The sequence below is a fragment of the Papaver somniferum genome, chromosome 5 (assembly GCF_003573695.1).
Source record: "Papaver somniferum cultivar HN1 chromosome 5, ASM357369v1, whole genome shotgun sequence".
NCBI classification, from domain to species: Eukaryota; Viridiplantae; Streptophyta; class Magnoliopsida; order Ranunculales; family Papaveraceae; genus Papaver; species Papaver somniferum.
In genome coordinates this window covers 199,027,804-199,099,892 of record NC_039362.1, presented here as the reverse complement: position 1 = coordinate 199,099,892, position 72,089 = coordinate 199,027,804, and the positions used below count along the sequence as shown (strand labels likewise).

General features: G+C 37.3%; 5 protein-coding genes across 5 annotated transcripts; 4 read left to right on the top strand and 1 right to left on the bottom strand.

The window, feature by feature from the left end:
* Nucleotides 1-23,644: 23,644 nt before the first annotated feature.
* On the bottom strand, nt 23,645-24,475 carry LOC113280544 (vicilin-like seed storage protein At2g18540). The gene has a single exon (XM_026529155.1). The coding sequence runs from the start codon at nt 24,473-24,475 to the stop codon at nt 23,645-23,647; it is 831 nt and encodes a 276-aa protein (XP_026384940.1).
* A 2,494-nt stretch (nt 24,476-26,969) lies between these two features.
* Nucleotides 26,970-37,573, top strand: LOC113280543 (receptor-like protein 34). Its single transcript, XM_026529154.1, has 5 exons — nt 26,970-26,979; nt 27,721-27,866; nt 31,547-31,579; nt 35,352-35,491; nt 36,697-37,573. Exons 1-5 carry the CDS (start codon nt 26,970-26,972, stop codon nt 37,571-37,573), a joined length of 1,206 nt encoding a protein of 401 aa, XP_026384939.1.
* Nucleotides 37,574-44,127: 6,554 nt separating this feature from the next.
* LOC113280542 (receptor-like protein 53) lies at nt 44,128-45,539 on the top strand. The gene is made up of 2 exons (XM_026529152.1): nt 44,128-44,763; nt 45,063-45,539. The coding sequence occupies exons 1-2, from the start codon at nt 44,128-44,130 to the stop codon at nt 45,432-45,434; spliced, it is 1,008 nt and encodes a 335-aa protein (XP_026384937.1). The 3' UTR covers nt 45,435-45,539.
* Nucleotides 45,540-64,019: 18,480 nt separating this feature from the next.
* On the top strand, nt 64,020-65,444 carry LOC113278449 (receptor like protein 27-like). The gene has a single exon (XM_026527280.1). The coding sequence runs from the start codon at nt 64,028-64,030 to the stop codon at nt 65,357-65,359; it is 1,332 nt and encodes a 443-aa protein (XP_026383065.1). The 5' UTR covers nt 64,020-64,027; the 3' UTR covers nt 65,360-65,444.
* Nucleotides 65,445-67,645: 2,201 nt separating this feature from the next.
* On the top strand, nt 67,646-68,377 carry LOC113280541 (receptor-like protein 7). Its single transcript, XM_026529151.1, has one exon. It carries the CDS (start codon nt 67,646-67,648, stop codon nt 68,375-68,377), a length of 732 nt encoding a protein of 243 aa, XP_026384936.1.
* The last annotated feature ends 3,712 nt before the right edge of the window (nt 68,378-72,089 follow it).

Below are 72,089 nucleotides of genomic sequence, written 5' to 3'. Positions count from 1 at the left end.
TCATTACGAGGTTTAAGTTTGTTTTTCCTCTTAGTCTTAGAGAGGGATCCTGTTTGACATGAGAAATTGTCATAAAATTTATTGTCATCAAAGTAAGAGACATAGTTAGAGTTCTTACCAGAAGTGCGTTGACATGAGGAAGTAGATAAACTGTTAACAAGCTCTATGTATCTTACAATTATCTCTTTAATATCTTTTCTTATCTTATCAATCTTCTTTTCTCCTGGAATGACTTTCTCAATAAGAACAATGTTGCTTTTAGAGACAAGTCATTGAACTTCCTTTAGATGATGTTTATTAAGACGTCTATTCTTCCCTTGAACATTGGAGGAACTCACTGTACTGACTTTCCTGGTTGCATACACAGGAAAGGTACGAAAACCAATTGGCTTAATCATACGGATGTCAGTCACACCTTTGAGAATCAAATATAGGATGTGTTGAAGTTGAACTAAGGAGTCTTTATTCAACTTGGAGTTTCTCTTTTGTCTAACAGAACACTTGGTCTCACAAAAAAGACATACCTTTTGATCATAGGAATGATTGGAGGATGCAGTCTTAATATCATCGTCAGAAGAGTTGTCTCTTTTACAGAATGTCCCAAGTTCAAGATTGGAGGAAACATTATGAATATTTGTATTTACTTCTCAATGTAAAACATCAGAAGTTATTGGTACATTAGATTGCTTTGAACATCCTTGAATGGAGAGTTTATTCAAGCGGCGTTCAATATCCAAGGCATCCTTTTCGAGGCTAGCCTCAAGAGTCAAGCACGAAGATTGATCTTAAACGTTTCCATGGAATTTGCAATATCTTACAATACCAAGAAGAACATTTACATGGTGTTTTAACTGAGTCATTCTAACAACTTGAATTCTAACAAGATTTTGAACCAATTTACTCTCTTCAGCTGTATTCCATTCAATAGAAGAGAAGATCTCTTTCGAAGGGTAGTCATGAACACTCATGTCATTGTTTGTCTGTCTCGTCGAACCACAAGGTTTATCTATATTCGAGATTGAGCTTTTCTCTTTAATATATTTAGACGAGAGACAATCTTTATTACTGGTGACGCGTTTATCAGAGATAGTACTCTTGTCCATAGAGTCAGATCGCTACAAACACGGACTTGTTAGGTCTTAAACGTGTTTGCCTTCTCTGATACCAATTGAAAAAAAGGGGGTCTAACAACACCACCCAATATTTCGCTTAGCAATCTGTATGGACTAACTCCGAAATACTTTGCTAGAGAATCAACTAGATAGTCAGACTCGATCCAAATAAAAGTATCTCAAGGAGTTAATATCTTTCTCTTGATTTGATTTTTACTCAAGCTAAAAACAATAGTGAGTCTTTATTAAATACAAGGAATAACTTGGACGGTACCAAAGACCAATATCCAAGGATCAATCAATATCAATCAACAACCGAAGGTTGGATTTCCAATTGATGATCAAGAACGCACAACCTGTATTATTTCAGTTATATAAATATAATGCGGAAAAGAAATAACACATACACCAGAAGTTTTGTTAACGAGGAAACCGCAAATGCAGAAAAACCCCGGTACCTAGTCCAGATTGAATACACACTGTATTAAGCCGCTACAGACACTAGCCTACTCTAAGCTAACTTCGGACTGGACTATAGTTGAACCCCAATCAGTCTCCCACCGATCCAAGGTACAGTTGTACTCCTACGCCTCTGATACTAGTAGGATGCTGCACACTTGATTCCCTTAGCTGATCTCACCTACAACCAAGAGTTGCTGCAACCAAAAATCGCAGACTTGATAATAAACAAATCTGTCTCACACAGAAAAGTCTATGAAAGGATAAATCTGTCTCCCACAGATAAACCTTAGGTTTTGTTCCATATTAAGATATGAAATCAAGGTGAACTGGAACCAATTGATAATCCAGTCTTATATTCCCGAAGAACAGCCTAGATTAATCAATCACCTCTCTACAATCCTTCCTGACTACACATGCGGTTTGTCGAGGAATCACAAACAGTGAGACGAAGATGTTTGTGACTTCTTTATCTTGCCTATCGGAGAACTCTCACGATCTCAAGTCAATAATAGATTGTACTCTAGGATAGAAGATGCAAAAAATCACACAACTATGATAAAAGTAGTATCTGTCTGGCTTCACAATCCCAATGAAGTCTTTAAGTCGTTAACCTGGTTTTAGAGAAGAAAACCAAAGGTTAAAGGAGAATCGACTCTAGCGAGCGCACTAGTATCACACATACGTGTGGGGATTAGTTTTTCACAATGGTAGATGTCTCCTTTATATAGCATTCAAATCAGGGTTTTTCCTTAGTTACAAAGCAATCCATATTCACCGTTAGATGAAAACCTGATTTATATTCAAGTTAATATTTATCAACCGTTAGATCGAAAACTTAGCTTGTCACACACACTTGGGTAGACGTTTACTGTGTTTGTGAAAACCATGCCCAAACGTGTACGTGTATGTTGGTTCAACATAGTAACCCAAAAGGTTAACCATATGAGCATTTCATATTAAGCTTGTTCTTCTTCACCATAACTAGTTCAATCGGCTCATGAACTTTATAGCCACGGTTTGCGTAAATCATTCCTTAGTAATTAAGTTTCATGTTTAGAGCACATCTTTAGATCATAACCACTTAAGCTCACAAACAAGATCGCGGACTTAAGACAACCGGTGGAGTTTTCCAAACTCAGCAGAAAATCTCGGCAAGGAGACTTTCGCCAGTTCGCGGACTTACACGCAAACGAGTATTTGGAAAATCCCAGCAGAAATTCTCGGTCGAGAACTTCTGTCAGTTCGCGGACTGGGTTCGCAGACTTGGCAAATCCAATTCCTCCGGTTTCTCTCAATCAACAAAGTTCGAAAACTTCGGATTAAGGAATACATGGTTATGTACTCTAAACTCTCATTCCAATCATTGAGACATTCTCAGAGGACGTTATATAGCCGTTATTCACAAACCGTTTCACGTCAGAGCAATTCTCAAAGTAATTGAAACTTTTCATGACTTTCGTCACTAGGTGAAGATAAACTTGATCAAAGCGAAACGCTTTACCAACACATGATTTCGAGATATAGATAGGCGAGATATACTCGGCTCGAAATATCAAATGTGTATGATCCAGTCTATATAGCATACGACTTTTGTCTCATAAGAAGTAGGAGATAAAAGAGATAGACTTTTGAGTGATAGATAAGTTCAAGTCTCCACATACCTTTTTGTTGATGAAGTTCCACGGTTCCTTGAATAGATCTTCGTCGTTGTATGATGAATCGCCATGAAGTCCTTGAGCTCAACTACACTTTTCTATCCTAGTCCGAGACTTAGCTATGTAGGCTAGAAATCAAGACTCATAGTTTTGATCACTAACATTGACAAACATGCTTGAGATAGGAACGCATGCGAGGTCGACCGATCTATGCTCTAACATAATGTAGTTGTAAACATGCATGAAGAAGTATTATGAAGTTCTAGTTAAGTATTATATAGTTTGACAAAGAAAACTGTGTTCTTGCGCTTTTGACTGAGTGTTTCGTAGTATTCTTTTGGCCTCCTTGATGTCCTCTCTTCCTTGATACAATCATATTCTTCTTGAAGAGACAAATATTTGGGAAAACATCATAATCTCCTCCAGGTGTATGACAAAGCAAAGGTTGCATGTTGCGGAAGTAGTAATAGTACCAATACTCAAGCCATAACCATGTCAGCTAAATTCGTACCCTTGATTGACCAATCATCTAGATATTTTTAGGTATTACCTGAAAAAGCGGGGGTACAACAACCACACCCAATATTTCGATTAGCAATATGTATGGACTAACTCTAATATACTTTTAAGAGAATCAACCATATAGTCGGACTCAATCTTAATAAAAAGTATATCAAGGAGTTAATATCTCCATCTCTCGATTTGATCTTTACTCAAGCAAATGGAAATCTGCGAGTCTTTATCATATGCTAGAGAGATAAACTTGGATGGTACCAAAGACCAATATCCAAGTGTCAATAAATGTAAATCAACAACCAAAGGTTGGATATTCTAATTGTTTAATCTTAACGCACAACCTGTGATATTTCAATTATATAACAATATATAATGCGGAATAGAAATAACACAGACACCAGAAGTTTTGTTAATGAGGAAACCGAAAATGCAGAAAAACCCTGGGACCTAGTTTAGGTTGAAAACCACACTATATCAAGCCGCTACAGACACTAGCCTACTACAAACTAACTTCGATCTGGACTGTAGTTGAACCCTAATCAATCTCACACTGATTCAAGGTACAGTTGCGCTCCTTACGTCTCTGATCCCAGCAGGATATTACGTACTTGATTCCCTTAGCTGATCTCACCCACAACCAAGAGTTGCTACGACCCAAAGTCGAAGACTTTAATAAACAATCTGTATCACACAGAAAAGTCTACAGTGATAGATAAATATGTCTCTCACAGATAAACCTATGAGTTTTTGTTCCTTCTTTTGATAAATCAAGGTGAACATGAAATAATTGATAACCCAGACTTATATTCCCGAAGAACATCCTAATATTATCAATCACCTCACAATAATCTAAATCGTATGGTAGCGAAACTAGATATTGTGGAATCACAAATGATGAGACGAAGATGTTTGTGATTTCTTTTTATCTTTCCTTATCGGAAATATAATCTCAAGTCAATTATTCAATTGAACTCGTACGATAGAAAATGACAAGATCAGATCGCTCAACTACAAGAAAGTAGTTTCGTCTGGCTTCACAATACCAATAAAGTCTTTCAGTCGTTAACCTACAGGGTCTCGAGAAGAAACCTAAGGTTAAAGGAGAATCGACTCTAACAAAACCAACTAGTATCACACAAGAGGTGTGGGGATTAGTTTTTCCAGTTGCTAGATGTCTCCTTTATATATATTTCAAATCAGTCTTTGCAATCCAATTTACCTTGGTAATGAAGCATTCAATAATCACCGTTAGATGAAAAACCTGATTCAACCAAGCTAATATCTTTCAACCGTTAGATCGAAACTTAGCTTGTCACACACAAATGAAATGTATTCATTTAGGTTTGAGTAACCGTACCTAAACGTGTACACTTAGTTGGTTAACAAATAGTTAACCAATGGTTAGCCATATGAGGACTTTCATATTAACCGTATTTATTTTTCTCATAACTAATTCAAATGACTCATAAGAACTAGCTGAAGAGTTGTTCAATTGCTTAGGTCTTTATTCATAGACACAATTGAAACAAAATCGGTTTGATTCACTTGAATCAATTCATGAACAATATAGCCAAAGTTTGCAAAGATTTCATTCCTTATAATTTATTTTTTTAAGCTCATGAATTACCGATTTGAGAAATCACCAGCTTGGGTACGCGTACCTTATCTACTGGATTTGAGTTTACAAACTCAGCAGAAATTTTCGGTTCGAAAACTTTCGTGGGTACGCGTATCTAAGGTGACTGATTTACTAGTTTTCAAACTTACAAACTCATAAGAAATTTTCGGTATGAAAACTTCCGTAGGTACGTGTACGGGTACGCGTACTCAACCTGTCTCCTTCACCAATACCGCATGCACACATATGCACGCACTTGGTTTCCGTCACATGGATTTATACACTAATGTGCGAACACACTATATATGCTTATATCCATAGTTGGTAATCTCAACTCTACATTTCAATCATTGAAACATTCTTCTATAATGTTATAACTATCGTTATTCACGACTACCGTCATCAAAGTTATTTTCAAGATTGAAACGTCATCATGACTTTCGTCACTGGTAAAGATGAAAATGGTTAAAGCAAAATCTCACCAACACATATTTCGAGAAAAAGATAGGCGAGTAAACTCGGCTCGAAATAGCAGATGTGTATGTATGAAAACTATCATACTTATACGACTATTGTATCAAGAGTAGGAGATAGAATAATCTTTTGGGTGACAGATAAGTTCAAGTCTCCACATATCTTTTTGTCGGATGAAGTTCCACTTATTCCTCGAGTAGTTCTTCGTCTTCGTAAGATGATCGTCGTGGAGTCTGGAGATCAACTACACTTAACTATCCTAGACCGAGACTTAGTCATAAGTAAACTAGAAATCAAGACATATAGTTTTAATCACTAATATTGAAAAACATGCTTGAGATAGCAACACATGCGAGTTCTACCGAGCAGTGATCTAACATTACCTAACGAAGCTAGACCCCAATCATACTCCCAAACTCTATCTAAGTCAGTCAACAACAGAACCCAACGTTTATCTACTCTTCCAGTATAATGTGTTAGAAGAAAATGACCAAAAAACCACATAAAGAATGCTCGTGTCCAATGTCTATGCACACCCAGTATTATCATGGTCTTTTCTACTTTCAATGTACTCTTTCAAGACTGCTAAGGATAATGAATTTTTCTTAGAGTCCCATGCACTATTATTTTTGATATCCAAAAATAGAAATCATCTATAGTAGGATATGTTAGATCACTACCCAACCACGGCATAACTACTGGTCGTTTACTAGGTTCACCATTAGGAATTCCCGTTAACATGTACCAGTCAAAAGGAAGGAGGACAATTTCAAATTCCCGAAAATGAAATCTCTTCGTTTTTGACCACCATCTCTCAGCTATGGCTTCAACTAATCCTCTATCCCCATTGGTGAAATCAAACTCAAAAACAGAAGTAAAGCCGCAATTATCACAATATCGTTGTGCTACCGGATTATATTTCACTACAGTTTTGTAATACACTTCAATATCTTTCAAACTACCTCTAAAGCTTAGTTTGCGAGGGTCTTTCATAACATCTTGACATACATGTTTATCACAATTCTTTGATGAAACTATATCCAACCAGTCTAGCAATTCATCCATACTCATACTACAATCAATAACAAACATGAAAAAAAATATCAATCATGGAAACTAAATTATCATAAAAATTACCAAAAATAATTCATTATCATCATACAAATAATTAAATTATCATACAAATTTACCTACAAACTAATCATATAAATTATCATTCATTTTCATCACAAAAATTTAAAATTCATTTTTTGTTCATCACAAATAATCAAATCAAACCCCAAAAATTCTAAAAATCAATTTCAATCACATATCATTTAAATCACATAAACATATCATCTAAATCATGCATTGTATCAACTACCAATCATCAATTTCATCAAATTTTCATCATAATCAAAAATCAAAAAAAAAAACCCTAAAATTTCAAATCCTTACCTCAATCAATTTCGTGGACGGAATCAAATGGAAATACTCTCAAACGATCAAAAATTAGATGGATAAGAAACCCACGGAAGGATTTGAGAAACAAATTTCTAGAATCATCGATCTTCAACATGCATTTTCGGGTGTGTTTGAGTGAAGAACTGAGGGAGAGGGGGTTCTGCGAGGAAGAAAACTCGATTTTCAAGCGCTGCTTCGTTCAACGCTGTCAAACTAGTTGACCAAGTCAAGCGCTAGTCTATTCAGCGTTCACCTGGGCACTGATCTATTCAGCTTTTGAAGCTGAACTATTCAGCGTTTCACAGCTGGATTCGCCATACCAAAGGGCTTATGAGGTTGTCCTAGCTGACGTGGACTATTAGAAAACCATAGGGGTTAGCCTAATTGCAGAAAGAAAAATCTTAAGTTTATATGGAAACATCAAATTAATAACATTCAAATCTACTTTCCGATGGCATATCCTAACATGCTATAACTTTGAGATTTTTTTATAGCTTTTGATAGAAGGGAGAAGGGAGAAATTGGTTAGTACTTGGTGAGACAATTTAAGAGCGGTCTTGGCATTTTGTTTTCTTGCAAGATTCATTATTATTGTCTGGCATAATTCTGGGACCATTTGGTTGGTTTCTTTCATCCCAAGTAAAATTAAATTTTGGGATCCAATTCTGCAACGTAGGAAATACCCATTGGTCCTAGAAATAATATATTAGAGACAGTCTAGTCCAATTGACCTAGTCAATTGTCTGTTTGGTCCATTTTGGAAATATAAATTATAGTTTGGTCCTAGGTTTTGTCCACCCGCACGGAATATTCTTTTTATGTTACCAAAACACCCCTGCATGTGCAAAATTTATTGTTTGGTCCTAAAATTTTATTGTTTGGTCCTTTTACCGACATATATAAACAATAAACAACAAGAATCAGTTTCAGATTATTTTTCTCTCTCCTACTCCGATCTATGGATTTCTTATTTTGCTGCAGAAAATTTTCTTCTAGGGTTTACGAAATCTTCCTCGATTTCGTTTTTGATACCAATATCGATTCGATTTACAACAGATTAACTTGGTTATGAAGATTGAGTTGTTTACAGAGTTAATTTGATTACGGAGTTTGATTTGGAATTACAGATATTTTGAAGATTCAAGGCTTTTTGAAGATTGATTCGAGGCTTTTTGGAGATTTGATTCGAGGTTTTTGAAGATTGATTCTAGGCTTTTTGAAGATTGATTCGGTTGGAGTTGATTTTTTGGAATTACAGATTCGGAGATTGGTGTTTTTTTGGAGCTTTGATTTGAATTCTTTCTTGTTGCTGGTGAGTTTTCACGCTAATCCTTTCCTTTATTTGAAGTAATTATATAGATCAACTAAGTTTTTCTTTGAATTTTAAGATGAAGTCGTTCTGTTAAGACTTCATTCCAAGAATGAACTCTTCTTTTGTCATGGAAGAAGTAGTGTTGCTGCATTGTTTATCTGTGTTAGGATGTTAATGAATAGCGTTACGGCTTCATTCCAAGAATGATCTCTTCATTTTTGTTAAGGAATAAGCTATTAATAGCGTTACGACTTCATTCCAAGAATGAACTCGTCTTTTGTCAGGGAAGAAGTACTGTTGCTGCTTTGTTTATCTGTTTTTAGGATGTTAATGAATGAAGTCATTCTGTTTTTAAGGCATCAATGAACTCTTTATTTATGTGTTAGAATGTTATTGAATGAAGCTATTTTGTTAAGGAAGAAGCTATTAGTGCTATTCTGTTACGGATTCATTCCGAGAATGAACTCTTTTTTTTTCATGGAATAAGTATTGTTGATGCTTTTGTTTATCTGTAAGAATGTTATTGAATGAAGTTATTTTGTTTCAGCTTCATTTTAATGATGAACTATTTTGTGTGTGTGTGTTCATTTTTCAGGTTCATTATGGTGCTTTCTAAGTGTTATGCAATTGTGTATTGCAAAGGGGAAGGTATTCCATTGGAAGTTTCTTTAACCCTAACATGCATGTTGGTCTCCTCCCGTCCGGTTATTACGACATTCAGTTGTTTTCGTGACTTCTTATCCTCTTCGCCGATAAGGCTCGGAGTTACGAAGTCACACCCTAAGTGGGGTTTCTTTGGGATCAAGTGCATCGTAGCCAAGACTTGCCAAACAGACATGGTCGGTAACGCTCCAGACGTCCTAGGCACCCGCAGCTCAACCGAATACGTCGGCGCCTTGGTCATATTTCTGCACCCCTTACCGAAGGCCATCATAAAAGGGACCCTCAGCGGATAGGTCTTATCATTGCCCCTAACTTTGTGCCTGAGAGTTGTCCACGACATGCGTTAGGTATTTTCCTCTTGCATTTTCATGCGAACTAGGGTGCATGCCGTGGGTTCCCAGCCTTCCTAGGCGAAGGTTTTAAGTTTCCCTAGAAACGTTTTATTTCATTTTCATTATTTGCCTCCTAATCTTGAGGTCTTACTGTCTTTGGTTACTCGACGAATATTTATTTCATCAATATTTGATCAAATTTTTATTGATATGCTCTTGAAAATTGAGTACATCGATCGTTTCATTTTTATCATCAAAATAAGCGGATACATTTATATTATCTCATTGTATCTTTCCTATTCTTACTCCATACGAATGTGCTCGTCTTGGTATTTTTTTCAACTCCTTCATTCGTACTGCATTTCTTATCTTGAATTGTGCGGAAAATAACGGCTGCGCGGTTGATAAAGCATAGATGAACGATCACACCAACTCCTCTTCCGAGATTCTTCCCTTCAATTCTTTGCGTACTTATTCCCATCGTGCGACGAGACTTTGCAAGCTCTCATGCTCCTTTTGCCTTAACGAGAAAAGCGCTGCTATTTATGGCTTGCACGGTTCAATCCTTGATCATTTGTTTACCATTTGCAAATCAATTTATCTCCTTTCCTTGGGGATATTGTTTCTTCCTCGAGTAACTTCTATTGATTGTTGCATTCGATACTCCCTTTCCCTGAATTCTCTTCTGCTGCTTTCTATGGCCTTCTTCAAGTCTTCTCGCTCCTTTTTCTCACCTCGTCCCAGGCCTTCTCGTTTTCGCGTGTAATGTCTTTCTTTAGTTCGTGCTTCTCCCATAGCATATCTCTCCTCCTGCATATTACTATCTGCCTGCTTCCTTTTCAAATGATTATTTATGATGATCATCTTCTCATTTTCCCTTTCTAACCTTATTCGTTCCCTGGCCAGATCCTCTTTCCTTCGTTTCTCTTGGTAAAGTTCTTCCTTTAACCGGGCCATCTCCTCGTCTTCGCGACTTTCTTTCAACTTATTCTGTGAATTTTGTATTTCAACGCTTTCCTCGGCCTCTTTGTCCCTGTGCCTTTTTGCCTCTTGACCGGTTCATCATCGTTCCTTCTCGTGGAGTTTGCTTCTCCTTTGTCGTGGGAGTTTCCTTTTTATTCTTTGTCATTTCATTTTCTTCAGAAACCTTCCCCTTCTTGGCCTTTCCACCTTGTTTTTGATTGACCTGGCCTCCTTCCTCTGGTATTGCGTTATTATCTTCCTCGGTACGAATTTTTGCTTCATTGGCTTCCTCCTCATCCTCATGCGTTCCGCTCAGTCCTTTGCTAGATTCTGTCGTAAATACCATCAGTTGTTCGGCTCTTCTTTCTTCGCTGAATTTCTTCCTTTGTTCCATCTTCTTTCTTAATTTCTCCTCGTAATTATGCACGTCTTTTGTTATAAATTCTTTTGCGTCTCTCAGATCTCCTCTTATCTCGCCGATTCCGCTTGGCATTGGGAACCGGATCGCTTGGTGATATGTCGACGCAACTCCCTTTATTCCATGAATCCAAGGCCGCCCTATGAGAGAATTGTAGGGAGAATCGACATATACGACAGAATGTGACCTTCGTCTCTAGTTCGCCAGCGAGAATCTTCACAGTCAGTTACCCCTTCGGCTTAGACGCTACCCCATTGAACTCATATATGTTATATGTAGAAGGTACAAGATCCGAGTCCTTGTATCCCATGGTCCTAAAGGTATGGTAAAAGAGGATATCGACTAAACTCCCAGTATCAACTAAGATTCTGTCTATTGCCCAAATTCTCCTTTCCTCAGCTTGCTCTTCCTCCCATCTGGAATATTTTCCGAATCCCAAGGTCACGACCAGAGGATTTATGTACGAAATTTCCCCATCAGGTCATCCTTCGTCGAGAAGGTTATCTCCCTCTTCTGCCATTCCTCTAGCGGCTCTTTCGTCATGACGCTGAATATTTAGTTTCCCTCGAAATCCCTCTTGTGTACTCTTTTAAGCACATTGTCATGAAAGTCTTGGAGACTTCTTTCCGCGTGAATTATCGAATTACAGTTTAATTGTTGCTTTCCTCGGTCTATCTCGATCCGGTATATTGATTGATTCTCACGAGGCGGCGGGGGTGGTACATCAACCTCTAGGAAATGCGCGAGTTTCCCTTGGTCTATCAAGCGAAGTATAATTCGCCGAACGTTCCTGCAATCACCTGTTTGGTATCCATGGAAGAGATGATACTTACAAAATTCATGACTTCGAGACCCTGGTGGGGGATCTTTTCCGAAATTTGGTGGGGGAGGGATTTCCTCCGTCATCACTATTTCCTCCCACACTTTTTCCACAGTTGTGTTAAGTCGTGGGAGTTTGATGTATTTTCAAATGTTTTTGTAGATTGTGGTAAAAGGTGGGTTCTTTTCGAACTTGTGAAGGTAACTCTTTTTTTTTAAGATTTAAGCAAATAAATAAATGATGGAAATTAATAGTAATGTCAAGATTTTAGAAGGATTAAGGCTCAGGATTCACTACCACTTCAAGTTGATTGGTTATAAATAATATTTCAGAAATTATTATTCAGCTCTTTTTCTTATTAAATCACTTTTTAATTTAAAAGGTGTCCAAATATTAAGTTGTAAACCTTAAGCATGATTTATCAAAGAATTATTCTAAGTATAAAACATCAAACTGATTCACAAATAATTAAGAAAACCATTTTATCCTTTTTTTTTATATTTATCCAAGTGAATTAAATAAAGTAAATAATTAAAGAAATTATGAATAAAAATATTACCAATCAAACATGAGTGAATAGACCCTCCATTGCCTCAATCACCAAGAATTTAGCCTCTCATCATGTTGTAAAAATACTCAAAAGATTTTATTAATGCTCAAAAGTTGATTACAAATGATGATATAAGAAGAAAACGTTTTAAGACCGTTCTTTGCGACCCACAGAAAGCGTCAGGGAACAACGGCACTTTAAAAGTGTTGTAAGCACAACACCGAAGTCGCGAGAAAAGAACTGAGAATTGTCGCAAATATGCGACACTAGTCAACGACTCTCCTGGACTGTACAATGTTCTTCGTGTTCTTGGCTGAGCAGCAGCAGAACTTCTTCGCCTGTCGACCTCTTCTTTTGATTCTCTCGGCTCTAACTCTCTCCCAATGACTCTCCAAAATTGCTAGCTTCAATTGTACGTGTATTTATAGTGAATTGAGGCCAAAAATCCGACCATTGATTGCGTATATACTCTCTTTAATTCGATTATTCCTTGTTGCCAAAAATAGAGAATAATTGCCATTTAAAGAATTTTCTCACGCCAACTTGCTTCCTGCACGCTCCCATTCAACTTATTCACGCCTCAACACTCTTCCAACGCCAGCAGAACTCCTTCATGCACACAAGAACTTCAATTTTTCTCGTGTTACAGTACACGTGCTCTGTTTTGGGTGTGTGAATCATCACGCGTTTTCCAGCCAATTCCGATCAAACCCACTGCCCAAAATGTGTTCCTTAACCTATATCACATCTCTCTATCAAATTTCAGCCATTGAATCGACCCGTAACCCCTTCATTTTTGTGATCAAACTTCTTCCAGTTGAGAATTTCATTTCCCGCCAAAAAACAGTTTTCAAACGAAGAAGAAAGGGTGTCCCCCTATCCTGAACTGGGGTGCGAATAGCAGGTGTCCACTGAGGTGCCCCTTAACCGACAGTGAGAGTCCGAATAACAATTGTCCTTCAAGGGTGCCAAAATCAACTTTTCGAGCCGAATTTTCCAAAAATGTTTATCTCCTAAAAATACATAAAAACACAATATTAGTACAAAAATAGAGTTCCAACAATACGGACATTGAGGACAAATTAGACACAAAAATGCGTCTATCAAATACCCCCAAACTTATTATTTGCTAGTCCTCGAGCAAAACTAAAAAATAAAACCGAGTTAATCTCGGGTGGGTTTAACAGAGGTGTACCCACAAAAACCATGACTTCTAATTGGTCACAAGTATCCAAAGAGCTATGAGGACATACATATTCTCAACCTATCTCCAAGTAACTAGAATGCCAGAGAAATTAAAGGTGTCAGCTCTAAAGCTGACTGAAGAAAAGGGGAGACACATCCGCACGACTGCTAGATAAAGAGATATCCGCTACACAGCTAGATAAAAATTGTAAGATGCGTCCGCTGCTTTACTGCTGGATAAGATTAGGAGAGAGATAAAGATGAGAGGGACATCTGCTACACAGCTGGACTAATTACGTGTGATGAGTTAAATCAGTGCTAGAAATATCTTGTGCCAGATTGAAAGCAGACAAACAAAGCAACCAAAATGCATCTTTCTTCGACTCTCTCACAGTGCTCAGTAAAAATAACGTCTTCTTCGGTCTTCAACTTTTGATGATAAACTCTCGAACCTCATAGAACCTTGACAATTAACTCTTCTCTTTGATTTCTTGCTTGACTTATAAATTTCTTCTTCCCTATGGCCTTATTGAACAAAAAGAACGTAATGATGTTTCTTTTATTTTTTTTATTTTTTTTCATTTTTCATTTCATTTTTCATTTTTTTTTTTACAAGACAAAAATTTACATGGCCATGAGAGAAGGACTTTAGAACTTGGATCTTCACAACTTGTGATGTCTTGATATCATGAACTTCAACAACTTATATCATTTCCTCTTGTACTTCTTGTAACTAAGTCTTCAACTTTGATTTTTGAATTATTCTTTTCTATTGTTGTTTCTATACCTTAAACGTCTTCAATTTTTTCATAAATTTTGATGTCACTCCGCTTGTTGATGATAATAAGTTTCTAATGACAGAGAGTCGTAATCCAGTAACTAAGACTACATTGTGAGGTTGCTCTGTCTTTCTGGCATTTCCTTCTGACCTACTTGCCTTTCCATCATGGATGGTTAGGTCCATCACGGTTACCCTCTAAAAGGAACAAGTTCTCTCCTGAATTTCAAGGATCTCAATGTCTTTTTCTCTAATGTCTCAATAGTTGTTATCTCTAGCATTCCAATTTCTATCTTTTCGGTAAACAGTATGTAAACTTAGCTAACCGGTACTATGTGACGCTAGAAGTTTCAAAGATGCGACTAAAAGTTTCTCCCATACCCCCAAACTTAAATCTAACATTGTCCTCAATGTTTCTAATGAAAGAGCAGTACCAAAAGTAACATAACACGAGGAGAAGTTGGAAAGATAGTACCTGGGTGAAGAAAATCAAAAACTAATATACAACATACAATCCGCCTCGATGGTCAATCAAGGGTAAACAGGGTCCTCCAGAGGGACCTCCTCAACATCACCTGTAGGAAGGGCTCTAAAAAGGGTTTCAATCTCTGACCGTTAACCTTCGAAGAACTACTACCATCCGGTGACTTAATTCAACAGCTCCATGAGGAAAAACAGTGCGAACAATAAAAGGACCCGTCCACCGAACGCAACTTCCCAGGGAAAAGATGTAAGCGGGTATCATACAGAAGAACTTTTTGACCTGGAGAAAATGTTTTCTTAGAATATTCCTATCATGCACAAGTTTCATTTTGTTCTTATACTCCTTCGCACTATCATACGCATCTCTACGAATCTCTTCCAACTCATTGAGCTGGAGTTTCCTATGGGCTCCTGCCTTGTCGAGTGAAAAATTTAGCTGCTTAACAGCCCAATAAGCTCTATGTTCTAACTCAACAGGTAAATGACATGCCTTGCCATAAACAAGCCGATAAGGCGACATTCCAAAGGAGTCTTAAACGCAGTACGGTAAGCCCATAAGGCATCAGTAAGCCTAGACGACCAGTCTTTCCGATTAGGATTAACTGTTTTCTCTAATATACGTTTTATCTCCCTATTGGAAACCTCAACTGACCACTAGTCTGTGGATGATACGGGGTAGCTACCTTATGAGTAATACCATATTTCTTCATTAAAAGCCTAAAAGGTCCATTACAAAAGTGCGACCCTCCATCACTAATTATAGCTCGCGGTGTACCAAAACGTGTAAGTATATTTTTTTCAAGAACTCTATCACAACCCTATGGTCATTGGTTTTACACGCAACCGCTTCAATCCACTTAGAGACATAGTCTACACGACAAGGATGTATAGGTTACCAAAAGAATTAGGGAACGGACCCATAAAGTCAATACCCCACACATCAAAGACCTCAACAATCAGAATCGGGTTCAAGGGCATCATGTTCCTACGGGAAATGGTTCCTAATTTCTGGCAACGTTCACAAGTAACACAGTAACTATGGGAGTCTTTAAACAACGAAGGCCAATAGAATCCACACTGCAATATCTTAGCAGCAGTCTTCTTAGCACTAAAGTGACCCCCACAAGCATGATCATGACAAAAGGAAATAATACTGGACTGGTCACTCTCAGGTATACATCTCCTAATAATCTGGTCTGGACAATACTTAAACAAATAAGGATCATCCCAAAAGAAGTGCTTAACCTCGGCTAAAAATCTAGAACGATCTTGTTTACCCCAATGTTGGGGCATTCGACCAGTAACAAGATAGTTCACTATATTCGCATACCAAGGTAATTGGGTAACAAAGAACAATTGTTCATCAGGAAAGCTATCCCTTATAGGAAGGGAATCATCTGGGGAACTAACAACTAGCCTAGACAAGTGATCTGCTACAACATTTTCGGCACCCTTTTTGTCTCTAATGTCTGGAGAAAACTCTTGCAACAACAGAATCCACCTAATCAATCTAGGTTTAGTATCCTTCTTAGACAAAAGATATTTTAAAGCAGCATGATCAGTATATATGATGATCTTAGAACCTAAGAGATGGTCTAAACTTGTCTAAGGCAAACACAATGGCTAATAGCTCCTTCTCGGTAGTGGTATAGTTCAACTGGGCATCATTCAGAGTTTTGCTAGCATAGTAAATCACATGAAGTAACTTATTTTCTCGCTGACCTAGCACAACACCAATAGCATAATCTGAAGCATCACACATGATCTCAAAGGGTAGGTTCCAGTTGGGTGCCTGGTGGGGCGGTGGGGGCGGTAGTGAGTAATGACTTAAGCTTCTCAAAAGCCTCTAAACAAGCATCATCAAAGACAAACTTAACATCTTTTGCAAGCAAATTGCAAAGAGGTCTAGACATCAAGCTAAAATCCTTAATGAAACGACGATAAAAACCAGCATGCCCTAAGAATGACCTAATATCTCTTACGGTTTTTGGGACCGGTAAAGTTTTAATAAGGTCAACTTTGGCTCTATCTACCTCTATACCCTTTGAAGATACAATATGCCCTAGAACAATTCCTGAACGAACCATAAAGTGACATTTCTCCCAATTAAGCACTAAATTCTTTTCCTTACACCTAGTCAAAACTAATGACAAATGATGCAAGCACTCATCGAAAGACGAACCAAACACTGAAAAATCATCCATAAAGACCTCTAAGAACCGTTCTACCATGTCAGAAAATATGCTCATCATGCAACGCTGAAAAGTCGCAGGGGCATTACATAGCCCGAAAGGCATGCGTCTATACGCAAAGGTACCAAAGGGACAGGTAAAAGTGGTTTTCTCCTGGTCTTCTGGGGAATAACGATCTGATTATATCCAGAGTAGCCATCTAAGAAGCAATAGTGACTATGTCCAGCTAATCTCTCTAGCATTGGTCGATGAAGGGAAGGGGAAAGTGGTCCTTCCTAGTGACCTTGTTCAATTTCCTATAGTCAATACAAACACGCCAACCCGTGGTCACTCGGGTCGGGATTAACTCATTGTTATCATTCTGGACTACAGTAATACCAGATTTCTTGGGAACAACCTGAACGGGGCTAACCCACTTACTGTCTGAGATAGGGTAGATAATGCCTGCATCTAGTAGCTTAAGAACCTCAGTTCGAACTACTTCTTTCATATTGGGGTTTAGTCGACGTTGCATCTCCCTAGAAGGTTTGGTGTCTTTCTAAATAGATCTGATGCATACAAATAGTAGGACTTATACCCTTAATGTCTGCTATGGTCCACCCTAAAGCTTCCTTGTTGTTTTGAAGGACGGTTACTAGCCTACTTTCCTGATCTCTATCCAAGTCGGAAGAAACAATCACAGGTAAAGTCTCAGACGGGCCTAAAAACACATACTTCAGGGTATCTGGCAATGGTTTTAGGTCCAACTTAGGAGGCTCTTCTAAAGAAGGAACTAGGGTAGACTTAGAAACTGGTAGTGGTTCGAACTTAGGTTTCCATCCATTACTAGTATCTAACAAAGGGGTTGAATCAAAGCATTCACCTCATTAATCATTATCATCATCAAAATCAATCCCAAAGTGAGCTAGGCATTTCTAATGGATCTTCTAACAAAGTGTTTGGTAATGACTCCTCGACTAATGTTCCTATCATGTTCACCTCTTCTATATTCGAGTCATCTAGTTCAGAGGGTAGCTTACTAATATTAAAAATGTTCAGCTCAATAGTCATATTACCAAAAGACAAATTCATAATACCATTTCGACAGTTAATGATCGCATTGGATGTAGCTAAAAACGGGCGACCTAAAATCACTGGTATTTGGTTCTCTGGGTCAGGGACAGGTTGGGTATCTAGGATAACAAAATCCACGATATAATAAACTTGTCAACCTCTATGAGAACATCCTCGATCACACCACGAGGAATTTTAACGGACCTATCAGCTAACTGAAGTGTCATCTGGGTAGGTTTCATCTCACCAAGTCCTAGCTTAAGGTACACATGTATGGAAGTAAGTTCACACTGGCTCCTAAGTCAAGCAAGCTTTCTCAACACGGTACTTACCTATTGTACAAGCAATGGTAGGGGACCCTGGGTCTTTATACTTAGGAGTAGTGGTATTCTGAATAATAGAACTCACATGACTAGCTATGAAGGCTTTCTTCTGGACACTGAGCTTACGCTTTCGCGTACACAAGTCCTTAAGGAACTTGGCATAAGAGGGAATCTGCCTAATTGCATCTAATAATGGAAGGTTGATATTAACCTGCTTAAAAACCTCCAATATATCATTAAAGTTGGACTCCCTCTAGTCGGAACTAGCAGTTGTGGGAATGGGGCTCTGGAACAAAATAGACTCAACATGACCCTCATTGGTCTCTTTAGAGACTCTTCAGTCTCTTCATTCTCTGGTTCAGAGGGTGAACTACAGCATGTTCACTTTCAGGTATGTCGACCTTATTATCAACTTTCCTTCCACTCCTAAGGGTCGTAACAGAGTTAACATGACTGTACGATTTCTCTCCTCTAGGGTTAGGATCAGTATGACTAGGGAACCTTCCTTCCTCTCTCTCATTAATATACTTAGCTATTTGGCCGACTTGAAGTTCTAATTTAGCAAAAGACTGGGCACTATTCTTAAAATTCTGTTGGTTTCCTCTTGAAAATTACCCTGGCTTTTTACTAACATTTCCTGGCTTTGTGATAGCATTTCCTGGCTCTTCCTTAATATACTAAGGGTTTCCTCTAAGCTAGTTATTCTATTCTCAGATGGGTTCTGGGTCTGTCCTGAAGGGTTCTTAGTATAACCAAAACCTGGGGGAGGCTGAGAATTACTAGACTGGCCTTGATTCTGGCCCTTAGACCAAGAGAAATTAGGATGGTTTCTCCAACCAGGGTTGTAGGTCTCTGAGTAGGGGTCAAACTTCTGACGGTTCTCAAACCTAGCATTGTTATAGACAGCATGAGCTTGCTCTTCACTAACCTGACCTTCCCAAAATGAGTTATCGGGCTCTATTCCACAACTAGAGATTTGAGAGGCTCTATTAGGTTCAACAAGGGACTTATTTTTAGGTTGACCCATTTCCAACGCTTCTAACCTTCTAGATAAAGCAGCAAACTTAGCATCTGACGCAAAACTGTATCTACCATATTGGTGCTACTTCTATTGCAAGAGTCTTTTAGGGGGTTCACACAAGATTCCCACTGTTGGGATTTTTCAGCGATACCTAAGAAGGTAAAAGCATCATCAGCATTTTTACTAGTGAACTCACCAGCGCACATAGACTCAACCATGGCTTTGGTCGAATAGTCTAAACCATCATAAATAATTGTACGAGTTTCATCTTATCAAATCCATGGTGAGGACACTGGATAGGAGATCATTGAATCTCTCTAAAAATCTATAAAGAGACTCTCCCTCTTGTTGCACACTAGCACTAATGTTCTGCCTAACAGCTGCAGTTTTATGCTTAGGGTAGAACTTCATATAGAAGGCAATAAGTTCCTGCCATGTTTCTATGGATTCAGATGGTAGGTTGTTCAGCCAGGTCTTGGCTTTATCTCTCAAGGAAAAGGGAAACATCTTAAGTTTCAAGACTTCATCAGTAAGGTCTTTTATTCTAATTGTCCCACAAATTTCCTCAAAGTCCCTAATATGGAAATAAGGGTTCTCATCATCTTTTCCTAAGAATATAGGGATCATCTGAAGAATACTAGGTTTTATCTCGAAATTAGCCGTAGTGGCTGGCAATTTAATGCACGAAGCTCGGTTGGTAGTTGGGAACATGTAATCTTTCAAAGTTGCCATCGCTGGCACAACAAGTACTAGGGGTATTTCCTCACGAAGAGACAGATTCTAAAACTGAAGTTTCCAAAAACAGGGCTCTCAAAAGAACAATCTTCGAGCTCCCTGCTTAAATCAGAAGAACTACTAGGTTTTTCGCTAATCAATCGACCTAGAGTATCTTTTCCAAGCCCTATTAACAAAATCGGGCATACACTAAAAAAATCAAAAAGAAATAAAAATCCTAACAGGAAGGTTCTAGCAATCACACAGCAGGCTGACTCGACTTTACCATAGCAAACCTAGAAATTTCTAGCAAACAACAAGCATGATGGCTCACTTAGATTGTTTCTAGACTAGCTTCTATATCTCGAAAGGGAATTCGTTACAATTTAAGCAAACCCCTCTGGAATCAATCCGAGTCAAAGTAAGTTGAATCGAGGTGAGGGAAGATCAGTGGAGCTTTGATACCCAAGGCCTCACCGCAGTACAAGGCGGTGCAGTCACGAATTCAACTCACAGAAACCGTCATGAACTTCGAAGTATGCTAAAAGAATAACCAATATCCTTTGAAAATTTTTCCTAACAAGCTCGATACCCTATAGGTCTCTTTCTAATCAGATTTTAAAGCTTGGGTTCGCGTTAGGTTTTGTTCTCCTAAAGCGGGCAAGAAGGGAGCGGTGATGAAATCCGAACCCTTATCTTGTTTAGGACAGGCCTTGCCCTTTACTAGGAAAATAAAGACAGTCCAAATTCGTCCTCAATCAATGATCACCTTAAGGAATACAGTAACTCGCTTACAGGAGATTCGCGAGTGTTTCGATTGGACTTACCTCCCGTACCAGACGGGGGATGAACCGTTGTCGTCACTCGGGCCACGACTCCTATGCCCTGTGGGAACCCGAGGGGACGAGGTGATATTGTAATCACCGTCCTTCCCTGCACACAGTTTGTATTTAACTACCCTTCCGTAGGGTTTAAAAAAAAATAATAATAATAAAGTCCAAGAGTCTAGTCCAAAGTCCAAATAAAGTAAAGTGCCAAAGAAAAAAAAATAACCTAAAAAAAAAACACCAAAATCTCTCTTTTTTTTTTCTCTCTTTTCTATATATATAAAAAAAAAGAAAAAATCCTTTTTCGCTCCTTTCGCTTTAAGCTTTTCCTTCCAAGGTCCTTAGTACTCCACTTCGAACCTGCAAATCAAAGACAAAAAGAAACGTAAAAAGGAAAAAAAATAATAAACCTAAAAAAAAAAAATTCTACCTAAGCACAAGTCCGCGTCGGCGGCGCCAAAAATTTGATGTATTTTCAAATGTTTTTGTAGATTGTGGTAAAAAGTGGGTTCTTTTCGAACTTGTGAAGGTAACTGTTTTTTTTTTAAGATTTAAGAAAATAAATAAATGATGGAAATTAATAGTAATGTCAAGATTTTAGAAGGATTAAGGCTCAGGATTCACTACCACTTCAAGTTGATTGGTTATAAATAATATTTCAGAAATTATTATTAAGCTCTTTTTCTTATTAAATCACTTTTTAATTTAAAAGGTGTCCAAATAATAAGTTGTAATCCTTAAGCATGATTTATCAAAGAATTATTCTAAGCATAAAACATCAAACTGATTCACAACTAATTAAGAAAACCATTTTATCCTTTTTTTTATATTTATCCAAGTGAATAAATAAAGTAAATAATTAAAGAAATTCTGAATAAAAATATTACCAATCAAACATGAGTGAATAGATCCTCCATTGCCTCAATCACCAAGAATTTAGCCTCTCATCATGTTGGAAAAATACTCAAAAGATTTTATTAATGCTCAAAAGTTGATTACAAATGATGAAATAAGAAGAAAACGTTTTAAGACCGTTCTTTGCGACCCACAGAAAGCGTCAGGGAACAACGGCACTTTAAAAGTGTTGTAAGCACAACACCGAAGTCGCGGGAAAGGAACCGAGAATTGTCGTAAATATGTGACACTAGTCAACGACTCTCCTGGACTGTACAATGTTCTTCGTGTTCTTGGCTGAGCAGCAGCAGAACTTCTTCGCCTGTCGACCTCTTATTTTGATTCTCTCGGATCTAACTCTATCCTAATGACTCTCCAAAATTGCTAGCTTCAATTGTACGTATATTTATAGTGAATTGAGGCCAAAAGTCCGACCATTGATTGCGTATATACTCTCTTTAATTCGATTATTCCTTGCTGCCAAAAATAGAGAATAATTGCCATTTAAAGAATTTTCTCACGCCAACTTGCTTCCTGCACGCTCCTATTCGACTTATTCACGCCTCAACACTCTTCCAACGCCAGCAGAACTCCTCCATGCACACAAGAACTTCAATTTTTCTCGTGTTACAGCACACGTGCTCTGTTTTGGGTGTGTGAATCATCACGCGTTTTCCAGCCAATTCCGATCGAACCCACTGCCCAAAATGTGTTCCTTAACCTATATCACATCTCTTTATCGAATTTCAGCCATTGAATCGACCCGTAACCTCTTCATTTTTGTGATCAAACTTCTGCCAGTTGAGAATTTCATTTCCCGCCAAAAAAACAGTTTTCAAACGAAGAACAAAGGGTGTCCCCCTATCCTGAACTGGGGTGCGAATAGCAGGTGTCCACTGAGGTGCCCCTTAACCGACAGTGAGAGTCCAAATAACATTGTCCTTCAAGGGTGCCAAAATCAACTTTTCGAGCCGAATTTTCCAAAAATGTTTACTTCCTAAAAATACATAAAAACACAATATTAGTACAAAAATAGAGTTCCAACAATACGGACATTGAGGACAAATTAGACACAAAAATGCGTCTATCAGAGTTTCACATCTTCAAAGATTGGTCCATTGGGCCTCCTTTCCCCGTATCTGGATCCCTGATCATTCCTAGGTTGGTATCTTGTATTGTAGCTTCGTGGCTCATGATTTCTTCGTTTTGACTCCTCATACCTTTGTTGATCAATCCACTCCTGATCTCCACTCGAGACGGCCACAAGCTTCGTTGGGACGGGAACTACTGGCTCTCCCTTTCCTCGCCCGAGTTTATCCTCTACTGCGTGCACCACCCTTGGTAATAACCGAGAATTCCCTTCTTTCGCTGGGGCCAACGTCATTTCGCTGACCTGCCTCTGATTTTCCTCCAACACTATGTATTCCTCCTGGTACTCCCTCAACTCATTCATCGTTATCGATTTTCGAATAATGAATATTTGTGTGTACATCAGGTCTGTTGGGATCAAAGCATTCACGAAGTCTAAGATGAAGTTTCGTTCATCAAATCTCCCGGCTAACTCGATGCACACTGTTCTCCATATCGTGACCAACCCCCGCAAGCTTTCTGTTGGCCTTCTCCTCAAGTTGAACAGTGTCTCTATCCCTGGTCTCAACAAGTTGTTTCTTATGTACTTCGTCAAGAATATCCTCTGCAAATCTTTGAATGATGATATTGAATTTTCCGGGAGTCCATCGAACCATGCTAATGCCTCCCCTGTTAAGCTCGCGGGGAAATATTGACAAAGTACTGTGTCATTTCGGCCCCATTGCATCAGCGAAAGGGTATATTGTTTCAATTTTTGCACTGCACTTTCCGATCCACTGAATATGCTTGCAAGCGTTGGTAATACGCATTTCTCCGGGATGTCCGTATGCATGATCTCATAGGTGAATGGCGATTTATTTGCTTCCTATATTGCTTCTGATAACTGTATTCTTCCACCTCTTTGTGAGTTATTAATAAAGCCCTCATGTCTCTCAACTCGTTCAGGACTTCTTGGTTCAAGTTTCCTCCATCCTCCTCATGGTGACGGCCTCTCATCACGCTAAGCCTCCCTTCGCCTGGTCGTCGCCTTTCCTCCTCGTCTCTGATAAGGTTCGATCGACATTGCAGTTCGTCCTCCTGCCTCTGTTCCTCCTCATGTCTCCGCCTCTGATCTTCCCATTGTGAGATCTCCAGTGCTCTTCTCAAGTCTCTTTCTTCGTCTTCATTCATTCGTCGTCTTCTTCTTCTCCCTCCTTCATCTTCCTCGTGGTCATGCCGCAGTTCATCTTCCTCCGAAGATACAGTGTTTCCTTCCGAATCTATGGCATTCATCTCCACGTTTTCGTTAAGTTGCCGTTTTTTTTGCCTCAACCTAGCATTATGCCTTTCCAACTGCACCTGTTGTTCCGCCAAGTCTCGGTCCCGTTCTCGTTCACGATGGAGCGTCTCCCTTAGCTGGTCCAACGTCATGTTTTCTTCTCCGATATTCTCTTCGATCTCCTCGCAAGGAATCTCCTCCTCGACAACGGTGTATGTATCGGATGTGTGCACTGAACCTTCCCTGAGGCCATCTTCCTCCGTTTGCCGCTGGTTCTCTTCTCGTCTGCCTCCTACAGCTGATGTTCCGGACCGTTCCATCCTTCCTCTCCTCGCCTATATACGTTTGCTTCTTCTTGTTGCTATCACATGCCTTGCTCGATATGGTCCCATTGACATCTAACAATCTTCAGCTTCCACGATCTTTCTCTGCTCTCCATGTGAAATTCCAAGATCTCTTCCTATTCTATGTCCCTAACCTTGTCTTCGAATGTAAAAACTCAAGATCTACAACCCTAACTTTAAATAACTCGCTGGATCTATAATCTCTACAATCTCTAAGACAACTTCTTTCCTTTTCTAACTCTTAGATGAGGATAAATCCCCAATCTAAGTTTCCTGTTTCTGGACGCCAAAATGTGATTACTGGAAATCCAGCAACACACCCAAACGGAGAATATGCAAGATCTAAGACATAATAAACTCTAGAACTTAAACTTATTTATTAATCTCCGGCGAAATACAAGTTACACTCGTGGGTTACAAGGAAACCCTCATCCCTTCTCCTAGCCTATGAATTACAAGGAACCCTAACTCTCTCTCTCTCCTATGCTAGACCTTTCCCTCTCCAAAAGATCTCTCCCTTTACATTGTCCAAAGGTCTCTATTTATAGGCCTAAGCAGACTTAGTGGCGTACAACTCATATCATCTCGCCGAGGTTACTTTATGCTTCGCCCGGAGCATATTCCATAAAGTTTTTCCCCACCTTTCGCTGACTTCACGTGGTCTTGTCGGGACACCTGTCCTTTTTCTTGCGCCCTACTGCTCCTACTTCGCGGTTTTATCTTTTTCGCCAAGTAATCTTTTCGTGACTTCGGCTTATTATCTTGACGGTCCTTCTACTTTATTCGAGGTGGAGAGTTATCTCGCGTTTGGGATTTGTATTTCGTCTTATGATGTTGACTGATTTGACAGGTTACTGATACGGATGTTTGACTATGATTTCCTTACCTTACTTGGTATGACACATGTCAATCATATTTCGTGTACCTACAATTACTTTACATTACATACTCAAAGATCCAGATCTCGAGATACTTACTCGAAATTTAACAGGATTGGAGGAACTCTTGTTAGATGGTGTAAATATATCTGCTGCAGTACCTGCTTTTTTTTGGCGAATTCCACAACTTGACTTCCTTACATCTAAGTGGTTGTGGCTTGTCTGGAAAGTTCCCAGAATTTATCCTACAATATTCTTCTTCAAGGTTTTTTACCGGAATTTCCGAAGAATGGAGTGCTTCAGGAGTTGTTACTGTCGGGCACGAATTTCTCAAGTAAATTACCAAATACTATCGGTAATCTTAGGCAGTTATCCCGCTTAAATCTCGGCTACAGTAGATTTAATGGATCAATTCCGGCTTCAGTTTCAGAGCTTAACCAACTTCAATAACTAGATTTATCCGGCAATCGTTTAGCAGGCTCAGTTCCTTCGGGATTGAACAGGCTTTCAAGACTTCAATACTTCAACTTAGCGGAGAACATTTTCACTGGAACAATACCAATGGATTTGTCCACCCTACCTTCACTTCTTGAATTAGACTTCCGCCAGAATCAGTTCACTGGTCTTTCTAGTGAATATATTAATGGATACTCTTCTCGTCTAACGAACCTTGATTTGAGTTTTAATTAGCTGCAAGGTCCCTTTCCTCGGTCATTTTATGAACTGTCCAGTTTGGAATTTCTGATACTTTCTTCTACCAACTTTAGTGGCGTGGTATGTCTACATACGCTCTTTCATAAGATTAGATTTGTGTCCGTGCTATGCACCGGACATTTTTTTTTATTTGGTATGTACGGGGCTTTGCCCCGTCCCTTGACGATGTATTTTTGATTTGGTGTGAAATATTCCCTTCGTTCTTTTTTAATGGGCTGGTTTTGTTTTTAGAGAAATTTAAGGAAATTAAGAAAACTAATCATTGAAAGTGGTCCTCATGACACTTTTTTATAAAAGAAGTGAAGTGAAATAGTCCGTATGACATTTATCAGCAAAAAAAGTAAAGTGAAATGGTCCACATGACACTTGTCATCAAAAGAAATTAAGAGAAAAGTGGTCTCAGAAAATTAAAGTAACATTTGACTTTCCCAATTAGGAAACCAGCCTATTTTTTGAAACATGTATTTATAAAAACCAGCCTATTAAAAAGGAACGGAGGGAGTATGTTGGTTTTTTTTCTTTTTATTTTATATTTTTTTTATGTACGTATTAATTTGGAAAAAGAGTCCTGATATGATAGGCATTCGACTTCCAAATTGAATTTGGACTTCTATAAAATAGCAAACATTGCAAGTTAAGTTTTCCTTTTGAGTTAGTAATTTTTAAACCAATCAAAAGTTGTCACGTGTCCTCGTCAGAATGCTCGTTTCACAAAACTCAAAAAATGTTTATTTCGACCAATAGGAAATGAGGACGTCCTTAGCGTTCAAGGTGGGAGCTTTAGTTGTCTAGGCTTTTTAAGTCTTTAGATAAGGGAAAAAAAGAAATTTCGGAAATATTAAGTTAGGCTTAGTTAGCCAACATAAGAGGGCAAAGACATGGTTGAAGGTTGGTCGGGTAGCGGCGTAATCAATAGAGAGTTAATACTGGAGTTCAATAGGAAAATAATTAGTGATGGGGAAGTTGTCCTTGTTAACAATCATTCTTTGAGTCTACCAATCCTTTGCTTCAAGTGACGTGAAATGGTTGGTAGCTAGGCAGAACTTATCAAGAACAAAAGAATGAAATTTTTTATTTTAGTCAATCTTAGGCAAAAGTTAAACCTCCAAAATTTTAATTTTAAATTGCAGAAGATAGATAAATCCCAGTCCAAAGTTAGACACATACCGCAAACCATGCCACAAAACAGATACTGTTGTGTAAAGATATTGGTGGCTGATCCACTGACAAGAAGATAAACATTAACTGACCTTAACCATTAAGGATCATTTGTAATAATGACACGACACGTAAGATTATGACGTGTCAACAAACTATTCTCAATGAATGACTATAAATAGTTATCATACATTTTGTAAAATTCAATTAAGAGAAAGTAACAGAACACCTTCCCCATTTCTCTTTAGTTGTACGACATGAAGTACTATACATACAGTAATTTAACCCAAGTTAGTTAATTAGCCTTAGTCAATTAAGCAAGATCTTATTATTACATAAAACATTATCAGCACGAATAGCTCGATGCCGCCAATTGATAAACCAGTGTTCGACGATGTTTATGCCAAGCTGTCGGGGATGATACCCACAAAGCCATATAATCAACTTCACAATTTATATTTGTGTTTTCAGTTGAATTTGTGTTTTTGATTATATATGTGGATAGTAGTACTGATTCTGTTGCTTCTATTGATCAAGGTAGTAACACTATTAATGGAGGCAAGTTGTTCTACAAGTATTGCAAACTTGTACGAATGTTTTTGGGTAAGTGCGGGAAGGTGAGAACCGCGACTCCGTAAACTTTAATAATTTTTCGCTAATTATTTTTGTTATGTTACTTGCGGTTTTAATACCGGCGAAGCGAGAAATTGTTGTATCCCTAGAGGATAACATAAATTTAATTTCTCTTGCTCTAAATAATCTCCAGAGATTTTGAAACAATTCCACCAGAAGATGGAATTTCGTTTAGTATAGTATGGATAAAAAAGGCACGGTCCGCTAGCCCTTTGTTCCCAGAAGTGACCCGTTATAAAAGTGCTAGTCGTTCCTATTTGCGGTCCCTGAAGTGACCAAGTAGGAAACTTTTCCATAAAAGAGTGTATCCATTTGTACACTTGTAAATTAATATTTCGTTGACTATGAAGGTGACGAAATTGGAGATTTATTGTTATTGTATTAGTACCATATGTGTTTTGATGTTTATCCTTTGTTTTAAGTTTTGTTTGTTTTCTTTGCTTATTTTTTGTAAGTAATAGATTCCCGAAGCAATCCATGAGATGTTTCCGACTCCAGAAGCAGTCCAACATGTAATTTTTGGTTTCCTGTAAAAATCATATTAGACTCCAGAAGTGGTCTTTGGGTTCCCGAAGTAGCCCATGGTTACGTAATGATATTGTTAATGACTTATTAATGTATGTCTCTCGTCCAACTGTGACATCGGATATGGATTCCTGAAACAATCTATCCATTTTAAATAAACGATAGAGATATTTGTCTCTAAACAAGGGACCAACAAACACAAATTTTTCGAACAATTTCTGTAACCTTGTAGAGGTTTTGGGAAATGTGAAATGCCATTTCGGGTTCGAACAATATGATAAACGGCTCCGGAAGAGCGTGTATCATTTTGGTGGTATAACAGTCATCTTTATTAACGCCTTATAATATTCCGGATTCCTGAAGAATCTGTTGAGTTTTTGAGAATATTTGGCGTTACCACCTTGAAACGACAAACGAGCATTTTTATGGAGTATTTTGTTACTTCATATGTTTTTGTGCCAGAAACACATCTTAAAGAAACATAAGGCTTTCTTTTATGGGGTGTGCCATAGGAAAATTCGAATAGTCGAGTTCCATGTTGTCATTAGCCAGAAGTTTAATGACCCTTGAATTATTCATGCTCAGGCATGATCAGTATGGACACCAAAGTTCTACCAAGATGAGTAGACGATTCAAAGTGCTCATGGACATCCTTTACAGAATCTGAAGCTTCTATTAGATAAGGATGTAAATTGTGTTATTGGTCCCTGAGACAATTGGTTGTTAAATTGCATTAACATTAACATTATGGTAACCCATTACTGAATCACCAACATTAACTCCTAGAAAGGATTCAAGGTGGAAATTGCAGGATTTATTCACCCTGCAATATGGACAATTATTTCAATACTTTAATGTATTGATAGACGCATCTACTAAATGGTCTCTTGTTATATTAACACGTAATGTTAGATTTTTCCGAACTGTTTGTACAAATCTTGTGGTTGTGTATCCATTTTGGACTTTCCACTTAAGTCCATTTATCTTGGTGGTAAATTGATAGGCTTTGATGCTTTGCCTTCAGTTGGTGTTATATCGAGCATATAGTTGGCACATGTGCGCACTCGACATGATCTAGTTGAGTTCTTTATTTAAAGCATCTTTAGTTTATTGCTCGACCAACTATTTACCATCAATTATATCTTGGGAAGCAACCTTACAACTCACGTATTTGTTCGATAACGTCACCTAGCTATATATGTTGGTTTCGATTCAGAAGACATTTAAAACCATGTGCAGGTAATGTCTTATTGAAGATGAGACTGTATTCCCGCCGTTAGGGGGAGGAAGTAAGACGTTACAAGGAACGACGTGAAATGACTCATCTTTTGTCTAGACTGCAGTTGTATTTGGGACACTTATTGTGTGGTTTAATTAACACCCAAAATCTATCATGAGCAGAATTTCTTTTGAAAATCAGGCAATTATGGAACCAGAAGTTTCCAGAAATGAGATAGTAATGTTTCCGCCATGATCAGGAAAACTAAAATGCCACCAGAAGTTGGCATGACAACCCGCCACCAGAAGTTCGGCAAGAGTAGGGTTGATAACCTTTAAGGTTCTCCCACTTTAGTCAGGGGGATAAACGTCACCATAAAAGGATGGTGAAAATTATGATAACCTAAAAGGTTTTCTCTTCCTAACCAGGGGAGAAAGACTGTCACCTGAAGATGGAAAGTATTATGTCGACAAATTTAAGGGCTTTCCTTTGAAGTCATGGAGATGACATGCACCACCTAAAGGTTGCAGTAAGCAATGTCGACATTTAAATAGGTTATCCGATTAAGTTTTTATCCTGATCAAAGAAAGTTCGGCTGCCACTAGAATTGGCGTGAAACATCTCATTTGTTTTGTCACACCAAGATATTGGATGTAATTGAGGTGTTGGAGATTACTCATGATTAAAACGAATAACTGCAGTAGCTCTTGGAAACTTTTGTTTGTCATTTGCTTGAGGATGTAGACACAAGAAGTTGTCACAGCAGGTTAAATCATGCATCTCGCAATGACCAAGTCGTGTATTCAAACACGCTTGAGGCCTGAATAACTGCCTCATATATATGCCTCTCAAAAGAGAGTCCAATCACTTTTCTAATATGTAGTACTCTTGAAGAGAGACTACAGATAGTTCTCGTGGAGACTATCAAAATATGATCCGCATTCTCTAAGTTTGAAACCCCTCATTGAAAATGAGGAGATGATAATGCCCCTGAAGTGGCGCTGGTACCAGTCCGTGAAACTTTTATTAAGTGTACTAGAGAATGTGTTAGATTGTATATGATTGTCGATTATCTATTTACAATAGTGGTTATGTACCCCTCTGCAGAGGAACATCGACATCGTGATTTATAGGCATATAGTCTATTCCCCTCAAAATAAGGTAGAGGATGAAATCTCTCCAAAAAGCGCTAAAGATCGGATCCAACTCACACCGTAAAATTCATGAGGCCTGAATATTACAGGTTGATGTTTGAGATGAAGCGCAGAGAGAGTAATATAATCGCTCAAGGTGCGATTTAAGGGTTTTTCCTGCTGAACCCCCCAGGATTGATTCTGTAAAACAAACAGTATTCTCCTAATATAGATGCACTTTAGCGTGGTATTCCATGAAGGACTCATATTGCATCTTGTTAGGACTAGTGAATGTAATGAATCCATGAAGGATTTGAGTTTCCAACTCAGGCAGCCACCTGACTTTATGAACTATGTGAGGCTTGAAATCAAGTCATAATCACCAGTTAGAAATGAAGATTTTTGTGAACAATCCTTTGTGTGTTTTGAATTGTTGAAGAATGACTAAATTCCGGATAAGTTGATAGGATTATCCTTGGCCTCTTAACGAGCACCTAATAGCGCTAAAATCCACGCTTGAACTAAATTTTGAGATCTCGTTGTAATTAAAATATTTCTCGGCCAGAAGTTCGAGAGTATGTTAGCACAGACTAAAGTATCTAATGTTTGATACTGGTAATACTTATTGTGCTACTAACATTAGCACCATTACAATGTGATTCCCAAAAGTGGGAAGTGATTGATCAATCTGATACCTACGTAGAAATAATACTTTGTGGTCCAGAAGTGCCATATACAAATATAATGCATGCATTATCTTGTTGTGTTTCTAACTTTTGTTTTGCAGGTTATACTTTTTGAGGCTGAAATTGATTCTACGGTATTTATGAGTTTAAAAAAGGCCTTTCATTGTTATGCCTGAAGTTGAAGCGGAAAAATGAATTTGGTGTGCAACGATGGAGGATTTAAATGCGAGGTGTACAATGTCGATTGTTCACCCGGCGCAAAATCTGGCAGTCAATCCTCCATGAACTGAACTTAGTAAAGCAGTTTTTCTAAAGGCTGTAAAATGTCCACACCACCAACCGCTTTAAGAATTCATGCTTCAGGGGGAGTGGACTTGTAGAATCATAGGCTACACTTAAACGCGTTGTACTCTTTTTCCTTCATCAAGGTTTTGTCCCCATGGGTTTTTCTTGTCAAGGTTTTAACGAGGCAGCATATGCGTATCCAGCATTGTCATTGGGCGACGTCCGTTGTACTCTTTTCCTTTGGTCTGGTTTTGTCCCACGTGGTTTTCCAGACAAGGTTTTTAACGAGGCAACATGCTCTTCGACGTCAGCATTATTCTGAATTTTGGTGGTCAGGTTTTGTCCCAAGCGGTTTTCCTGGCACAAGCGTTCAGGTTTTGTCCCCAAGTGGTTTTCCTGACGCAGGCGTTCAGGTTTTGTCCCAAGTGGTTTTTCTAACGCAATTTTTGATGATGGAAGTATTTCTCGGCGCTAAGGTTTTATCCCAAGTGGTTTTCCTGATGCCGGTGTTCAGGTTTTGTCCTAAATGGTTTTCCTGACGCAACTTTGACAGAGGAAGCACTTCATGACGGTGACCAACCTCACTCTAAGTTCAGGTTTTTCCTAAATGGTTTTCCTGACGCGATTTCGACGACGGGAGAAAATGTGCAACTAGCATCATCACTTTGAAGCTACCGATGTCGTACTCTTTGAATGAATTTTGTCCCACTGGATTTTACCGACAAGATTTTTAATGAGACAACGTTCTAGAAGGCGGATCATCCAAGGGAGACTGTTGTGTAAAGATATTGGTGGCTGATCCACTGACAAGAAGATAAACATTAACTGACCTTAACCATTAAGGATCATTTGTAATAATGACACATAAGATTATGACGTGTCAACAAACTATTCTCAATGAATGACTATAAATAGTCATCATAAATTTTGTAAAATTCAATTAAGAGAAAGTAACAGAACACCCTCCCCATTTCTCTTTAGTTGTACGACATGAAGTACTATACATACAGTACTTTAACCCAAGTTAGTTAATCAGCCTTAGTCAATTAAGCAAGATCTTATTATTACATAAAAGATACGACTAAACCAAAAGATTAAATAATAACATCAGCAAATTCAATACTGTAAGACCCTGCATTAAATAATACTATCACATAGACACATACATCTCCATGGTTCACTCCATAGATTGTAGTTATACCCCAACATATTCAATGGGCTGAATGTTAAACCACTTACTTTTGCATGACATGAAAATCTCAAGACTATGAATCTATATCACCAGGGACGGAGCCAGGATTTTGTGCAGAGGGCGAAGATAATTTTTCGGTTTACACTAATTATGATGGAAATAAACTAAACCACTGTATCAAATAGCAGGTACGTTAAAAGCTTAGGCTAATATGGACAGGCTGCAATATATGTTCGTCTAACCTCGCTGAAATGCTATATGCTGTATGCATCGTATTCCCACACTTGGGGACGCAACCCCGGATCATGTTGCAAATCACTAATTTTTTTCTCGAATAATTTGATGCTTGGCTATTAGCATAAAAATAAAAATTGAAACACACAACAAATACAAGCATTAAAATGCTTACCTTTCTAGGTGAAAAGTATTAATTTTCATCTTTATTCCCGTCCATATCATATGTACATGTCTTTGTGCGTACCTACAGTAAACTGGATTAGTTCTTGTGTACTGTTAAACAGAGAGTACCAAAACAAAGGGGAAATTAACAAATTACAAAGCCATAAACAAATCAATCAATTACTATAAATAAACAAACAAACGCTAGCTTTTAAATTTTGAAAGAAAGCAATCCAGTTCAATTATGAAAATTAACAAAAAGGAGTAAAATTAATACCTTCAAGACGGTCACTTTCTTCTTGATCTAGTTCACTTTCATTAATTCTTCTCTGTAACTAACATATATACCCACGTCTCTTAAAGCAAATAAACTAAAAAGAAACGCATGTGATATAAACCATAACTTGAATACATGAATGTTTAGGTTTACAGAACCCGTGATAACAGAACTAATCCTCACTCCCCACGTAATCCCTATATTTTGACAAATGGGTAAAATATCTCTCAGTCAACTTGAATATATTTACAATTAATTTTATGGGCTGGTATTGGATATTTTTCCAAAAACAATGGAAATTAATTACAACTTATGGAGATTTTCGAAATCTACCGCCTCCCCTACAATACACACAGCTCCGTCCCTGAATATCACTACCTTTTATTGATTTAGTGTATCGCCCGCACATGAAAGAATGAAAGCAAGTTAGGAACAGTCTTGACAACTCCAAAAAATTATAAAGCACTGCTACAATTTTACAGCATCGTATGTCTGTAAGCAGGTACGAATCCAGGAAGGATAATTTTCCTTTTAAGGCCCGGGCTAGAAGTCTTGGTCGAGTAGTAATCTTTTTATTTTTTGGCTTGTGGACTGAAAAAATTATCCGGACTATAACCCCCTTTTAGCCTAGCTGTAGGTCCGTCCCTGTCTGTAAGACAATTCAAATGGATCATGCAAACGGTTTAAATACTAATTAAACCGTTAGCTTAAACCATAACGGAATTTACATCCTAACAGATATCAAACCATCCTTGGAGGGAAAAACCCCTAAATTTCATGACCATTACACTCAATGACAGAACATATTATTTAGTCAAGCTACATTCTCCATAAAATAAAATTTGTATGGAGTTTCGGTTGCATGGAGCCAAGTATCCGTACGTCCCCGCAATCAATGTTGATACATAGTCCATTTCTTTTGTTTATAAAACATTTGGAGTTCCGAAATCTTCTACTTTAATTTGATAATCTGGATTAAGCAAGATATATCTTGACTTGATATCCTTGAGAGTAATCGGACACCTGAAAAGTATGAGCAGCAGGTTTGCGAATTAAGATGTGAGCAAATTCTCCTCTTTTGCAAATCCTGCCTGCATTGTAAAAAACAGAACCTAAAATTGAAGAAAAAAAACATAGTATGATCACTTCATGAACATCACCTAACAGTATAAGCTACTAACCATTAATAACAACAGAAAAAGGTATCAAACTAAGATTTAACCTATTGCACTTGTCAACCACCCATTATTTTCTTTCCAATCATTGGATTATCACAACAACCCAAGTTGCAAAACCATATAATCCAGACCCCAGTGAAGGCAAGCTCGTAAACGATTCGTGTCCTGGTGTATCAATAGGAGAAGGCATGTTTAGCTATATATTGAACAAACACTGATCAGTCTATACCTATAAAACATTGGCAAAAACCAAACAGTAGAACAATTTTAACTAATACGACAGTCATTGTGATAGATTCTATCTTGGGTATGCATTCAGTCGACCCAGTTGAATGACCCAATTCTCTACCATCCTGACCCCTTAACTCTTGCTTCAAGCTACTAAGAATGCGTAAATAGCAAAACCATTAGTACACCTTAATTGGTAGAGTAAACACATATTATAAAATTTGGAAGTTTATAAATACAACGATATTAAAGTTTAGGATTTATCGGATCAAATTCTAAAAGTTGGTTTTCCATCGTCTTGTCTTTCTTTCTTAATCATTAAATTTGAGAATTTTTATTTCTTACAGAGCTTGTACAAGCCTGCCATTATTCTTAATGGCAATCCCGCCGATCTATATCAAGGACTGCAGCAAAGGACTGAAGCTAGGAAGGCCAATCAACTAGGGTTCTGGAGAAAAGAAAGAAGAATCAAACAACTGATTAAGGTGTATGAAACAACACAAATATGTTCAGTCCCTGTGTATAACGGCATGCTTTAAAAAGATGTGCTACGCTAATGCAACACACGTACTATGATAGACAGATAGCGTAAACTATAGTTTTAGCTTCATATACAATTTGACTCCTAGCTTTGAGTTGATTGCCTCTTTAGTTTTAAAACAAAATTAAAACAAAAGGGTTAGGATGCAAAAATATAGAATAGGATAACATGAAGAAAACATAAGGGTCAAGGTTTACTTATTGAGAACTGGTTCCTGCCAAAATCTTAGCTACGGAAAAGTCTGGATGCATGCTCGTTTCTTATATAAAAGACTGCATAAAAAACACCGTCAACTCGGAATAGGAAATCCAATCAACTTTAGCACCTCAAATAAACAATTGTCACGTCAAAAGGAATTCCAAATTCTCACGTTATGAATTCTAAATTGAATTTGGTTTCCTTTTATTTTTGGTTTTCCGAATTTTAAACCAATCATAAGTTGCCAAGTGTCTCACTAAAATTCTCGTTTCACAAAACTCAAAAAAGTCCTATTTCGGCGGATAGGAAGGGAGTATTTCCTCACCATTCAACGTGGGAGCTTTATTTATCTAGGCCTTTAAGTCTTTAGATGAATAATCTTGCGTATCTAGATCTCTCGGGTATCGGATTATCGATATATGTTACCACTGGTAATATAGCATTATTTCCACAAGTCAAGTCATTGAGATTCGGTTCGTGTAACCTTATACAAATTCCAAGAATACTTCTGAAATATCCGGAACTGTCGATCCTAGACCTTTCAAACAATCAAATCCATGGGAAAATACCCAAATGGATTTGGAAGATCGGCAATGGGAGTCTCAGTACCTTAAATCTTTCTCTCAACTTTTTCGAGGATCCCGATCAACCCTGGCCTATGAACAGTTTTAAATCCTTAAATGATCTCGATCTCCATTCCAACAAGCTTCAAGGAAATAACCTGCTCTTACCATCTAAACATAACAGTTATTTGGATTACTCATTCAACTATCTCTCTTCCTTGATCCCAAATATTTCTGCATACTTCTCGGATATGAATATGTTCTTCTCTCTTTCGAATAATCAAATAAATGGAGAACTCCCAGCGTCCATATGCAAAGCGGATTGCCTTGAGTTTCTTGATCTGTCAAACAACAAATTGAGTGGACTAATACCCCATGTCTTGGGAATAGTACAAACCTCAAAGTGTTAAATTTAAGAGGAAACAACTTCCATGGATTTATACCCGATGCATTTCCAGAAGCTTGTGATCTGGAGACACTTGATCTCAGTGCAAACAGATTATCAGGGCAGCTACCAAGATCTCTTGCCAATTGTAAAGCGCTAAAGTTCTTAGACGTTGGAATCAATCGACTAAGTGGTACTTTCCCTTCCTGGTTAGGGAATATGTCACAGTTGCGTGTTCTCATGTTGCGGTCTAACAGATTTTATTGTCCATTTGGAAATAAAGGAACGGCGTGTAACTTACCACTGTTACAGATTATCGACATCTCTTCTAATAAGTTTTCTGGTATTCTATCTGAAGAATGTTTTTCAACATGGAAGGCCATGATGGTTTACGGAGAAGAATCTGAATATTACTATCAGGGTCAGATATTGAGCTTCTCTGACAAAATTTACCCAGACACAATGGCCGTTATAAACAAAGGATTGGACATGGAATTGGAGAAGATTTTAACAGCTTATACAATCATTAACTTCTCAGATAATGAATTTGGAGGAGAGATACCCAAAATAATTGGAAATCTTTGGTTACTCCGTGGCCTCAACTTCTCAAGAAATGCATTTACAGGTCCAATCCCATCGACTATCGGGAACATCACGCAACTTGAGTCATTAGACGTCTCTCAGAACAAGTTATCCGGAGATATCCCATCCAAATTGGCACAGTTGTCATCGCTTGCTGTCTTGAATCTCTCCTTCAACAAACTTGAGGGAAAGATCCCATCAGGCCCTCAGTTCCTAACTTTCCAAGAAAACTCGTTCGAAGGAAATGTTGGATTATGTGGGCCTCCCATGTCTAAACTCTGTGGCAATATCACAAGATAAGTTCGATTTTCCTCGAGAGGGTTTAGATTCTGAGGATGTAGTTGACTGGGTACTATTTCTTGGATATGGGTCAGGTCCGTGATGGAGGTCTTTTAGATAACTCTCACCAAACTTAGTTGGTGGACCAAAGATTGGGATAAACCCTATTTTAATCGGTTATGAGTTAGGATTAGGTTTAATAGTTTTATCATAACTCTTAATTGGTTTACTTGATCCTAAATTCTAGGAACTTTGTGGACAAGTTATGAAACCTTAGTCTTGTAGGCTAAGTAATGTACCCATATAAATAGCCTAGTAGAGAACCTAGAAAATTACACCAAAAATTCTTCTTTCTCACTTAGGGTTTATATGTTTTCTCCCAAACGATAATATATAAATCTCTTATTTTTCCCGAGGATTCAACCTCGTTAAATTCTTGTCTCTTTTCTTTTCTACTTTGTGTTCTTTGCAATATTTGGAGTACCATTGTGTAGCTGTGCAAATCGCTTCCGCAGGGTTTTAGCGCAACAATTGGCATCAAGAGCTCGGGTTAGGTTCTTGGAATTTTCGGTATTCATAATATTACAGCGGGAGTATTTTTTCTGAAGTTTTTTGAGGTAATTCTGATCTCAAAGTTTAGTTTTTATCTATATTTGGTTCTTTGTGAACAATGGTTGACGGGAAAGATCCAATTGATCCGAAAGATCCTTTAGGAGAACATTCGGAGTCCACAAGTAAAGATAAAGAAACAAAAGAATAAATACTGCATTCTCATAGATCAAAACTGAAGGTTGAAAAGTTCACCGGAACCAATAACTTTGGTTTATCTTGACCTAGAAGAAGCTCTAGAAGGTCGGCCAACGGAGATGCCTGACAAGCAGTGGAACAAGATGAATAAATTATGTCTGGATTCGATTCGTGGGTGTTTAGCAACGTCAGTAAGAGTTAATTATCAACACGAGACTTCAGCTAAGGATCTCTGGGAAAAGCTAGAGAAGGAGTACCTTGTGAAGAACGTGGCTAATAGGATACATCTTAAGAGAAATTTGTATCGCTATAACATGAAGAAAGGTGAAACTCTAACAGAGCACCTGGATTCATATAATAAATTTCTTGCTGAGTTAGTTAACTATGATGAGAAGATCAACGACGAGGAACAAGATTTGTGTCTGATAAACTCTCTTCCTGAAAGGTATGACCCGTTATTAAGGCTTTAATGCATGGAAAGGATAAGATGACATACGCTAAGGTCACTACAACATTGTGTAGTGAGGAGTTCAGGAAGATGGACCGTGAAGACCTGTCAAGTGAAGCTAACAGTGACTTGCTTCTTGCAAGAGGTCGTTCAACAGACAGGAGAAAGAAGAATGGTGATCGTGGTAAAGTGAAAGGGCGTTCAAAGTCAAGAGCGCGTCTGCAGAAGGATGAATGTGCATGGTGTCATGACTTTGGCCATTGGGCTAAGGATTGTACCAAGCGTAAAGATAGAGAAGGAGATAAAAACAAGACCGAGGTGAACATTGCTAAGGAAAGTGATGATTCAGATGTAGCTTCGGATTTTTCACTGACTGTGACACCATCAACTTGTATCGTAACTGACGGTACATGGGTACTAGATTCTGGTGCTACTTATCACATATGTCCTCATCGGGACTGGTTCTCAAGCTTCGAGAAGTTTGTTGGAGAAGTACGTATGGGGAATAATCATACTTGCAGGGTGATCGGGATTGGTAGTGTTCGAATCAAGATGCATGATGGTATGGTTCGGGAACTGAAGGAAGTAAGGTTCGTACCTGCTGTGAAGAAGAATCTGATTTCACTCGGAACTTTGGAAGCTAAGGGCTAAAAGTTAGTCGCTGAAAATGGCATTCTAAAGATAATCTCTGGATCGTTGGTAATCATGAAGGGCACAAGGCATCATAAATTGTACTACTTAACTGGGAGTACAATAACAAGAGATGTGTCAATTTCTGAACACATCGAGACTGCAGCGATGGAGACCACGAAGTTATGGCATATGTGACTTGCACATCCAGGTGAGAAGTCGTTACACTCTTTAATTCGTCAAGATTTATTGAAAGGTGCTATTGCCTGCAAATTAGAGTTTTGTGAACATTGTGTGAAAGGCAAGAAAACAAGAACAAGTTTTTACACAGCAATCCACAACACTAGTGGAGTTCTTGATTATGTTCACTCAGATGTTTGGGGTCCCTCCAAGAATGCATCATTGGGAGGGAAACATTGGTTCGTGTCTTTCATTGATGACTATTCTAGGCGTGTATGGGTGTACACCATGAGGCATAATGATGAAGTCCTAGAAGTCTTTGTAAGGTGGAAAGAGGCAACTGAGACTCAAACTGGCAGAAAGATCAAGGTACTACGTTCGGAAAATGGTGGATAGTACAAAAGTGATCCATTCTTGCAAGTATGTCAGAATGAGGGAATATAGAGGCACTTCAAAGTTAAGAAGACACCGCAACAAAATGGGGTGGCTGAATGCATGAATCATACTTTGCTGGAGAAGGTACGATGTATGTTATCTAATGCTGGATTAGGTAAAGTGTTTTGGGCTGAGGCAGTTACATATGCGTGCTTCCTCATTAATAGGTTTCCATCAGCTGCATTAGAAGGTAAAAATCCGATGGAGAGGTGGTATGGTAAACCAGCTTATGACTATGACCCAATTCATATCTTTGGTTGCCCTGCTTGGTATCATGTTAGTGAAAACAAGCTTGATAGCCATGCTGTTAAAGGGATCTTTATGGGTGTGAAGAAAGGAATGAAAGGGTTCAAAACTTGGAATCCAGTAGAGAAGAAGTTAGTCATGAGTAGAGATGTTACATTTGATGAAGCATCTATGGTAAAGTCTTGGGGTTTTCAGCAGGTGGAGAACAGAAGCACCAATACTAGTGAGCCTTTGCAGCAGGTGGAGATTGATGCAACTCCACTAATTCCAGCTAAGTATGTATCTGTGACGACTACTTCCGAAGGCGTGACGTCTACAAGGGAGGTAACTACTGAAGTTCCAAATGATAGTGATGATGTTTATGATGAGGAACATGAAACTGTGGAAGATACAGAAGCTACGGTCACTGAGACCATAACAACCAACAAACCGAGAAGATCAATCAGGAAACCTGGTTGGATGAATGATTTTATAGCTTATGCATTACCAGTTGTTGAAGAAGGTATTCCTGATACCTATTTTGAAGCTATACACAATGTAGAGCATCAAGAATGTGAAGCTTCTATACAGGATGAGATGGAGTCTCTTTACAAGAATGGCACATGGATTCTTACGAAGCTTCCGAACGGTAAGAAGGCCATTGGGTGCAAATGGGTATATGCTAAGAAAGAAGGATCTTAGATGAATCAAGTACGCTACAAGGCAAGGTTAGTTGCAAAAGGTTATGCCCAAAAGGAAGGGATTGAATACAATGAGGTGTTCTCTCCAGTTGTGAAACACTCATCAATCCGAATTTTGTTGGCCTTGGTAGCACAATATGATTTAGACCTAGTTCAGCTAGATGTGAAGACGGCGTTCTTACATGGTGATCTAGAAGAAGAGATTTATATGACTCAGCCGAGTGGGTTAAAAGTTGCTGGAAGAGAAGATTGTGTATGCAAGCTGAAGAAATCGTTGTATGGGCTGAAACAGTCTCAAAGACAGTGGTATAAGCGATTTGATCAGTTTATGATTGGCCAGACATACACAAGAAGTCACTATGACCATTGTGTATTCTTCAAGAATCTACGTGATGGGTCTTTCATATATTTGCTCTTGTATGTCGATGATATGCTGATAGCATTGAATAACAAGAAAGATATTGATAATTTGAAGCAAAAATTGTCAACTGAGTTCGAGATGAAAGATCTGGGAGAAGCTAAGAAGATTCTTGGCATGGAGATTCAACGTGACAGAGAGAAGGGTAAAGTTTGTTTGTCTCAAAAGGCATACTTGAAGAAAGTGTTACAAAAATTCGGTATATGCGAAGGAACTAAATCTGTAAGTACTCCCCTTGGTCCTCATTTTAAGTTGAGTTATGATATGTCTCCCACTACTGAAGAAGAGCGTGAGTATATGTCCCAAGTCCCATATGCTAGTGTTGTTGGTAGCTTGATGTATGCGATGGTATGTACAAGGCCGAATATTTCACATGCAGTAAGTATGATCAGCCGATATATGCATAATCCTGGTAAATGACATTGGCAAGAGGTGAAATGGATTTTAAGGCATCTTTATGGTACCTTTGATGTTGGCTTGGAGTTTGTGAAGGAAGATGGGAACAATCAGCTGTGTGTTGGTTATGTGGATTCTGACTATGCTGGTGATTTGGACAAGAGGCGTTCAACTACAGGGTATGTATTTACCTTGGCTGGAGCACCGGTTAGTTGGAGATCGATTTTGCAGTCTACTATGGATCTCTCAACTACTGAAGCGGAGTATATGGCAGCGACTGAAGCATTTAAGGAGGCTATATGGTTACATGGTTTGCTAGATGACTTGGGTGTTGTGCAGAAACAACTGCATGTGCATTGTGATAGTCTTAGTGCAATTTACTTGGCTAAGAATCAAGTGTATCATGCCAGAACCAAACATATAGATGTTCGATTTCACTTTGTTAGAGAAATTCTGGAAGAAGAAGACATTCTACTTGTGAAGATCGATACCAAAGACAATCCAGCTGATATGTTAACGAAAGTAGTATCTGGGGTCAAGTTTCGTCATTGCTCGAAATTGATCCACATTCTTCCTGTTTGGTGAGACCCTTGGGGGTAGAGGTTCTTAGGAACCTGGTGGAGGCCTTCTAGTAAGGCCATTGAGTGAACTACGGTCGGTTTGATTACTTGTAGAGGATACTTAGGCAGCCTATGGCGCAATCGACGTTGGAAGACGAAGGTGATTTTGTTATTGATCGTCTCATGCATGAATGCATGATCCGAGGTGGAGAATTGTTGGTATGGGTAAGGTCGGTGATGGAGGTTTTTTAGATAACTCTCACCAAACTTAGTCGGTGGACCAAAGATTGGGATAAACTCAATTTTAGTCGGTTATGAGTTAGGATTAGAATTAAGAGTTTTATGATAACTCTTAATTGGTTTACTTGATCCTAAATTCTAGGAACTTTGTGGACAAGTTATGAAACCCTACTCTTGTAGGCTAAGTAATGTACCTATATAAATAGCCTAGTAGAGAACCTAGAAAATTACACCAAAAATTCTTCTTTCTCACTTAGGGTCAAACGATAATATATAAATTTCTTATTTTTCCCGAGGATTCAACCTCGTTAAATTCTCGTCTCTTTCCTTTTCTACTTTATGTTCTTTCCAATATTTGGAGTACCATTGTGTAGTTGTGCAAATCGCTTCCGCGGAGTTTTAGCGCAACACTATTGACAGTGTCTTTTTTGGGATTTGTGGTTGGTGCAAGCATGGTAATTGGACCTCAATATTTTTGGAAGAAAGGGAGAGAGTAGGCTAATGACCGCATCAACAGAATTCTTTGCATTAGTTGAGCTGATGTAATGTAATGCAACAAAATCTTGTAGGCTCTTCGGTGAAATGTTTCACATTTATAAATAAAGGTGTTGGAGTTGGCCTCAGTGCATTCAAATTGATTTACATAAAATGAGAAAAATATGACATTGTTTGTACTCCAAAATTCAAAATCGCCGAGAAACCATTTGAGCTGGTTTTGATTAATTATGAAGGGAGACATCAAATAGGGAAAATTGCGGTTATTACCATTTGAGCGTTTGATCTTAAGAATATTGATTCGACGGGAAATATTTTGAGTCACAGCGAAAAATTTTGGGTCATAAGTAAAATTTTGGGCTATGGTAATTAGAGATTGTTGCTTGACGTTTATTGAGAAACAGTGCAAACTCATGGACTGAGCTTGTAGCTTGATGAATTTTTAAATATGCAACTCAATGACTAAAGTGATAATGATAAGTTGATAACACCACATAGAGGTGGGATATAACATTTCAATTATCATTCAACTTGAGCTATATACAAATAGGTCTTATGTACTTAAAAAGTTGAAATTTTAAAATTTTCAGAAGGGACAAAAAAAGTAGTAATATCGTTTCTACTTGAAAACTAATTTTGCTGTGTCTGCAAATCTTTCTCGGGAGTAAGGTACTTATCGTGTTGCCTAATAAAGAAAAGATAAGATATTATTTTCCGCCTTCTTCGCCACACCCTTCATTGAAGCTAGTCGTACCATGATCCGTGAGATTAATAAAAAGAAAAGAAAAAGCTTCTCAAGTCAGTCGTTTGCGGGTCATCTTAGGAGAAATCAGTCTTTAACTGCACAAAATCATCAAACTTAATCAACATAAACTTTTTCCCGTCTGTACTTACTTCTAGAATAACTTTAATTCAACTTTTCATCTACTTATTAATGGTATCCTCGTGGCTTCACTTGTTACATCTTAAATGAAAAGGACGACCATTTGTTATCCATAAGAGCAATGGTTGTGCAGCTCAACTTGTGCTAACTGTTGGGCGTTACCTATCTCTTTAAAAACTCGAGACCCTGAAATACCAATTTTTCATAATCATATCCAATGAAGTCACTCCGTTGTGCATTTCTTTCCCTTGTCTTTTTTATTTTGAGTCTTTCCATCTCAGACAACAATATCTGTGCTCAAGGGAAATGCCTTAATGATCAGAGAGCTCTGCTAGTCCAGCTGAATCATAGTCTTTACGCTGAGGAAGAAGAAGTGGGCATAACATTTATATCAAAGCGTCGATCTTGGAATTTAAGCACGGATTGCTGTTTTTCTTGGGAGGGTATTACTTGTGATAGAGTTGGTCATGTTATCAGTCTAGACCTTAGTAGTGAAAATCTTTTAGATGGGCTAAGTAGTTGGAGCAGTCTATTTAATCTAAAGTACCTCGTGAGATTGAATTTGGCTTACAACTCCTTCGACCATGATACATCATTTCTATCAAAGTTGCACCAACTATCTAACCTGAATTACCTCAATCTATCAAACTCAGGCTTCTCCAAGCAACTTCCGGTTGTCATATCACGTATGACAAGGTTGGCTACTCTCGATCTTTCTTATTCTATGTCGGAACTTAATAATCTAGATCTCAAAATTCTTACTCGCAATTTAACAAGCTTAAGAGAACTTGTGTTGGATGGTACAGATATGTCTGTTGCAAGTATTGAGTTTGTTATCATGTTCTCTTTCGGGGTCTCTTGATTCATCTCTTTTACGGCTTCGAACTTTTAAGAAATAGTGGTTTGTTTGGAAAATTCCCTGAAAACATTATCCAATTACAAACGCTTCAAAATTTAGATTTAGCATTCAATGAGCATCTTCAAGGTTCTTTACCAGAATTTCCTAAAGACGGACAGCTTCATGAGTTGGTGTCATCGTATACTAATTTCACTGGCAGACTACCATATTCTATTGGTAATCTTAGATTTTTATCCGGCTTAGAGCTTCGCAACTGTCAATTTAATGGACCAATTCCCACTTCATTTTCAAAGCTCAACCAACTCCAATATTTAGACCTTTCAAATAACAGCTTCACTGGTTTAATCACATCAATAGGTTCGCCTGAGAATCTCACAACATTATGCCTTTCTCAAAATCGTTTAACAGGTTCACTTCCTTCTCAATGGAACAAGCTTCTGAATTTAGTCGACTTGGACTTGACGAACAACTTTCTCAATGGAACAATACCGATGGCTTTGTTTACCATACCTTCGTTAAAATATTTGCATCTTTCTATGAATCAGTTTACTGGTCAACTTGGTGAATTCTCTAATGGATCTTCTTCTTTGTTGCAGTTGCTTGATTTGAGCAACAATCAATTACAAGGTCGTATTCCACTGTCAATTTTTCAGATTCCAAATTAAAAACTCTTTCGCTTTCTTCAAACAACTTCAGTGGCACAATCCATTCAGAGTCCGCAAGATATCTCGAGACACTTGACCAATCTCAGTTGACAGACCTAGACCTTTCAAACAATCAAATTCATGGAAGAATACCCAACTGGATTTGGAAACTAGGTAACTTACAAATTGAAAGTTTAGATCTTTCTCACAACATCTTGGAGGATCCTGATCGACCCTTTCCTGTCAATAGTTTTGAATATTTAAGGTATATTGGTCTTCACTCCAACAAGCTTCAAGGGAAGGACCTAATCTTACCACTATCTGCTGTCTTTTTGGATTACTCATTTAACAACTTCACCTCTATGATTCTAAATATTTCTTCTCATATTTCAACGTCCGATTTCTTTTCTATTTCACACAATCAAATTAAAGGAGAAATTGTTGGGATTATATGTTTTAAAAACATTATTAATTTCCAATAAATTAGTGTCTCATTTAAATGGTTTTATTGTGACATTTATTCTTCCTTTAAGGAATAAATTAATTCCGTTTTTAATGTCAAAAACCGTTTTTTGTTGAATTGGTTAATGATGCTAATTACCAACTTATTAATGCATTTTATTTAATCTTATTTAATTCTTTGATTATTATAAATCAGATTTTGATGAAAAGAATTGAGAGAGTAGTTGAAACATTTTTAGTGAGAGAGTTTTTCTTTTATGTTTTGGTGTTAAAAAGAACTTGGAGAGTTGTTGAAGTCCTTTTTGTTGTGAGAGAGTTTTTCTTTTATGACTTGGGTTTACAAAAGAAAAGATTTTTAGAGAAAGAAAAATAAGTGTGTGAACATCTCTTATTTTTCTAAATGAGTTTCTGAGCAAGAATGAAGCGTAGAAGTTTCACATCCTCTCACCGTGCAAGAGCGATTGTGTAAGAGATTAATCTCGGATGTTTTATCCTGGAGACGACCCGTCATTCAAGAACTTCTTGCACAATCTTGGGCAGAGCCACGAAACGTCTTAAAGATAGCGACATAGTCCACGACTCAGCCATAACGTTGTTTGTTTCGTGTTTGATTTTATTTGTTGTGCAGGCATAATTCGGCAATTGTTCGAACAATTTTAAGACGATTTATTCTTCCATGGATACCAAAAGAAAACAATTGCTCAAACGCCATAAGTATCATTGTTTTATTTCGATTTATAGTATTATAACTTGTATAATTTTTCTTTAACGATTGAATATGATGCTTGAGATTTTAGGTTACTTTATACCTAAAATTAATTGTATGTCTAATATTGATGGACTAGGATTTTTACATGATTATGATTTTTCTTTATGAAAATTTTAACATAAGAAAATATTAACATGTTGTTGAATTTTATGTGCATCTCTTTAAATATAACGAACTGGGTCCAGAAATTTTTACTTGATATAATAGACATCATGAGGATCATCCATGTCGAAATTCAGATTTTTTGGAGTCTGAAAAGTATTTTTAGAGTATTTTACAAAACTGCATAATGTTGTTGAAAATTTCTGACGGGTAGAAATTTAATCCTGATTAATTTCGTTTTTCTGATCTTTGTGTTGATATTTTGGGTTTATGTGTAAGATGAAACTTGTAGATCAAGAACTTATATTAAAACTCATTTTCAAGCTTTTAATTTGGGTTATTTTGAGAGATGTGGTGATTTCAAATCGTTGTGTATGTTTGTCCAAAATAGTAGACGTGATACTTGAGATTAGAAATGTAAGAAACTATATTAAAAATCATGTTTTTATTTTATACTTCATACTCTTGTTTTGGTAATCAAAAATAATATCATCGATAGCAATCAAACTAATGCACCCCATACGTTTGATAATATGCTTAATAGAAAGTTATAAGTATATGTATGATGTTATAACTGTATAATTTTGAATCTTTGTTTGACAATTAAGAGAAACTTGGAGTATTATATTAGTTGATTTTCAAGTAATTATGTAAGTATATACTTTCTTATTTTTTGGGTTTCAAATGCTCACACGTACGTGATTGTGACAGGTGAAAATTCACTTACTTGAGCAAGTTTTTATTTTCCAATGAAATAAAAATTGCGGGAGATTAATCGATGTGAGGAGCAACGGGGTTTCTGATTTCTTTGTAGGTGTGCAAAGAATGGACAATGGTTTATAACCAATTGAGATTTAAAATCAATTGAGGTATTTCGATGAACTATTTGTAGTTATTGCGGTGATCAAATAATGGCATTTTAAATTGAATAAGTTGATTGTTCAATCTTAGAATAAATTTTAGGAAAAAAAGATATTGAGAATTATTGTGTATGACAATAAACATGTGACTCATATAAGTTTTGAACTTATGAGATGGAATTTAAACGAACCCAAAACCGAAATAATTAGAAACCTAGTAAAAACAAATGTGAATATCAACTCTCACCAAGAAATGAACATAATATTGATTATGAGATTATTTGCTATTCTTGCATGGCATTGCAAGGATATCAAATGTTATTAACAATGCTTTTCAAGCTTAGTTAATGTGAACTATGGATAAGGTGAGAGGTTGATATATATTGGTGTTTTACACCGTATTTGTTTTGATAGGTTATGGTTCAAAAGTTGAACCGAATTGTTTGAAATAAAGTGGTGTTGAGATACACTCACATCACTAGGATTTTCGGTATTGGTACGATCTCAAAGTTTACTTTGGGTAGAACAATCTTGTTAATGATGTTCATACTTTCGAAATGAGTGAGTATGTAGTTTCCGTGTATCTTGTTATAAACAAGATTGAGATTAGAAATTTGTTGAATTTGATCATTGCACTACTACAAATGATATGTTATGGATAAAATGTTTGAGCATAATATTGCAATTTTATCATAACATAAATTGAATTTTGAATATTTGAAATATGATATTTTGTCATGCTTTTGAAGAAATCAATGAGTTAGTGATGAAAATGAGCATGTTATATTTTATTATAAACTTGGTGAATTTTTGAGTAACATGTATGTAATATAACCTAACTCATAAAAGCATGAACACTTTCAAATCTTACGGAACTTGCAATGATATTGGATGAAATAAAATATTTGAGAATTTTATAAATATGCTTCGAGTAACTAGTCTGATATCAAATATGATTTTTGAGTAGTGAATATTAAGAAATGTTGCTTTCAAGAAAATTGTTTGAATTTTTCTCTATATTGTGCAAAACGTTTTGGGTTTAGATCATTGGTTTATTAGTTTTTCACAATTTTTGGGATCTTTGGATATTGTTTTGAAATTCGTGTTTGAGTCAAAAACAGTGGGGTTCCATATCCTATGCTTTAACACATTTGATTTAAATTATAGGAACTAGAAAAATGAAGGTGACAAGTAATTCACTAAGAATGAACCTAGAAAAGCATATATAGTCAGAATAAATTTTAGTCATGAATATTTTGTTGCTTATAATTTGAAATATAACTTCTTATAGAGAGTAACTTTGCTCTTCAAACTATTAAATTTTTTGCAAAAAGTTTTTATTAGCCTATTGTTTTTAGACAAGCAAACAGATTATTGTTGACTCTTACATTCATGTCGCTAAATAACTTACATGCTTTTTTTGTTGATGTTGTTTCTACAATGTATGATTTGTTATAGTCATAAGTAGAAATATATACTTTTGTGTATGTTAAAGATGAGAATCTACGTAGACCAAGCATGAAAAACTTTTTAGTTTCTACAAGAACATAATGCAAAGTTAGATAAGTCATCATATATATATATTCTGAAATAACTTTGAAGCAATTAAAAGAAAAAAAATTGTTTACTTGATTAGTTTGAATGATTTCAGAATTGATGAATGTGAAATGCACAATACTCTTTGTTTTGTGTGCATAAGTGATTTGTTGAATTTTTATTCTAACTTATAGGATGAAAAAGAAATTGAGAACATGCTTAGTTTACTATTTGACATGAAAGACTTGACTGAAGATGGTGTATGTTTTTGAAATGAATTTTCTCTTTCTTTGGATCTATTTCATTTCAATGAAAATAAAATCTCAAGTAGAGATAAATATATATAGCCTGACTGTAAATAAGTTTTCACTCATTTGGTTTAGTGCTAATGCTTTTGAGATTGTGTTTGATAGCACTAGACATGAGTATGATAGCTCAGTATGCTTCTTTGCTACGTGATTGACTATATATATATATAAGTATTTTTTTGTAGTGGGGGTGTAATATATTTCTTTCATGGTGGGGGTTTTATATTCATATTTACCAATCCTAGTATGGAAAATTGGTAAAATATTGAGAAGGTTATGAGGTGTTTTAAACACATCATACGCCTAGAAATACACTATCTAAATGGTTACCGCAATCCTTTAAGGATGTTGCGAAGCTGATTGGACATCCTTTCAGTTGAATCCTTTAAGGAATGGAACGATTCGATCCTCTAATAAATAGAGGAATAGACATATTACATTGGATAGTACCGCGGCTATTGCATGAATTGAGAATGTAACGACAACTACAAGAGTCGATTTTATGAGAATATGGATTATATAGTGTCTGAAAAGAGTTTTCATTATTCCTTTGACGAAAGGATTAATAAGAAGATGTGAATACATCTTAGGGATGAGGTTGATGCCCATTGATATTGAGTCATCTGTGATGGATACCCAACCTAGAAATAGGTTCAAAGGGATTAGACGAAGTCATAGGTGATATGAAGCTGCGAGAATCATGATATTGAAGAATTCATCCCACGGCATGATATTCTGAAGGGAGTAGAGGTTGAGTTTAATTTTTAGATTTTAATTTTTAAACTCTTAATGATGTTTATATCTCTATTTAGAGTGGTGTACTTTCAGGAGTACTCTTGATAAACTCACCTATGTGAATGTGAAAGTGTGGCCGCTTTCTATGAGAATATGAGTAGTTCTCTAGATCATTCATTAAACTGGGATACAAGCACATGGCCGTAATGTGCTGGATTTAGACTTTACACTAGTATAGTCGTGTGTGTTAAGCAATCTTTTTATCTCCTAGAGTTCAAGACTTACGTTCACTCTATGGTCAGATTTTAAGAGAGCCTATTGACACTACGTAAAGGTTCAAGTCGCAAGACACCTTTGATTATGCACAACTCTGTACATTCTTGCTCAATGTTTTGAAAAATATAAGTGGGGGATTGTTGGGATTATATGTTTTAAAAAACATTATTAATTTCCAATAAATTAGTGTCTCATTTAAATGGTTTTATTGTGACATTTATTCTTTCTTTAAAGAATAAATTAATTTCGTTTTTAATGTCAAAAACCGTTTTTTGTTGAATTGGTTAATGATGCTAATTACCAACTTATTAATGCATTTCATTTAATCTTATTTAATTCTTTGACTATTATAAATCATATTTTGATGAAAAGAATTGGGAGAGTAGTTGAAACAGTTTTAGTGAGAGAGTTTTTCTTTTATGTTTTGGTGTTAAAAAGAACTTGGAGAGTTGTTGAAGTCCTTTTTGTTGTGAGAGAGTTTTTATTTTATGACTTGGGTTTACAAAAGAAAATATTTTTATAGAAAGAAAAATAAGTGTGTGAACATCTCTTATTTTTCTAAATGATTTTCTGAGCAAGAATGAAGCGTAGAAGTTTCACATCCTCTCACCGTGCAAGAGCGATTGTTTAAGAGATTAATCTCGGATGTTTTATCCTGGGGACGACGCGCCATTCAAGAAGTTCTTGCACAATCTTGGGCAGAGCCACGAAACGTCTTAAAGATAACGACCTAGTCCGCGACTCAGCCATAACGTTGTTTGTTTCGTGTTTGATTTTATTTGCTGTGCAGGCATAATTCAGCAATTGTTCGAACAATTTTAAGACGATTTATTCTTCCATGGATACCAAAAGAAAACAATTGCTCAAACACCATAAGTATCATTGTTTTATTTCGTTTTATAGAATTATAACTTGTATAATTTTTCTTTAACGATTGAATATGATGCTTGAGATTTTAGGTTACTTTATACCTAAAATTAATTGTATGTCTAATATTGATGGACTAGGATTTTTACATGATTATGATTTTTCTTTATGAAATTTTTAACATAAGAAAATATTGTTGATGATAAACGAATGTTTTTTTAACATTTTGTTGAATTTTATGTGCATCTCTTTAACTATAACGAATTGGGTCCAGAAATTTTTACTAGATATAATAGACATCATGAGGATCATCCATGTCGAAATTCAGATTTTTTGGAGTCTGAAAAGTATTTTTAGAGTATTTTACAAAACTGCATAATGTTGTTGAAAATTTCTGACGGGTAGAAATTTAATCCTGATTAATTTCGTTTTTCTGATCTTTGTGTTGATATTTTGGGTTTATGTGTAAGATGAAACTTGTAGATCAAGAGCTTATATTAAAACCCATTTTCAAGTTTTTAATTTGGGTTATTTTGAGAGATGTGGTGATTTCAAATCGTTGTGTATGTTTGTCCAAAATAGTAGACGTGATACTTGAGATTAGAAATGTAAGAAACTATATTAAAAATCATGTTTTGATTTTATACTTCATACTCTTGTTTTGGTAATGAAAAATAATATCATCGATAGCAATCAAACTAATGCACCCCGTACGTTTGATAATATGCTTAATAGAAAGTTATAAGTATATGTATGATGTTATAACTATATAATTTTGAATCTTTGTTTGACAATTAAGAGAAACTTGGAGTATTATATTAGTTGATTTTCAAGTAATTATGTAAGTATATATACTTTCTTATTTTTTGGTTTTCAAATGCTCACACGTACGTGATTGTGACAGGTGAAAATTCACTTACTTGAGCAAGTTTTTATTTTCCAATGAAATAAAAATTGCGGGAGATTAATCGATGTGAGGAGCAACGGGGTTTCTGATTTCTTTGTTGGTGTGCAAAGAATGGACAATAGTTTATAACCAATTGAGATTTAAAATCAATTGAGGTATTTTGATGAACTATTTGTAGTTATTGCGGTGATCAAATAATGGCATTCTAAATTGAATAAGTTGATTGTTCAATCTTAGAATAAATTTTAGGTAAACAAGATATTGAGAATTATTGTGTATGACAATAAACATGTGACTCATATAAGTTTTGAACTTATGAGATGGAATTTTATACGAACCCAAAACCGAAATAATTAGAAACCTAGTAAAAACAAATGTGAATATCAACTCTCACCAAGAAATGAACATAATATTGATTATGAGATTATTTGCTATTTGCTATTAAAGGTTCAAGTCGCAAGACACCTTTGCTTATGCACAACTCTGTACATTCTTGCTCAATGTTTTGAAAAATATAAGTGGGGGATTGTTGGGATTATATGTTTTAAAAAACATTATTAATTTCCAATAAATTAGTGTCTCATTTAAATGGTTTTATTGTGACATTTATTCTTCCTTTAAAGAATAAATTAATTTCGTTTTTAATGTCAAAAATCGTTTTTTGTTGAATTGGTTAATGATGCTAATTACCAACTTATTAATGCATTTCATTTAATCTTATTTAATTCTTTGACTATTATAAATCAGATTTTGATGAAAAGAATTGAGAGAGTAGTTGAAACATTTTTAGTGAGAGAGTTTTTCTTTTATGTTTTGGTGTTAAAAAGAACTTGGAGAGTTGTTGAAGTCCTTTTTGTTGTAAGAGAGTTTTTCTTTTATGACTTGGGTTTACAAAAGAAAAGATTTTTAGAGAAATAAAAATAAGTGTGTGAACATCTCTTATTTTTCTAAATGAGTTTCTGAGCAAGAATTGAAGCGTAGAAGTTTCACATCCTCTCACCGTGCAAGAGCGATTGTGTAAGAGATTAATCTCGGCTGTTTTATCCTGGGGACAACGCGCACAATCTTGGGCAGAGCCGCGAAACTTCTTAAAAATAACGACTTAGTCCGCGAATCAGCCATAACGTTGTATGTTTCGTGTTTGATTTTATTTGTTGTGCAGGCATAATTCGGCAATTGTTCCAACAGAAATCCTTACTTCAATACGTGGAGCTTGGTCGCTTCAAGTTCTTGATCTGTCGCACAATAAGTTGAGTGGACAAATACCCCCATGTCTAGGGTCCAGTAAATGGCTCAGAATTCTGAATCTAGGAGCAAACAACTTTGATGGAATTATCCCCGAGACATTTTATCGAGAAGCTTGTACGCTACAGACACTCGATCTCAGTGGAAACAAATTAGTAGGGAAGCTACCAAGATTCCTTGCCCGTTGTACAGTCCTGGAGGTTTTAAACGTGGGAAACAATCGATTAACGGGTACTTTTCCCACCTGGCTAGCAAATATGCAAAAACTGCGCGTATTAGTGTTGCGGTCGAACAAATTTCATGCTGCATGGGGAAATAAAAGAACTGGGTGTAACTTCACAACGTTGCAAATTATCGACATCTCTTCTAATAATTTTTCAGGTATCATATCCAAAGAATGTTTTTCAGGTTGGAGGGCCATGATGGTTAATGTAACAGAAGCAGAATGGAACGGCAGGGATCAAATATTAAGATTTGAAGCCGGGAGGGTGTATTACCAACAAACGGTGACAGTTATTAGCAAAGGTCAAGATATGGAACTGACAAAGATCCTAACCATTTTCACAGCAGTTGACCTCTTAAATAATTATTTCGAAGGAGAGATACCAGGAACCATCGGGAAGCTCACGTCACTCCGCGTCGTCAATCTCTCAAGGAATGCTTTCACAAGGTTTATTCCAAATTTCCAATGACTATCGGAAATCTTACACAACTTGAGTCATTAGACCTCTCACAGATCAAGTTGATTGGAAAGATCCCTTTTCAGTTAGCAAGCATAACATCCCTTTCATTCTTGAACCTTTCTTTTAACCAACTAAAGGGGAAAATTCCGTCAGGCGGTCAGTTTCAAACTTTCCAGCCAAGTTCCTTCGAAGGAAACGTAGGATTATGTGGTTTTCCGCTGGACAGCAACTACAATACACCGCCAAATTCGCCAAATTCTAAAGATGAAGATGGCTCGTATTCTAAGATTGAATTAGATTGGGCATTATTCGCTGTGACTTTTTTGGGATTCGCTGTAGGTGCGGGCATGGTTATGGGACCTCAATATTTTTGGAAAGAAGGCAGAAAATGGGCTAATGAACACATCAACAGAATCCTTGGCATTAGTTGAGATGCATGATGTAATGCAACCATAACATGTAGGCTTAATTGGTCAAGTGTTTCACATATATCGTACTTATTTATCCTAAAATAGAATCAATAAAAATAGATTGAACAGTTGTTGGATAGGAGTTGGTCTCAAATTATTGAAACTGATTCACTGAAATGACGAAGAAAGGAAACAGCAGACTCCACAGTTAGAGAGAGTAGTACTTCTTTGGATATATACTTGGAAAGACTCGCAGAAAAGTGCTGGTCCCACCGACTGCTGCCGTCTCTTTAATCACCGTGCCACACAACGGTTTCTAGACCATCAACCGGTGATCCACCTCCAATTAAAACATTTACTTCCCTCTGTCTCACTATTAGTGGACCTAGTAGTACAATTTATAAATGATTTATCTCTCAAACTGTATCACAGATATTCGTAAATTTTATATTATTGAAAAACATTTTAAAACACCTACATAATAAATATAAACATAAGTATCAAATGCTATAAATGAACTATTAACGTGACAAAATCTAAAAATGACTAGATCAATTAATAATGGGACGGAGGTAATATAATTTTGGTCAGTAATTACTGTTTCTTTAATTAACTTTCCCGAAACACTTATCACGGGACAAGTCCATTCAATACGCCGGTTTTACCCATTGGTTCTACACGGCTTTCGTGGGAGTTCTACTCTTCCAAAAGGTATTGGGAATTATTGTGTTCCCATGATAATCGAGAAACCAAGATCGAAACAGAGATGAAACAGATAAAGATAAATTATATTTCAGTAAAATAAACGTTGCAGAGTTGATAGAATTCAGACATATTTAACCCTTTTTTTGGAAGTATGCCATTGCCCAACGGCGGAGCGGCTTGTAGAAAAAATGTGAGGTTTAAAACATTTTCCATTGGGACTAGCAAGCAATAGTGTCAGCTTCTAGTCGCTCTCCTTACTTCCATCTCAACAACCGTTTCATCATATTTGGAATACACCCGCTTTCTTATTCTCTTTTTGTTGTGGTAGTAAAATTAAAACACAATTGTTTCTGATCCTCTTTTGGAGCGACTAGTTTTACAGTCGTGCAAAACGCTACCTCAATGTGAATTTTTCAAAATGCGTATCTTCGGTCGCTAGGAATGTTTGGACCCCGGATCCATTGTCGACCCCCGGATCCATTGTCGGTCCACAATATTGTTGGATGCTGTTTTATAGGACACGGTTTGTGAGAGTCCAAGTAAGGGTGGAACTCTCAAATGCGTTAACTAGTTAGTTAAGTCGGTGGAGATGATTTTGGAAGAGCCAAAATCAGTCGGTCCATAAGAGTTAGATAACTCTTATTAAGTTTTCTTAATCCTAAAGTTTAGGGACTTCCTAGCTAAGTTATGAAATCTTAGTCTTGTAGGGTAAGTAATGTACCTATATAAATAGCCTAATAGAGAACCTAGAAAAACACACCAAAAAAATTCTTCTTTCTCTCATAAGGTTTATATGTTTTCTCCTAAACGATAAAATATAAATCTCTTATTTTTCCCGAGGATTCAACCTTGTTAATTCTCGTCTCGTCTCTTTTCTTTTCTAGTTTGTGTTCTTTGCAATATTTAGAGTACCATTGTGTAGATGTGCAAATCGCTTCCGCAGGGTTTTAGCGCAACAATTGGAAACAAGAGCTCGGGTTACGTTCTTGGAATTTTGGGTATTCGTAATATTGCAGCCAGGGTATTTTTTCTGAAGTTATTTGAGGTAATTCTGATCTCAAAGTTTAGTTTTTTATCTATATTTGGTTTTTTGTGAACAATGGTTGATCCGGAAAAACCAGTTGATCTGAATGATTCATTAGGGGAACATTCGGAGTCCACAAGTAAAGATAAAGAAACAAAAGAAGAAATATTGCATTCTCATAAGTCACAACTAAAGGCTGAAAAGTTCACCGGAACCAATAACTTTAGTTTATGGAGAACAGACGTAATGGATGCTCTTGTTCATCTTGACCTAGAAGAAGCTTTAGAAGGTCATCCAGTGGAGATATCCGAAAAGCAGTGGAACAAGATGAATAAATTATGTCTGGGTTCGATTCGAGGGTGTTTATCAACGTCGGTAAGAGTTAATTATCAGCACAAGACTTCAACTAAGGATCTCTGGGAAAAGCTAGAGAAGGAGTACCTTGTGAAGAACGTGGCTAATAGGATACATCTTAAGAGAAATTTGTATCGCTATAACATGAAGAAAGGTGCAACTCTAACAGAGCACCTGGATTCATAGAATAAACTTCTTGCTGAGTTAGTTAACTATGATGAGAAGATCAACGACGAGGAACAAACTTTGTGTATGATAATCTCTCTTCCTGAAAGGTATGAACCCGTGATTAAGGCTTTAATGCACGAAAAGGATAAGATGACATACGCCGAGGTCACTACAGCATTGCGTAGTGAGGAGTTCAGGAAGATGGACCGTGAAGACCTGTCAAGTGAAGCTAACAGTGACTTGCTTCTTGCAAGAGGTCGTCCAACAGACAGGAGAAAGAAAAATGGTGATCGTGGCAAAGTGAAAGGGCGTTCAAAGTCAAGAGCGCATCTGCAAAAGGATGAATGTGCATGGTGTCATGACTTTGGCCATTGGGCTAAGGATTGTACCAAGCGTAAGGATCGAGAAAGGGATAACACCGAGGTGAACATTGCTAAGGCAAGTGAAGATTCAGATGAATCTTCCGATTTCTCGCTGACTGTGATACCATCAACTTTTATCGTAACTGACTGTGCGTGGGTATTAGATTCTGGTGCTACTTATCATATTTGTCCTCATCGGGACTGGTTCTCAAACTTTGAAGAGTTTTATGGATAAGTGATTGGGATTAGTAGTATTCGAATCAAGATGCATGATGGTATGGTTCGGGAGAAGAAGGAAGTAAGGTTCGTACCTGCTGTGAATAAGAATCTGATTTCGCTCGGAAGTTTGGAAGCTAAGAGCTACAAGTTAGTTGCTGAAAATGGCATTCTAAAGGTAATCTCTGGATCGTTGGTAATCATGAAGAGAACAAGGCATCATAACTTGTACTACTTAACTGGGAGTACAATAACGGGAGATGTGTCAATTTCTGAACACATCGAGACTGCAACGATGGAGACCACGAAGTTATGGCATATGCGGCTTGCACATCCAAGTGATAAGTCGTTACACTCTTTAATTCGTCAAGATTTATTGAAAGGTGCTATTGCTTGCAAATTAGGTTTTGTGAACATTGTGTGAAAGGCAAGAAGACAAGAACAAGCTTTGGCACAACAATCCACAACACTAGTGGAGTTCTTGATTATGTTCACTCATATGTTTGGGGTCCCTCCAAGAATGCATCATTGGGAGCGAAACATTGGTTCGTGTCTTTCATTGATGACTATTCTAGGACCGTATGGGTGTACACCATGAGGCATAAGGATGAAGTCTTAGAAGTCTTTGTGAGGTGGAAAAAGGCAACTGAGACTAAAACTAGAAGAAAGATCAAGGTACTACGTTCAAAACAATGGTGGAGAGTACAAAAGTGATCCATTGTTGCAAGTATGTCAGGATGAGGGAATACAGAGGCACTTCACAGTTAAGAAAACACTGCAACAAAATGGGGTAGCTGAACCCATGAATCGAACTTTGCTGGAGAAGGTATGATGTATGTTGTCTAATGCTGGGTTAAGTAAAGCGTTTTGGGATGAGGTAGTTACATATGCGTGCTTCCCCATTAATAGGTTTCCATTAGCTGCATTAGAAGGTAAAACTCCGATGGAGAAGTGGTATGGTAAACCAGATTTTGACTATGACTCAATTCATATCTTTGGTTGCCCTGCTTGGTATCATGTTAGTGAAACACAAGCTTGATAGCCGTGCTGTGAAAGGGATCTTTATGGGTGTGAAGAAAGGATTGAAAGAGTTCAAAATACGGAATCCAGTAGATAAGAAGATAGTCATGAGTAGAGATGTTACATTTGATGAAGCGTCTATGGTGAAGTCTTGGGGTTCTCGGCAGGTGAAGAACACTACCAGTACTAGTGAACCTTTGCAGCGGGTGGAGATTGATGCAACTCCACTAATTCCAGCTAAGCCTGTATCTGTTACGACTACTTCCGAAGGCATGGCGTCTACAAGGGAGGTAACTACTGAAGTTCCAAATGATAGTGACGATGTTTATGAGGAACATGAAGCAGTGGAGGATACAGAATCTACGGTCACTGAAACCATAGTAATCAGCAAACCGAGAAGATCAATCAGGAAACCTGGTTGGATGAATGATTTTATAGCTTATGCATTACCAATTATTGAAGAAGGCATTCCTAATACCTATTTTGAAGCTATACACATTGTAGAGCATCAAGAATGGGAAGCTGCTATGCAGGATGAGATGGTGTCTCTTTACAAGAATGGCACGTGGATTCTTATGAAGCTTCCGAACGGTAAGAAGGCCATTGGGTGCAAATGGGTATATGCTAAGAAACAAGGATCTCAGGTGAATCAAGTACGCCACAAGGCAAGGTTAGTTGCGAAAGGTTATGCCCAAAAAGAAGGGAGTGACTACAATGAGGTGTTCTCTCCGGTTGTGAAGCACTCATCAATCCAAATTTTGTTGGCCTTGGTAGCACAATATGATTTAGACCTAGTTCAGCTAGATGTCAAGACGACGTTCTTACATGGTGATCTAGAAGAGGAGATCTATATGACTCAGCCGAGTGGGTTCAAAGTTGCTGGAAAATAAGATTGTGTATGCAAGTTGAAAAAATCGTTGTATGGGCTGAAGCAGTCTCCAAGACAGTGGTATAAGCGATTTGATCAGTTTATGATTGGCCAGACATACACAAGAAGTCACTATGACCATTGTGTATACTTCAAGAAGTTACGTGATGGGTCTATCATATATTTGCTCTTGTATGTCGATGATATGCTGATAGCATCGAATAACAAGAAAGAGATTGATAATTTGAAGCAAAAATTGTCAACTGAGTTCGAGATGAAAGATCTGGGAGAAGCTAAGAAGATTCTTGGCATGGAGATTCAACGTGACAGAGAGAAGGGTAAAGTTTGTTTGTCTCAAAAGGCATACTTGAAGAAAGTGTTACAGAAATTTGGTATCTGCGAAGGAACTAAATATGTAAGTACTCCCCTTGGTCCTCATTTTAAGTTGAGTTATGATATGTCTCCCACTACTGAAGAAGATCGTGAGTATATGGCCCAAGTCCCATATGCTAGTGCTGTTGGTAGCTTGATGTATGCGATGGTATGTACAAGGCCGGATATTTCACATGCAGTAAGTATGATCAGCCGATATGCATAATCCTGGTAAAGGACATTGGCAAGCTGTGACATGGATTTTAAGGTATCTTTATGGTACCGTTGATGTTGGCTTGGAGTTTGTGAAGGAAGATGAGAACAATCAGATGTGTGTTGGTTATGTGGATTCTGACTATGCTGGTGATTTGGACAAGAGACGTTCAACTACAGGGTAATTATTTACCTTGGCTAGAGCACCGGTTAGTTGGAGATCGATTTTGTAGTCTCTCAACTACTGAAGCGGAGTATATGGCAGCGACTGAAGCATTTAAGGAGGCTATATGGTTACAGGGTTTTCTAGATGACTTGGGTGTTGTGCAGGAACAACTGCATGTGCATTGTGATAGTCTTAGTGCAATTTACTTGGCTAAGAATCAAGTGCATCATGCCAGAACCAAACATATAGATGTTCGATTTCACTTTGTTAGAGAAATTCTGGAAGAAGAAGACATTCTACTTGTGAAGATCGATACCAAATACAATCCAGCTGATATGTTAACGAAAGTAGTATCTGGGGTCAAGTTTCGTCATTGCTCGAAATTGATCCACATTCTTCCGGTTTGGTGAGACCCTTGGGGGTAGAGGTTCTTAGGAACCTGGTGGAGGCCTTCTAGTAAGGCCATTGAGTGAATTACGGTCGGTTTGATTCCTTGCAGAGGATACGTAGGCAGCCTATGACGCAATCGACATTGGAAGACGAAGGAGATTTCGTGTATTGATCGTCTCATGCATGAATGCATGATCCGAGGTGGAGAATTGTTGAATAGGTCGGTGTATAAGAGTTTGGAGAAACTAAAACTCTCCAAGTCGGTGAGACTAATTTGGGATAAACCGAATTTTAGTCGGTCACCAAGTTAGATTAGGATTAAGAGTTAAGATAACTCTTAATTAGCTTTCTTGATCCTAAAGACTAGGAACTTATTAGCTAAGTTATGGAACCCTAATCCCTACCTATGTGTATATAAATAGCCTAGTAGAGAACCTAGAAAGACACACCAAAAAAATTCTTCTTTCTCTCTTAGGGTTTATATGTTTTCTCCCAAACGATAATATATAAATCTCCTGTTTTTCCCGAGGATTCAACCTCGTTAAATTCTTGTCTCTTTTATCTTCCTTAATTTGTGTTCTTTGCAATATTTGGAGTACCATTGTGTAGCTGTGCAAATCGCTTCCGCAAGGTTTTAGCGCAACAGTAATTGATTAAAGCATTTAATTTCAATTTTGATGAACCTGTTTATTTCTTCCAAGTATATAACTTCTTTTCTTGCGAGGATTAAATTCATTCGTTCTAATGTGCCGATAGGTGCACGAAAAGCTTACATTTGAAGAAAACGAAAACAAGGGTACACAAGAAATAAGAACAACAACATTAATCAGAGGCACATAGCCTCCCAAACTCAAAGATTCTAAGTTTCTGAGAGGCGGCACAAAGATAACACCGTAGTTGTTAATTCATTTTTCATTTTTCAATTATTTGAAAATGAGATCAAGGATGAGATTTCCTCTCTTTTTGTTTGAATGTTCGTTCTCATTTTCATATACTTGCCATGTCCAAGTGGTTGGAATGGCTAGTTTTGTCGCAGCTTCCCCTCGCCTCAACGAATTCAACTCCCCCACGAAGTTAACGTCGAAGAAACAGACCTTGAACAGTATTCCATGACTGAGAGAGATATATACTGTTTGCAATGGAAGTCAGTCGTCTGTGGGTCTTCTTAACAGCAACTAATCTTTAAAAGCACGTAAAAGTCTTTGTTTTGTTACAAATTAAGACCAGCTATCCAAATATCAAAATGCTAAAAAGCTGATCAATTTGGTTCCGATCGACATGTCACTCAGCAAAATACCCCCGCCAATTCCATGCTTTGGTTTGAGGTCTTACGCCAATTCCTCAATCATGGTCCATGAGAGGGAGTAAGAGAGGTAGACCATCTCATGTAGGTGAGTCGTCTGTTTGTTGAATGCCTTCAATCACCGTCAATGAGAGTAAGAGATGAAGAGCTACTCATGCAAGTCAGTCGTCTGTGGGTCATGTAGGAGCGTAAATTACGTAATCCATTTCTAGGATTAGTCTTGATTGTGTAAAATTACAAAAATAACAAAATCCGCCGTATAAGTCAACACGAATTATTCTTAACTTCAATGAAATTATTACATAGATCCTTTTGGCTTCATTTGATCCGTCATGAATGAGATAAACTACCGTTTCGTAGCCACAAAATCAACATGAGTTCTTCCTCTTTAAATTTCACATTCAGAAACACCAGTTCATCATAGTTATCATCTCAAATGAAGTCTCTCCTGGGGGCATTTACTGTCCTAGTTCTTTTTACTTTGAGTTTTTCCAATTGTTTGAACAACTTTGTTCAAGGGAAATGCCTAAATGATCAGAAAGCGCTACTGCTCCAACTGAATCAGAGTCTTATTTCTGATTTCACTCTTTCGGTCTTCTTCAATGAGGCTTACCACGATGTCATGGATCCGGATCATCCTTTTACATTTTCATCAAAGCGTGATTCTTGGCGTCTAAACACTGATTGTTGTTCATGGGATGGTATTTGTTGCGATATTGCTGGTCGTGTTATCAGTTTAGACCTTAGTGGTGAATATCTTATCGGTGGACTAAATTCTTCTAGCAGTCTGTTCAGTCTTCAGTACCTTGAGAGATTGAGTTTGGGTAACAATCACTTTGAAACTACTTCTGCACCATTTCCATCTGGGCTAGACCAACTTGGTAACTTGATTTACCTAAATCTGTCGCTCTCAGGTTTCATGGGGCAAATTCCAACTGACATATCACTGCTGACAAGTTTGGTTATTCTCGATCTCTCTTCCACGTACTTTGGGGATGTTATTATCAAGGATCCAGATCTGGATACTATTACCCGCAATTTAACAGGATTGAGTGAACTATTGTTAAATAGGGTACATATTTTTGAACAAGGAAACGATTGGTGTCGCTCCCTATCCTCTTCGCTCCCTAAACTACAAGTGTTGGATTTGGAATTCTGTAATCTTTCTGGGCCTCTCGATTCCTCTCTCTTACGACTACAATCACTACGTGTGCTTCGACTCACCGGCAACAATATCTCAACCGATATCGGCTTCCTTGCGGATTTTCCTAACTTAGTTACCTTTGTTTGCGATTTCTGTGAGTTATACGGACACTTTCCTGAACTGCTTCTTAAGGTAAAAACACTTCGCCATCTCCACCTAACATTTAATGAGCGTCTTCAGGGTTCTTTACCAGAATTTCCCGACGACAGCTTACTTCAGGAGTTGGGACTATCATTCACGGGTTTTGTAGGCGAGATACCGAATTCCATGGGTAATCTTTCACTATTAACCAGCTTATATCTCAGTAACTGTGGATTTAACGGATCCATTCCCCACACAATTTCAGACCTTAAACAACTTCAATACTTAGACTTATCAGCAAATAGTTTCACGGGTATAATTCCACCAATTAGTTGGCCCGGGAGTCTTATTGATATAGACCTCTCCGATAACAGTTTAGTAGGTACAATTCTTTCGGAATGGAACAAGCTTCCGAAACTAGTTAATTTGAACTTGTGGTACAACTCACTAAACGAGACAATACCACCAACTGTATTTACCCTACCTTCACTACAGATTTTAAACCTCGCTAAAAACCAGTTTACAGGTGTTGGAGAGTTTTCCAACGGATCCTTTTCTCAATTAGAATCTCTTGATTTCAGCAACAATAAATTGCAAGGACGTATTCCGATGTCAATTTTCGAAATGCCCCGAATTCGAGAACTGAGGCTTTCTGCAAATTACTTCAATGATACCATAAGTTTAGATATGGTTCTTCGAAATCTCAAGAATCTTTCTGATCTCAACCTTTCAGGGAACATATTGTCAGTGGATACAACTAGTGCTGATTCCGCTCTGTATCCCAAAGTAAAATCTTTGGGATTGAGTTCCTGTAACCTTACAGAATTCCCTATCTTTTTAAAATATCAATCTCAATTGACAGAGCTAGACCTTTCTAATAATCATATCCGCGGAAAAATACCCAACTGGTTTGGGAAGATCGGTAACGGGAGTCTTCGTGTTTTAAATCTTTCTTACAATTTCTTGGAGGATCCTAACCGACCCTTACCTGTTCGCAGTTTTAAATCAATGTTCAGTATCGTCGACCTTCACTTCAACAAGCTTCAATGGAAGAACCCATTCTTACCATCATCGTCTGAATTCTTGGATTACTCGTCAAACAACATAACCTCCATGATACCAAATATTTCAACTTCTCTTAAAGCCACCAAGTTTCTTTCTCTTTCTAGAAATCAAATTACTGGAGAAATCCCTTCATCCATATGTCATGAAGCCTTTGTTCTAGAAGTTCTTGACCTGTCGTATAACAACTTGAGTGGACCGATACCCCCATGTCTGGGATCTATTGAATCCCTCACAGTTTTAGATTTAAGAGGAAATAACTTTCATGGAAATATACCCGACACCTTTCCAAAAAAATGTAATATGATGTCATTAAACCTCAATGGAAACAAATTAGAAGGGCCACTGCCAAGATCTATTGCCAATTGTAAAATGTTAGAGGTTTTAGACCTTGGAAATAATAAACTGGCTGGTAATTTTCAATATTGGTTAAACAGTATGTCGATGTTGCGTGTGCTAGTGCTGCGGTCCAACAAATTACATGGCGCATGGGGAAATCAAGGAGCTAAGTATAACTTTCCACTGTTACAAATCATAGACATCTCCTCTAATAACTTTTCAGGTACTCTATCAAAAAACTGGTTTTCAAGTTTGAAGACCATGATGGTAAAAGAAGCACATGGGAACAACGAGAATCAAATATTAAGTTTTAACAATCCCAGCCGCGTTATCTATTACCAGCAAACAGTGACGGTTAGAAGCAAAGGAATAGACCTGGAACTCATAAAGGTTCTGACCATTTTCACAAGCATTGACTTCTCAAACAATAAATTTGAAGGAAAGATACCAGAAGGCGTTGCATATTTTACGTCGCTTCGCATTCTCAATTTCTCAGGTAATGCTCTCACAGGATCGATCCCATCAGCTTTTGGGAATCTTACGGATTTGGAGTCCTTAGACCTTTCGAGAAACAAGCTGACTGGAGAAATTCCCTCCCAGTTAGCAACTTTGTCATTCCTTTCATTCTTGAACCTTTCCTTCAACAACCTAGAGGGGAAAATTCCATCGGGCAGTCAGATACAAACTTTCGAACCAAGTTCCTTTGAAGGGAATGCTGAATTATGTGGTTTTCCCCTACCCAAAAACTGCAGCAGCAGTATTATAGAGTCACCACAAAATTCTTTGAATTCTGAAGATAAATTTGATTGGGTATTACTCGTACTGGCTTTCTTGGGATTTGTTGTGGGTGCTGGCATGGTTATTGGTCTTCAGTTTTTTTGGAAAAAGGGAAGAGACTGGGCTAATGAACGTATGAATAAAATCCTTAAAATCACTTAAGATAATGTAATGTAAAGATGTAATCAGGTAATTGCAAATAATATTTTGAACAAATGTTTTGCTTGAAAATGTTTAATGGATTAAACAGGAGAAGAAGATTGTTGGAATATTAGCAATATATAATGTTTGATAAATTTTAGAATAAACTAGTTGGTAAGATAAGTATGAATGGAGTTTGGTCTTGTAATGTAAACAAGAGAAAGTCGGTTGTAATATGTTATTTACAAAAGAAATAATTAACCTGAAAAATTTAGTGAGAGCTAAAGAAATAACCTGAAAGATTTATAAGGAGTTGGTCAATTGAGATTCGTTGAGATATTAAAAGAATTTTAGAGATTTCTAAAATCTTTTGTTAGTCAATAGAGAGTTCCCCAAAATCTCAAACAATCTTTGTTATTAGATCATGACTTTCTAAAAGTCTTCAGAATTCTCTGTTATTGAATTTGGAATTTGAAATCAATAACTTATGGTTTTGAGAGACTTGTAGAGACTTTTATTACAAAACATACCATAAATGGCTAAAAAAAAGCCCCTCCGAAGTAGGTGATATTTTGAGAGACTTTGTTTTTTCTTTTTTCTTTAAGGATTAAAATATCAAAATATTAAAAACAATAACCAACTAAGAGACAATTAAGCCAGCATGAATCATTAGACCTGCGAGCAGTACTACTATTAGATTTGTCGTTCCAATCAACATCTCGCATAATTTTCTGGTCTTCAGAAATACCATCTTTTCTTCTTAAGCGAATGGCCCATTTAGTCGATTCGTTTTTCATGATCGCAACATAGTAGTTTTTGAAGAAATTATCAAGAGTGTACTCCGCAGGGTTGATGGCTTTATCACGTTATGATACATTTCGCACTTCATAAGAAATAAAAGGTTCCTAATCCTGCTGCACGACGAGAGTATCCCAAAGCTATTCTAATAGCATCTCCACTCAATTGAAATATACCTCTTGCGAATCGATCATCGGATAGAATTTCATAGAATAAGGGAATTTCTGGATTATACAATTGGATAGGAAGATTATTCAAAAGTTGTCCTAATAAAATGATGATCTTTTGATTAGACCACTGTTCAGAATTTATTAACTCGAAATTGAGTTTGGATGAATAATCAGAATGGGAAGGAAAATAAAGTGAATAGCCTCTTGCGTCGAATTCTTTCTTCAATTTGGTGAATTATGTTTCTATCTTTTTACCAGCTGGAACCATTATAAGAATGGGAATGACGGATATATAAGTAAAAAAAATAAAATGTATCTTAATCAGATCAATGAAATCACAGTTAAAGTGCAGAAGCGGAGGAAAAGAAAGAAGAAGGTAAAAAGAAGAAAGAAGAAGATGAAAGAGGACATATAAGAAAAATGTACCCTCGTTTTTCGAGATTTTATCTCATTAATGCGAAGAATGAATGGATAGAAATAGACGGTTATAAGGACGTGTCAGATAACGAGTGGATAAAAAGACATGCGTAAGTTAGAAAAGCTCAAATTATGGAAATGTGTTGGCAAAGAAGAATATGAAAAGATGAGCATGTGCGATATTATTGGATAGAGATTTCTCATATCGCTCACTCCGAAAAGAGAACGACATGAGAAGAGGCAAAATGTAGGAGTGAAATATCGCATATTCATTATGTATACGAAGTAAAGGTCATCTAATGTAAGCGAAGACCATCGCACATACTAAAATTAGGATGACGTATTTAATGATGTCAGCATAGTCACGAGTAAAGTGTGATGATATGTGCGAAAGTGTAAAGTATGCGACGTTGAGCGAATGTACATGAGCGATTGTAACGCACCGTGATTCCGGAAATAGAGGATCTATTAACTGTCATCCACTATGTATTACCCTATATAAAGGGAAGGAAACTGTTTATTGTGTGATCTCTCTAGTCTAGAGTGTGTGTTAGACAAAAAATTAGGAGAGAGAAAGTTTATTTGGAGAGCAAGTAAAGTCTTTGTAATATTTTGTATTCAATCTTAAGATCTTGATGAATAAATAAATGATTTTCACCATTATTTCTTAGAGAGTTACTCCATCTTGAATGGATGTGGTTATAGGATTTCGTGGCACTACATCAGTAATGAAGGCATTTACGGTGGACTTAATTGTTCCACCAGTATATTCAATCTTTGGTGCCTCGAGAGATTGAATTTGGCTCAGAATAAGTTCTCCGACACACCAATTCCTTCGGGGTTGGACCAACTTACTAATTTGAAATACCTTAATCTTTCAAACTCAGGATTTGGTGGACAAATTCCAATCGAGATTTCACGAATGACATGGCTGGTTTCGCTGGATCTCACCAACTATGAAGCAACAAAAGATATACACTACTACGCGGAGACCGATGCCCAGAGATACATACTCAAAGATCCAGATATCGAAATGCTTACTCGCAATTTAACGGGATTGGAGGAACTCTTGTTAGATGGTGCAAATGTATCTGATGTAGTACCGGAGTTTTTCGGTGAATTCGGGAACTTGACTTCCTTACATCTAAGTAGCTGTGATTTGTACGGAAAATTCCCAGAAAAGATTCTTAAGTTACAAACCCTTCGAACTTTACATTTATCATACAATTATCTTCTTCAAGGTTCTTTACCAGAATTTCCAAGGAATGGACTGCTTCAGGATTTGGTGATTCAAGGCGCGAGTTTCTCAGGTAAATTACCAAAAACTATTGGTAACCTCAGGGTGTTATCCCGCTTAGATCTCAGTTACAGTAGATTTAATGGATCAATTCCCACTTCAATTTCCGAGCTTAACCAACTTCAATATGTAGATTTAACCGGCAATCGTTTAACAGGCTCAATTCCTTCGGGATTCAATAGGCTTTCAAAACTTCAATACTTCAACTTAGCGGAGAACATTTTCACTGGAACAATACCAATGGATTTGATTACCCTAGATTCACTTCAAGAGTTGCATCTCAACGAAAATCAGTTCACTGGTCTCTCTAGTGATGTGTTAATGGATACTCTTCTTCTCTTGAGATCCGTGATCTGAGTTTTAATAAGCTACAAGGTCCTTTTCCAAAGTCATTTTTTGAACTGTCCAGATTGAATACTCTTACTCTTTCTTCAAACAACTTCAGTGGCATGGTAGGTCTAGATAATCTCTTTCATAAGATGAGAAATCTTACGTATCTCGATCTCTCAGTCAGTTGATTATCGGCAGATGCTACCACCGGTAATATGGAATTATTTCCGAAGCTTAACTGGTTGAAATTGAGTTCGTGTAACCTCACATATATTCCATCAATACTTCTAAAATATCCTGAAATGTTCATCCTAGACCTTTCAACCAATCAAATCCATGGGAAAATACCCAACTGGATTTGGAAGATCGGCAATGGGAGTCTAAGTTCCTTAAACCTTTCTCTCAACTTTTTGGAGGATCCCGACCAACCCTGGCCTGTGAACAGTTTTCAATCCTTGGATGAGATCGACCTCCACTCCAACAAGCTTAAAGGAAATAACCTAATCTTACCATCGACATCTTTCGAATATTTGGATTACTCATTCAACAATCTCACTTCCTTGATCCCAAATATTTCTTCATACTTCTCGAATATGAATATGTTCTTCTCTGTTTCGAATAATCAAATTAATGGAGAAATCCCTGCGTCCATATGCGAAGCGGATCGCCTTGAGTATCTTGATCTGTCAAACAACAAAATGAGTGGACCAATACCCCCATGCCTAGGGAATGGTACAAGCCTCTCAGTTTTAAATTTAAGAGGAAACAACTTCCAAGGAATCATACCCGATGCATTTGCAGAATCTTGTGATCTAAAAACACTTGATCTCAGTGCAAACAGATTATCAGGGCAGCTACCAAGATCTCTTGCCAATTGTACAGCGCTAAAGTTTTTAGATGTTGGAAACAATCGGTTAAGTGGTACTTTCCCTTCCTGGTTGTAGGTGTAAAATATCGCACACAGCAAAGTTGAGATGACGCACCAAATGATGTCAGCAAAGTCACGAGTGAAGTGTGAAGAACTGTGCGAAGAGGTACGCTATGCGAAGATGAGCGATTGTATATGAGCGAATGTGTCGCATAGTGATCCCGAAAATAATGAGTTTCTTAGCTGTCATCCACTATGTAAAATCTTATATAAAGGAGAGAGGTCATTATTTGTGGGAGAGTTCTAGAGGAAGTCTTGGTCAAGAAATAGAGAGAGAGAGAAAGTAAATCTAGAGCAAATAGATCATTGTAATAGTTAGATCAATCCTTGTAATTCTATCTACATTTCACATAATAAGAAGATGATTACTTAAATTCTCATTGAGTGATAATGGAATGTAGTTGTCAGATTTATGACAACTACATTTTTGGCGCCAGAAACAGCTCTGGATGATAATTCCTGATAGTATGTCATAGATTTGAAGGAAAAAAGTGAGATCTAAAAAATTTAGAAATGGTAAGGATTAAATCTGTTGTTGAACAAGGGATGACAACTAGAAGAAGTAACAGACTTGCTGAACGAAGACGAATTACAAATCTTGAGCAACAAGAAGAAAGAGTGGACGGACATCAAAGAACAAAAATTTCAATTGGATCACAGCGAGAACAAGGACAGAATAATGATATAGATTATGATAGGGTGAGTGTCCATACTGAAATAAAGGATTCTACCGAAGGACAGAGAATTGGGAACGAAGGACCAGTTACAGCGAGTGAAGGAAATGTAACGATTGCAGAGCTTAGGCAAAGATTACTAATTGAACGAAGGAGAAAAGAAGAAGAGCATGTGAATCTAATCCGTCAAAATGATGATTTACGAGAAGAGAATCTTAGACTACAAGAACAAAGGTCAAGGAGTGCTACACGTTCAAAGTCAAGATCAAGTAGAAGTTCCTCCCGACAAAGTCAATCTAATCGAGGAAATGATAGGCGAAGGCAACACATGGAAGTCATTGAAGAAAACTCACAAGAAAATGAAAATTTGGAAGATCAAAGGGAAAAGAGACGTATAATTGACTTAGCAACTAATCGGTATGAACACCCACGAGAACTTCTTCGTCGCACACATATTAATTTTGAAAGGGAAGAAAAGGATCCAAGGCAAGGACATATGATATTACATGGCAGAGAAATATTAAGAGAAGAATATGAGCGCGAACGAGAGACTGCACGTGCAGGAGATAGACAGAGAAGAAGGGAAAAATTAGAAGAGAGAGAATTACGAATCGGATTGTGTAATATTGATTATGATAATCGAGTTAGGAGACGTGAGCGTCATCGCATAGATGATACAGAACAAGGTCGAGTTACACCACAAGAAAGAGAAGTATCAAGACATCGATATGATCGCACAGGCAACGAAGAAAGACATGATAGAGTACAAATTGAAGCAAATACTGAAAGGCGTAGGCGAAGAAGAGAAGAAACTAAACAACATGAGATACAAGAAGCAATACGCCAAAACAATCATGAGAATATATTAAGACAAGCAAGATTAAAAAGACCCATGCGAGAGGATTTGGATCAATCATTAAGCAAAGAAATTCTTAAGGAGATGGCAGAATTAAGAGAAATGATGACTACAAAAAGAAATGATGGAAGAAGACAACTAAAGGAAGCAGTGGAGGAAGCTGGAAAAACTCAATTTACAAAGGAAATTCAGTGAGCATCGATACCATCTAAGTGCAGTTTACCGACATTTACAAGTATATTTGATGGAAGTGCATGTGCGATATAACATGTGAAAGCTTATGCAAGATCTTTATGGCAGTGGGAAAATCATGATGCAGTAATGTGCAAATATTTTGCTGCAAGTTTAGCAGGTGAAGCTTTGAAGTGGTTTGAAGGACTACCTGCAGAATCCATTGGTTCATTTCATCACTTACAAAATGTCTTTTTGGGACAATACATAAGTAATAATCTATCCAGACCAGGGATTGAGACTGCATTCGGACTTTGCAGAAGAAAAAATAAGAGTTTGCGTAATCTAACGACATGTTGGAGAACCATGTGTAGTGAAATGGGAAGATGGGTGGATGAGCGACATCTTATTCTTGCATTCATTAATGCTCTCTTTACAACAGATCTATTATATACCCAAATCTTCAGAATAAAGGATACAATAACAATGTCGGAGCTGCGCGAATTTCAAGAAGAATATATAACACTTGAGGAAAAGCAAAGAGATATGGAGTCTTACCCAGTCGCAATATCTGATTTGAAAGGTGGAAATACAAGTTTACTTCCGAGGCTGACAAATGCTGTTGAGAGTACATCATATGGAAATCAGGGAAGGAACAATGCAGAAATGGAACAAAAAATAATGGCTATGGGCAGTGCAGATTAAGCAGAGTTCAATAAAGAGTACAGAGACAAGAAACTTCAAAATCGTGGAGGTACTGATACAGTTCAACCAGGAAGTTCTGCAGGACAACAAACACATTATAACAAGAAAACTGGAAGAATAGTGTGGGAACGGATAAATTTGCCAAAGTTGAATACTACAGTGGATAAAGTATGGGAAGTCGCTCTCCTAATGGATGATATTCCAGAACCACATAATGTAGGTGAAGAGCCACTACCAGGGAGGAGGAGTAAAGAATTTTGTGTCTATCATAGATTTCACGGTCACACAACAAACAACTGTAGAAATGTGAGGAAGATTATATTCTGAATGATTGAGCAAGGAAAGTTGGACCATTTATTACTAAAACAACCAAGGAATTTACCACCACCTCCACCTCAAGGAAAT

Excerpts from the sequence above, each read along its gene's own strand:
- LOC113280544 (XM_026529155.1), bottom strand. The coding sequence starts at position 24,475 with ATGGAACGGTCCGGAACATCAGCTGTAGGAGGCAGACGAGAAGAGAAC.
- LOC113280543 (XM_026529154.1), top strand. Across the intron at positions 31,580-35,351 it reads AGGCTGAAATTGATTCTACG|AGCTTGTACAAGCCTGCCAT; the intron begins GTATTTATGAGT and ends TATTTCTTACAG. Across the intron at positions 35,492-36,696 it reads ATCAAACAACTGATTAAGGT|TACAAACCTCAAAGTGTTAA; the intron begins GTATGAAACAAC and ends TCTTGGGAATAG.
- LOC113280542 (XM_026529152.1), top strand. The coding sequence starts at position 44,128 with ATGAAGTCACTCCGTTGTGCATTTCTTTCCCTTGTCTTTTTTATTTTG. Across the intron at positions 44,764-45,062 it reads TTATCATGTTCTCTTTCGGG|CTCAACCAACTCCAATATTT; the intron begins GTCTCTTGATTC and ends TCATTTTCAAAG.
- LOC113278449 (XM_026527280.1), top strand. The coding sequence starts at position 64,028 with ATGTTCAGTATCGTCGACCTTCACTTCAACAAGCTTCAATGGAAGAAC.
- LOC113280541 (XM_026529151.1), top strand. The coding sequence starts at position 67,646 with ATGACATGGCTGGTTTCGCTGGATCTCACCAACTATGAAGCAACAAAA.